Genomic DNA, 72,089 nt, shown 5'->3' with positions numbered 1-72,089 from the left:
ATAAATACTGACCTAGATAGCTAGCTATCTTACAATAAATAAAAAAATAAATATATAAAAGACATAAATACATAAAAATAGGTATTTAGTCCATATCATGTGATTTAGTCCATATGATGTGATAGGCACTATATGTTTGGACATTAATAAATATTTATTATTAATATGCACCACACTAATTCCTACAGCATTGGGAATTCTCATTGATTCCATGGTCCATAATGATAACAATGATAACATTGATTTAATATTTAGTTATAATTTTTATATCATTTTTCTATATTTTCACAGAATTAATTTGTAAGATAAATTTATAGATACATCAATTAAAACTTTTATTAGGGCTTCCCAGGTGGCACAGTTGTTGAGAGTCCGCCTGCCGATGCAGGGGACACGGGTTCGTGCCCCGGTCCGGGAGGATCCCACATGCCGCGGACCATCTGGGCCCGTGAGCCATGGCCGCTGGGCCTGCGCGTCCGGAGCCTGTGTGGGAGAGGCCCCAACGGTGAGAGGCCCGCATACAAGAAAAAAAAAAAATTTATTAAATTCTCAGGACAAATTTTCATAGTGTTTTTTTTTTAATTTTGTTAAACATAGTATCCTAGGACTCAATTTTGTAAATTGGCTTTATTAAAGTGAAGTACAGTGACCATTAACAGCTAGCATGCATTGAGCTCTTACAGGCACTTTATATACATTAATTCGTTAAATGCTCACAGAAATTCTTGAGCTTGATATTACAATTATTTTACAGATGAGGTTCAGAGAAGTGAAGTTCCTCATGATCACAAAACTAATAATAAAAGTTTTTCCTTACCCATTTATGCCTATCTGTAGTTTAATATCTTAAACATAAATCTGCTTTTCTTTAATTATCAAATATTTCTGGCAACAATAATCCAGATTTTTTTCCTACTAAATTATAATGCCCTTAATTATTTTATTCATTTATTCATTAGATGTTAATTGAACAGTTACAATGTGCAAGAAATTACCATAGGAATTGGGGACAAAGACATTAAAAGGATGATATAGTCCATTACCCTCATGAATCTTTTAGTCTAAAAGGTTTAACAAACATGCACTGACTGAATGGCTGACTAATGACAGTGGGCCTGCCCATCTTTCCCCTTCAAATTTTGGTTTCTCTACTATTTGCCTGAAAACCACAAAATGGAGATTTTTCAAATTGTTCATAAACTAAAGATATGTATCTGAAATAAGAACTAAATAAATCACCTATAAATAAACTAAATCAATCAGTTAGAATTCTTTTGATTGTGACAGGAAATGCAATAAAGTTGGAAGCCGCAAAAAAGGAGGGGATACTGGCTAACATACAGAAAAAACATACAGTGTTAGATCTATCTTCAGGTCAGAAACAAAACTGCACCAGGATCAATTCTCAGGCTTTACTCCCTTTGGAGGCCCTGATCTTATGCCATGCCCCTCCAATTAACAAAAATGCTTCGCTATTTCCAAGCCACTCATAATCATAACTAGTGTTGAAGAGAGGATCTGCTCTGGCATTCACAGCAAAAGTCTTGAAGTGTACTTTAATTGGACCAGTACTTCTGCTCACCCCTGAAATAAGCTCAGTGACTAGATCAGGATTGCTTCAAGCCAATGAGTTTAGCCCTGAAACAGAGAGGGGTAACTCAACTGAAACCTCATGGAGGAGAAATGCAAGTTCCCCATATGAGTGTTAAGAGACTTTTGCAAATATTTTTTGAGGGGTGGCTAAGCTTTATTTTACATAGAATAGGTTGCCAATTTGCTTCAGTTGAGGTATTATTGAATAATTCTACTGACCACAATCATTCATTTAGCAAATGTTGACTAAATGCCAGACTTCTATTAGTTAGGTATACCATAAAATTACCCAGAAGAGAATAAGATATTGGTTTTGATCTTAAAAAAAATATATTTTCTCTGACTTAATAAACTGTAATAAACAATCTAGATAAAACTATCTAAAAGTATCTATTGATAAAAATAAATAAATCTTTTTAAAACTTGATAGAAGCAGAAGAAATCTTTAAGTTAGCCTTTCCTTTTTTCTATAAGTGGAGAAAAATTACCTGGACTTTTGATTATAAAAATGTAAAGCAAAGGTTTTATTCTGGAATGAAAAGTTTAAAAAGAGGTGCTGTATTAATGTTTATTGTTTCCTTCATGAAAATGGATCTTTGGTAAACTTGGATTAAGACAATGTTTCTCTGAAAACTATTTGGGGAAGATGTGATATCCATGTGTCTGCCTATCCTTATTCAAACAGTTACTCATAAGGGATAGATAAAACCAAGACACTAGATAAAGGCAAGAAGGAAAAAATTGACCTCAAGCACATGGGGCAGGACCAAGAGTTCTGCAGTCCAACCTGGATAATTCACCTGTAACTTCCTCACATGTTATTATTCCACACTGGGAAACTTAACAATGTAGAATGATCATTGTCAGACAATGTTTTAGTTTGGGAGTGAGGCGTTAGGTTCATGGGTGTTCATTTTATTATTATTAGGCTGTAAAACATTTATGTCACATCTATTCTTTCATATCCATCTAATACTGTATTTTAAGATACAATAAAGGCAAATAATAAAGAAATTGGTAAAATCAATGCATTGGGATCCTATAAAACATGATTTGAAGAACAATGTATAATCACACAAAAATAAGTCTGCAACACATTACTAAAAATTACAAACTCATATGAATCATAATATTCAATTTTTACAAATACATGTATATAATATAGGTAGATAAAGGAGTAGAGGGAATTATACAAAAATGCTAATATAAATTATTAATAGTTGGTGGGGTTACACTTTTTCTTTCTTTCATTTGCAAATCAGTATAGAGTTTCAACAATAAATATATACTACTTTTGGAAAATAGTAATATCTTAATCTGAACTAAGTTATAGTTGTTTTTAAAAATGTAAATTCTTAGATTGACTAAATCTAAGATATTTATAAGACAATAATATATTTGGAAAATTTACTTGGAGGATGCCTTCTCACTAAAATAGGTCAACTCATAAATCCTCTCTTAAGTTGAATGTAAAACAGTTTTATGAGTCTGGTTTGCAAGAGAAGTTGGGAATGGGGTAGAGGGAATAGAGAGGAGGTCTAAGTCAATGCAAGACTTGGAATTTATACTGTTAAGTCTTCCCAAGGTATAGGAAATTACCATCACTGAATGTTTTTTTCCACTTTGAACCATTTAACCTGAGAAAGACTATCAGTATATCTGAACCTCTACCAACATTGCTAATTGTTGCTAACGAAGATCTGGGTTAACTTGGAAAAAAATGTTAACAATTAAATAATTTATATTCTTTTCATTTTAAGTCATTCTAGTCAAGTAGAGAATTAAGCAATAATTACCTTTCTTACTAAGTAGAGAGAAGGAAGGAAAAAATCTTTCCTTTAGCAGTTGAAAGAAAATTAACAAATTTTCTGTCTTTTGGCCAATAATATGTCACATAAAGGCACAAAGGGAAAAGATTATAAAGAAATAAATTATTATTTATAATTATTATTTATAAGTTTTTACAAAAGTCACCTTTTTTCAGTAGTTAATTTTTTGAAAAAATAAACAAGAAAATAATTATACTGTCTAAATATTACTATAATGAAAACTTTTTCTACTGTCTCAAAGTACTATTATTCATTTTTACATGTCCACATTTTTCATTTATTTTGGTAAATTTAATTTACCAAAGAATATGCATACATTTAATCAATTTAATTAATTGATATTTATAAAATTAATTTCCAGAATTCCCCCGAAAATTGATCGTTCAGAAGTTGACTATCTAATTTGTAGGCTTTCAATACTTTCTTTTCTACCAGGTCCTTATTGATAATTTTGCTCAACAAAGGTAAAGTCAGACAAGCATAATAGCATTGAACCTAACTTGTTCTTTCCCCAAGATGGTACACTAACTGGAAGAGATCAAAAATGGTATTGGGAAAACTAGACAGCTACATGCAAAAGAATCAAACTGGACTACTTTCTTGCACCATGTATAAAAAGAAACTCAAAATAGATTAAAGACTTAAACGTAAGACCAGAAATCATAAAACTCTTAGAAGAAAACATAGGCGGTATGTTCTTTGACATGTTTTAGCAATATTTTTTGGATATGTCTTCTCAGGCAAGGGCAACACAAGCAAAAATAAACAATGGAACTACATCAAACTAAAAATCTTTTGCACAGCGAAGGAAACTATCAACAAAATGAAAAGCTAACCTTCTGAATGGGAGAAGATATTTGCAAACAATATATCTGATAAGAGGTTATATACAAGATATAAAAAAAACTTATCAAAAAAAACAACCCAATTAAAAAATGGGCAGAGGACCTGAGAAGACATGTAGATGACCAAAAGACATATGAAAAAATGTTCAACATCACTAATCATCAGGGAAATGCAAATCAAAGCCACAATGAGATATCACCTCGCACGTGTCAAAATGGTTATTACCAATAACAAGTGTTGGCCAGAATGTGGAGAAAAAGGAATCCTTGAAATTGATGATGGGAATGCAAATTGGTGCAGGCACTATGGAAAACAGTATGAAGCTTCCTTAGAAAATTAAAAATAGAACTATTATACGATCCAGCAATTCTACTTCTGGGTATTTACCCAAAGAAAAAGAAAACACTAATGCAAAAAGATATATGCAAGCCTACGTTTACTGCATAATTATTCACAATAGCCAATATATGGCAGCAACCTAAGTCCCATCAACAGATGAAGGAATAAAGAAGCTGTGATACACACACACACACACACACACACACACACAAACACACAATGGAATATTACTGAGTCATAAAAGAATGAAATCTTGCCATTTGCAACACACGGATGTACCTAGAGGGCATTATGCTAAGTGAAATAAGCCAGACAGAGAAAGACAAACACTGTATAATTTTACTTATTGTGGATTCTAAAAAGCAAAACAAATAAACAAACATAACAAAACAGAAACAGAGTCATAGATACAGAGGACAAATAGGTGGGTGCCAGAGGGGAGAGGGGTGGTGAGATGAATGAAATAGGTGAGGAAAATTAAGAGGTATAAAGTTCCAGTTACAAAATAAATGAGTCACAGGGATGAAAGGTAACATTGTGGGGAATATAGTCATAATAATATAACATCTTTGTATGGTGACAGATGGCAACTAGACTTATTGTGGTGATCATTTTGTAATGTATAGAAATATCGAATCACTGTGCTGTGCACCAGGAACTAACATGGTGTCGGATGTCAATTATACTTCAACAAAAGAACAAACTCATAGAAAAATGATCACATTTTTGGTTACCAACAGCAGGGGGTTGAGGAAGGGGGAATTGAATGAAGGTGGTTAAAAGATACAAACTTCCAGTTATAAGATAAATAAGTGTACTAGGGATGTAACGTTCAACATGAATATAATTAACACTGATGTATGTTATATATGAAAGTTGCTAAGAGAGTAAATTCTAAGAGTTTTTATCACAAGAAAAAAAGTTTTTTTTTTTCTTTTATTTTGTACCTATATGAGATGATGGATGGTCACTAAACTTATTGTGGTAATGATTTCATGAAGTATGTAATTCAATTCATTATGTTGTATACCTTAAACTTATACAGAACAGTACGTCAATTATATCTTAATAACACTCGGAGAAAAAAATAGTAAATTTATATACTTAAAAAAGACATGTGCTTCCCACGAATGTTGAGTGACCAATAATCAGAAAAAAAATAAATAAATGAAAGACTTGTTCAAGAATGAGGACTAGAGGATATAAGATATAGAGAAACTTATGTCCCAGCCAAAATCATAAGATTTTGAAAACAGCAGGTAAAGGGTTTGAGGTTGAAAAAATTAGGGAACTCTTGTTAATAATGAATAGTATAAGAGACCTTTTTAAACATTGTTTTTAACAGAAATTATGAATATAATAAGAGGTCAGTGGAATGACAGAAATGCTAAAATGCATTATTATGCAAAAGATGAGCTAGTCAGAAGGGTTAGCTAGTCATGAAGCAGAATAAAAACAGGCAATTTTTATTTTATGCTTAAACTTTCATCTTCCTATATCATCTCACCAACCTAAGAAACACATATGTGACATTTCCCCCTACCTTGCACCCTCATTCTTCAGTTTGATGGTTTAACACAAACACTTGCCTTGCCTAGGACAAGCTTGCCATCTAGTGACAATGACTTGTAACTACAGAATATGGGAACGCACTTAGTGCACACAAACATGCATGCATTGCCTCAAAACTTCAACCATTCTTTTTTTCTCCCCAATAAACATTTATACAGTTCCTATTATGAGCTGGGATGTGGAGATACAATGGGTGGAAAAAATTAATGTGGTTCCTAAAACTGTAGCGGGAAAGATAGAAAGTATTCAAATAATCACCAATTAAATATAAAAATAACAAATATAACCACTTCTATAGCACCGACTCTGTGCAGAATAATTCATTTAATACTTATAACAATTCTATGATAAAGACATTATCTTCATTTTACATATCAGAAAACTGAAGAAGAGAGGTTAAGTAACTTCCCCTAGGTGTGAGAATAGAGCAGGATTATAAAACTTAAGACTGTTTCACTCCCAAATCTGTGCTTTTAATTGCCTCTGAATGTAAAACTGAAACTGTGATATATGCAAGCAAGATAATATTAGGACTGGACAACATTCAATCATTCAACAAATATTTACCAAACTCCTACAATGTACCAGATACTATGTTTGGCCTGTAGATAAAGAAGCAAATAAAACAAAGACAAGATAGACACTCTAATGTCATGGAGCTTATATTATAAACACATACAGGCGTGCACACACAAACATACATAAGAATTAATATATAATTTCTAGGCTGTTATATGCCAAGAAATTAATAAGGCAAGTAAGTGATTAGTGATGGGTAGGTGAAGAGGCATGCTATTTCCAGAGCAGTGGCAAAGTCCTCTCTGAGGAAATCTGTAGTGAATCCACTACAGATTTCCTTAGAGAAGGGTATAAGCTTAGAAGTGAGATTAGTATTTTAATTGGACTGAATGATGATAAATAATGGTTTGTTTTTAAAATCAAAATGAGTAGGAAAGTTAAGGAACAGGTCAGGGAAGGGAGATCCAATAAAACATGTTTGAAGCTGTAAAATATACATATACTTGTTGCTGTGATTTATATTTTGAAGAAATTGAAGGTAAAATTTATTTAGAACTGTGTTATGTCACTGAACTGGGATTACGGTAGATTTACATGTTATGAGCAGATGTCAGTACCCACATATTCATAATACAAAGATAGATGATTATATCATCCAAAGGTTTTGCAAAAATAGATCATGTTTTTTTGTTTGTTTTTTGTTTTGCGGTACGCGGGCCTCTCACTGTTGTGGCCTCTCCCGTTGTGGAGCACAGGCTCGGGACGCGCAGGCTCAGCAGCCATGGCTCACGGACCCAGCTGCTCCGCGGCATGTGGGATCTTCCCGGACCAGGGCACGAACCCGTGTCCCCTGCATCGGCAGGCGGACTCTCAACCACTGCGCCACCAGGGAAGCCCTCAGGAATATACTTTTAAGTGACAGTTTTATTCCACATTACTTCCAGAGACTTGAACTCATTTATCCTAAAAGAGAAATATTAAATCCATAAAGGGACTGGTAGAATTATGTATGCATAAGGTTCATGTGCAGAAAGCTAGCTTACTTACCACCGAGTCAACTCAGCTGTAGAGTGACAGGTATAAGTTGTTAGGTCTCAAAGGAAAGCTTGATTTGGGTCTTAGGGAAAAAAAATCAAATTAATTAAAAATCAAAAAAAAAAAAGAAAAAAAATATATTTGGTAGCTCCATGAGATTTGAGTAAGTTAAACCAATGAGCCAGCTGTTTACATACAAATGTTTTTATTTCTATAAGGTAGATTATGCTATGGACTAAATTATACTCCCTCAAATTTCATATGTTAAAGATCTAACACCCAACGTGATGGTATTTGTAGATGGGGCCTTTGGGAGGTAATTAGGTTTAGATGAGATCATGTGGGTGGGGCCCTCATGATGGAATTAATGCCCTTATAACAGCTACTCTAGAACATTCTCTCTCTCCCTCTCTCTCTCTCTACCATATGAGGACACAGCAGCAAGGCAAGCCAGGAAGAGAGCTATCACAAGAACTTGACAATGCTGCCACTCTGATCTTGGACTTTGAGCCTCTAGAACTATGAGAAAATAAATTTCTATTGTGTAACCCACTCAGTTTATGGTATTTGTTATGGCAGCACCAGCTGTCTCACATAGATTCTGAAAACAGAATTGCTGGGTTAAAAGGCAGGTTTACATGTTATTTAAACAAATATATATATACATATATATATATATATATATATATATTTTTTTTTTTTTTTCGGTACGCGGGCCTTTCACTGTTGTGGCCTCTCCCGTTACGGAGCACAGGCTCCCGACGCGCAGGCTCAGCAGCCATGGCTCATGGACCAAGCCGCTCTGCGGCATGTGGGATCTTCCCGGACCAGGTCACGAACCCGTGTCCCCTGCATCGGCAGGTGGACTCTCAACCACTGCGCCACCAGGGAAGCCCTAAACAAATATTAAGGATTATTTTTCTGAAAGCTGATGACAAAAATTTCATGGCTATGTAAATTGTTTATTTTACACAGGGAGTAAATCTACAAATGACTATCCGTGAGATCCACACATAATCATCACTCAATAAGTAACAGAGAATAATACTGACATTTTGTCTTTGACCAGTATGATAATTTTTCAGTGAACTCTTTAGCCTGGTTTCTTAAAGTCATCATGCAAATCAATGAGTATGCAATCGCTAGTTGCCAGCAGGATATATTTTAGTTTTTTGTGAGTAATATTAATTTACATGTTTTAACATTCAGTGACTACTAATCTACTTCTAAGGCACTATGTTAATCCTCGGAGGATACAGAGATGAATACAGCAATTCCTATCTTCAAGGAGCTTACCAGTAATAAGGAAACTATATACACACTCAAATTTATATATGATGATTTCTAGTATAAAAATAAATGTAACGAAGACATAAATTCTGCCTTGAGAAAAGGAAAAGTCTTTGATAGTGGTTGTATTAAACTACAAAGTTTTGGGGTGATTTATTACACAGCAATAGACAACAAAAATAATGAAAAATCTAGTTTCCTGTGTTTCAGCCGCTGCAACACAGAGAACAGAACAGAAGAGGCAGAGATGGTGTTGACTGACAACGAACAATTTAGTTAAAAGGTAACATTTGAGCACCTGAAGAAAGGGAGCCAGAATGCAGATATCTGTGGGAAAAGCATTTTTTCAAAGTTTTAGCAAGTACTACAAAGATCTGAGTCATGTGTCTGAAGAGTTCAAGAACAGCTAGATTAGTATGTCTATAGTGAAGTGTGAAGGAGGGGGAAAGAATAAATGAAGCCAAAAAAGTAATACATTGGCGGAGCCAGATCATATAAGCTCTTAGAAATCAAAGGAAGAATTTTAGCTTTTAGTCTAAGTGAGAGGAAAAGCCACTGGAGAGTTCTGAGGGTATAACAGAATCACTCTGGCTGTGATAATAAAAACATATTGAAGAATATATTATATATAGTATTACACATGTATAATAAACTAAAAATTTATAAATAAAAATAAATAACAATTACATTTTAATTTATGTATATAATTTTTATACATGAATAAATAAAAATAAAAGTATATTTTAATATTTATTATATTTATATTTTATAAAAACAAAATATAAAATATTATATACTTATATGTTAAAATATCATATATTTATTTATACATGTATATATATTTATTTATATACTTTTAAAGTATAAATATATATATATAAATAAAAGGATATTTATCATGAGGAATTGGCTCATGTAATTATGGAGCCTGAAAAGTCCCATGGTCTGCCATCTGCAAGCTGGAGATCCAGGAAAGCTGGTTGTGTAATTCAGCCTAAGTTTGAAAGCCTGAGAACCAAGGGGAATTCATGGTGTAGAACCCAGTCTGATTGTGGAAGATGAGATGAGATGTCTCAGCCTAATCAGTGAGGCAGGAAAAGAAGGGTGATTCTTCCTTTCTCTACCTTTTGTAGCATTCTGGCCCTCAATGGATATATGATGCCCACCCACATAGGAAAGGGCAATTTACTTTACTGAGTTCAACAGTTCAAATGCTAATCTCATCCAGAAACACTCTCAGAGACACACTCAGAAATAATGTTTAATCTGGGTACCTTGTGGCCAGTCAAATTGACACATAAAATGAACCATCAGAGTGTATTTTTACTGGTGAAAGAATGGGCTTTGCTATGGTAAAAAAATAAAATTAAAAAAATAAAAAGAATTAACCCTAAACTATCAGTGTATTTACATAATAGAAGTTAATAAAAGTTATTTCTTACTTACGCAAGGTTTGGAGGGGGTCAAGCACTTTTGTAGGGAAGTTGTCATTGATGTGGTGACCAGGTATTCTATGCAGTGTTTACCTCACAGCTCTTTGACCTCAATATGTGGCCTCCAGGATCACTGCTTTCACACCCCCTCTTCTGTACTATAGTCTGGAATTGACACATGTTGCCTTCATAACAGCCCACTGACCAGAATGAATCGCACGGTTGCACCTCACATGGGAGTTGGAAAAAGTAGAGGAATATATGGAATAATTGCTGAACCTTACTGAGTCCGCCCAGGTGGTAGTGCCTCTTAAAAATCAAGGGGTAACAGGAAACAAGGTGGCACCTAGGGATGCTATGAAAAAAATTACTGAGACAATAAGGGCACCAGGAGCTGAGAAAGTTTGGGAACCTTTGGGCTATACCAAGAAAAGGAAATGAGAAAAATGCAACTCAAAGCAGACCACACCCACTTCCACTTAAACATGGCAGAGATGAAAGCAAATTACGTCTTCTTCCTATCCCTCAGGTCAAGCCTTATATGAGGGGAGGGTAAAAAGCGTGACCTTATTAGAGTTTGAAGTTGACATTTCAAATCGACTTAGACTGTTAGTAACTGAAAATGACCAAGACATTATGAAATCTGCCTGAGCTATTGTCAAGGGAAGGATAAGGCGGATTTAATTGAGTACAACTAAAAGTAATTAAGAGAAAATAAAATTCTCTCATGTTCCTATTTCACTGAGCTGTGATATCTCAATTATAGTAAAGACCACTAAACTTATCTTGATGACCCATGTAGCAATTCTTGACCATAGGTGGCAGTGGTAATATTAAAGTTAATCCATTCATGCATTCATTCATTGAACAAATATTTATATATGTCTACTATATGCTAATCATACATAATAATAACTATAAGAGATGCAGGGAAAAGCCTGTAAAGGAGTGTTTAAAGTAGCATGCCCTCTCCAATCAGTTTATCCCTCTACCCTGGGTCTATTTTTGTCTTTTTTTCCCTCAAAGCACTTATTTACTCTCCAAAAGGAACTCATTCACTTACTTATCTACATGTTTTAGTCTGTCTTTATTACTACAGTGTAAGTGCCAGGAGAAAAAGTATTACCTTGTTCTTCCTCCTCTCAATTTCTCAACACTGGCATGCCCCATGGATCAATACTGGTCCCCTCTCTCTCCACCTACACTCTTGTACCTTGGATATAAATATTATATGTGTTGATGTTACATATGTATCTAGTGTTGATGTTTCTCCAAAATGCCATAATTACACATCCAACTGCTTACTTGAAACACTGGATACTGAATAGATACTTTAAATTTAATGTGTTCCTTCCTCCCCTACAGTCTCTAATCTAGCTACACTTTAGTTAACTCTTCTCATGCTCAGTAAATGGCATCATCATCCACCTAGATGGTGGACAGTTGGGGTTCAAGTCAAAACCTCAAAATTTATCCTTAATTACTCTTCTTCATCTGCAAGTCTATCAATTCTACTTCCAAAATACATCTCAATTCCACTTCCAAAATACATCTCAATTCCACTTCCAAAATACATCTCAATTCCTGTTCCTTTTCTCCATGTCTACTGTTACCTAACTATTTCTAGCAGTGTCTTGCCTGGGCTACTGCAATAGCCCAACTGGTCTTCCTGCTTCTACTCCATTTTTCACACTGCAACCAGAGAAATTTTCATATCTAAAATTTAATCATTACATACATATACACATACACACAGACCTCTACTAAAAATTCTGTCAGTTTCCAATTGCTCTTTGGTTTAATCAAGACTTCAAACTAACCCACAGAGCCCTCATGGTCTGGCTCTATATACATGACATTTTGTGGAGGGGTTCTCCATAGTTTTTCAAGTTTTTATTAATGTCTGTCCCTCCCTTGTTCCCCAACCCGTCTTCCATGGGAGCCAAACTTCGATATGTTGTTTACTGTGATACAGTTACCATCTAATCAAGTAGCAAATAAAAAGAGCAGTTAAGAGGCACCTTGGGCCTCCAGACTGTAGTAGCTGCACCTAAAATAATACCTCTATCCAGAATCCTCAATGCCCTCTTTGTATGGAATAAGGAAGACTTCTCTGCCTCGCTCCATTCAGAAACGGGTTAGAATAGTGTAAAGGCCAGTCACACTAGCAGGGTCAAATCCCAGTTCGGTCATTTAATAGCTGTGTGACTTACACCTCCCTGTATTGTACATCAGAGTGCTCAACTGTAAAATGGGGAGGAGTACCTACACCTTAGAGTTGTTGACGCGGTTTATATTAGGGCATCTCTTCCCAGAGGCCGCTAATTCCGTGAAAAGGAACCACGGCCAGACCGTTATCACGCTGCTGCTACGTGTCCGATGATTCAAGAAAACAAGTGTCTGTCTCAACTTTTTGTTCCTTAAAACTGAGCTCGCCTGCCTAAGTGAAGGCTACTGAGCCAAAGAAAGAATGTGCAATCTTTAGGCATTATCATCCCGAATGTAGACACAGAACCGGTATTCCCACACCAAGTCCCAGCCAGCCAATCAGAAGCATTTTGCAATCTGCCAGGATTAGAAACCCGGCTATAGCAACTCCAGACCTCCCTGGCGCCACGCCCAGACCCGCTCCCAGCTAGCACATGCGCAGCAGTGACTCCTTCTGGCCTTGGGGTTACTTCCTCTTTCGTGAACGCGGCTTAAGTCTCTCACGCGTTGACAGTTTTTTTAAATACTTACACCTATCTCGGGGGAATTTTTGTTTTTAATGCCATCATCAACTACCTGGAATTTGAATCATTTTGCTTTCCCATCACCGTGTAACCTTGCCCTTCACTCTGAGGAACGTGTCTCCGAAGAGCTGGCACCCGTCCGTGGTGCAGGTCTCGCGAGAAGGCGACATCTCTCGCGTTACTTCCTTGTTTCCAGAATCCTTAGCGCGAAGTGGGAAAACACTCGTTTAGCTTAGCTTTTTATGATCACTGCGGTTTCTTCAGTGGATTCCCTGTTGGTTCTCCGTGAGAAATGGCGGCTTCAGAACAGCCGCTGCCAATGTCGAGAGGATGTCAGAGCTCTGCTTCGCTTTCTCCGCCGCGGGGCGACCGAACCCTTCTAGTGAGGCACCTGCCAGCCGAGCTGACCGCTGAGGAGAAAGAGGACTTACTGAAGTATTTCGGGGCGCAGTCCGTGCGCGTCCTGTCCGATAAGGGGCGACTGGTAAGGGCGCGCCAGTCCCGAGCCTCCGGGGAAGGCCCTTGGCTGTTGACCTGGGGAGGGGGAGTTCTGACAGAAGGAAGAAGACAGAAAAGAGTGAGGGAGATGCGCTTGTGTAGTGGGGGCTTCCCAGTCTTTCCTCCTTCATATCAAAATAGTCCCAAGTCAGGTTTTAATTGGCTCGAGCCTAGGTTAGTCGCCGCGCTGCGGAAAAGGGCAAGTGAGAAAGGCAAAGAAGAAAAAATGAAAAGAGAAGCTTAGTTATGTTCCATTTTCCCATCCTGGGAATCTCGAAACTCCGCTGAATTTGGAGGTATTTCTCTTAGGCTCAAGAGTACTCTCAGAAATATGTAACGAAGGACTGTTTAAAAATCTTGGTACTTATAAACCAGCGTTAAGACATTCATCAAAATAGAGGAGAAGCTACAGTAGTCGGTAACTTGAGTAAACTAGTTACAGGATTTCTACTAAGTTTTTGACGAGGATGTTATTCATAAAAAATTTCCAACGGAATCCTTCAGGGAGCAATATTTTAAGACTGTTCAAAGTCCAACACTGGGATGTACACAATTACTTTATTTTCCTTTATACCTGAAGATGTTTTAGATGAGTTCTCTCCATTAAAATAGCAGTGGTGATGTTAAGTTTCTGCCAGATGGCCTGTGATGGGGCAAAACATCAGTGGTTAAAGTCTCCCCAGGTGTTTCTAATAATGCAGCCAGGGTTGAGAATTAGTGAGTTAGGAGAAAGACCAATTTAAGCTTTGCATTTGGCTATATAGAGGAAAGTTTAGATCTTAGATGCGTTATACATGGAAGGTATTTTATATTTTTGGATGGCTTAAGGGTGGTCCTCTGTGTATAGTAGGGGTTTTTAAACTTATGGACTGTCGAACTACTTGAAAATATATGTAAAACATGCTGTGTGTGTGTGCCCCTTTATATGAGAAAGTCTTTCATCTCAGAAGTTTGATCCTAAACTGATTCAAAAGCAGTGTACTGAATTTAGTAATCAGTTAAATGATCTGGATTTTCTGTCCTTTTCTGTGATTTTATTAATGTGTCAAATCACTGTCAGCTGGTAAAATATCAGACTTCCTTATGAGAAATTATATTTGAAATAATTTGTACCTTCTTTTTCAGAAACATACAGCTTTTGCTACTTTCCCTAATGAAAAAGCAGCTATAAAGGTATGACTTTTTCTTTTCTATTATTAACAATTTTCTGTTATCCAGTTTTAAAAAATGGAGCATAATGTTAAACTATAGTTTTTAAAAGCGAAAGGGTTTGTATTTTCAGAGTTTGCTCCATAGGCTACATTTGGTTTGTCATTTGGCAGATTTTGCCCAATGTTTGGACATAAGACTAGTAGATTAACTGGAACATGAATTAAAATTGAATTGTAATCTCATATGTAATTAAAAGTGACAAATTCAAAAGGATGCAAACATTGATAACTCTAAGTGTTGCAAGACAAGATGTTTTAAGCATTAAATGGAATATATATATATTTAAAAAAATCCTAGGGGATCATTTGCAAAGGAGGTGACCTTTGAGGTAGACCTTTAATGATTAGTTAGATTTTGAGAAGAAAACAAAGGAAGTTGGACCTTCCAGGTTTAGAGAACACTAAATAAAGCTGTGGGGCATGGAAAGTTCTAAGTGGAGCAAAAACTAAGGGTTGAAATTGAAATAGGACTTGGAAGATAGGTTGAGTCTAAATTTGGGTGGAAGGGAGGGAGGGATTGAACTTTGTTTAGTAGTTATTCTTAAGGCACTTGATATATTTGAGCTGACCAGTAATATGGTCAGATCTGTGAAAGACGTCTGGTAGAATTCATGTAATGGATTGGATATGGAAAAAGATTAGAGTTAGAAAGACCAAATGGAAAGCAAAGACAAGAGAAATGTTATAATGGCTAAGGCAAGAGAAAGGATCTGAATAAGGCAGTAAGAAGACAAAGGAAGAAGTAGATACACATTTGGTAGAGATTGTGTTTTTTGGTCCTGTGATCCTTGTAGATGTAGTGGTTGAGAGAGAGGGAATACTTGGAAATTTTTGGACTGAGTTATTGGGTTATTAACATTAGTTGACAGGGGCAGGATTCAGAGGATGTTTGCAAAGGTAGGTAATGAATTCACATATTATCTATTAATTTTGTGGAGTCTGTGGGCTACTTCTGTGGAAATATTTTAAAAACAATTAAAAATATGGACCTAGAGCTGAGGCAGGGTTAAAAATGGAGTTTCCTCAACAAGGTAAATGGATATGGTTGCCCAAAGGGAGAAGAGCCAGCAAAGAAGACTGGGAGGGAGAAGTTAAAAAGGAAGTAGAACTAGAAAATAAATTCTCATGGATGCAAGAAGAAGAGAGTTTTAAGAAGATAAGATCCTGTGATGACACAAGGTGAAGAACGAACACAGTCTATTAGTAAAGTATTTTTATTGTGAAACTATAGAAATGACCCAAATTCTTATCAATAAGAGGGAAGGATACTTTAAATTGTAGTATATCCATACACTGAACTACAACTCTCAGAGAATGAGCTCAAATGAATATGTATTAATAAGGAATGTAGCCCAGATAGAGTACATGAATAAAGTTGCAAAACATTATATAATATGTAACCTTGGAATTTTGGAAAACTAGTATCAATACTGTGTATGTTAGTTTATGCATAGAACAAAATGTAGCAGAGCTATACACCAAATTGAATAATAAATGTCTTTCTCCAAGGATGGGATTACAGAGGACTTTCACATTATATGGATTAAAGTATAGGAAAAAATTTTTTCAGAAAAGACCTTTTGAAATATAGCATAAAAGGTGTTTAGTAAAATATGGTAATGAAAACTACCTTGTTTTAGAGTCAAGATTAACTTGGAGGAGAGGGCATGGAACCAGTCATTGTCTAACATTAAAACTTAAAAGCCATAACTTTGAAAAGAATGTATGACATAAATTTTGAGAGGAAGAAACTTAAAGCAATTCAGCTGTATTTCAGATAATCAAAGGCTCACGGATAGTAAGAGGTCTAGGCTGATTTAAGGACTTGAAAATTATTGAAACGTATAGAAACTTGCTTTGTATAATGGAGTCGAATAAGGATGCATAAAGATGGTAGAATAAAATTATAGTCCCTGTTGGGCTTCCCTGGTGGCGCAGTGGTTGAGAGTCCGCCTGCCAATGCAGGGAACACGGGTTCGTGCCCCGGTCTGGGAAGGTCCTACATGCCGGGGAGCGGCTAGGCCTGTGAGCCATGGCTGCTGAGCCTGCGCGTCGGGAGCCTGTGCTCCACAACTGGAGAGGCCACAACAGTGAAACGCCTGTGTACCGCAAAAAAAAAAAAAATTATAGTCCCTGTTAAGGCCTAACGTTCCATTTGTTCAAAAAATATTGAGTGCCTGCTATGTGCTAGATACTGCTTTAGGTCTTGGGATATATCAATGAATAAAACACAGATTTATGCCCTCATCGGAGCTCACATTCTCAAAGGGGAGACAGACCATAAATAATAAACTTAATGAGTTTAATATTTTAGAAAGTGATAAATACTATAAAAAAAGAACAATAGGATCAGGAGTGCTGGGTTGGGAGGATTAAGCTACAGTTAAGGTAGTTATGGTCATACTTGAGCAACACTTTAAAGGAAGTGAAGGAAGTTAGCTAAGGGAATTTTGGGGAAGTGCATTCTAGTAAGAGGAATAGCTGGCATGCACTAGCTTGTGGCTAAAGCAAAAAAAAAATGAGGGGAGATATTGAATTTGAGGTCAGAGAAGTAAGAGGGCAATATCATGTAGGTACTGTAAGGACCATAGATGTTACCCTGAGTAAAACTGGGAGCCATTGTAGTATTGTGAGCAAAGCAGTAACATAATTCACCTTATATTTAAAAGTATCACTTTGTGTTGAGAGTAGATGGAAGGCAGGGAAGAGTAGAAACAGGGAAATCTCTTAAAAGGTTACACTGTTAATTCGGTCCAGAGATGATGGTTGCTTGGACCATGATGATAGCAATGGAAATGGTAGGAAATAGTCAGATTCTGGATATATTTTGTAGGTAGAAGCAAACAGGATTTCTCAGTGGCTTGGATATGCAATGTGGGAAAGAGGTGTTAAGGATGGTTCCAAGACTTTTGACATGAGTAAGTGAAAGAAGGGGATTACCATCGGAAGGTTCCAGATGGAGACCATTTGAGGGGGGATGGGGAGAGAAGATTCAATTCCTGAAGTCTTAATTTTAAAATATTTAAAATTAAGAGAAGCTTTCCAGTAGTTTGGATATATGTTCCTGGATTTAAGGACAGAGGTTTGGGCTGAAATTATAAATTGGGAAATCATCAGCATAGAGATGGTTTTTTAAATTAAGGTGCTGGATTAGATACAGAGGACCAATAATACACCTCTGGAGCGTGACAGCATTAAGAGTTTGAGACGGCATAAGCCACCGTGATTGAGGAGTAGAAACAAATGAGCTGGGAAGAAACCTGTAGGAAATTATAGTGTCTAGACACCAAGTGAAGAACATGTATGAAGGAGGGAGTGGAGCGATTGCGTTAAATGCAGTAAAATGAAGATTGAGAATTGACCATTGTTGTGGCAGTACAGAATTTGTTGTTTATGACAAGCAGTGTCAGTGGACTAATTAAGGCATGAACCTGATTGGAGTGAGTTTGAGACTGGATGGGCAGAGAGGAATTTTAGATAGAGGGCATAGATAATTCTTGAGTTTTACTGCAAGAGTAATTTAAAGCGGAGTGAGGGTGGGGGTGAGTGGGCAAGAGTGATAAGTTGGATCAACAGATGAAGAAAAAATATTGTTTAGGATGGGAGAAATCAGACTATGTTTGTATGCTGATGTCGATGATCCAGTAGAGGACAGAAAATTAGCAATGTAGGTAGGAACACACCCTGTACAGTTCCAGAGAGCAGAAGAGAGGCTGGGATTTAGTATACAAGTAAAACAACTAGATTTAAATAAAAACATGGATTGTTAACATGTGATAACAGATAGAAGATATAATATGTGGATGCAGAAGCTGGTAGATGGGAACTTATGGTGGGAAATCTGAAGTTCTCATCTTGTTGCTTCAGTTTTCTCAAAGTAGGAAGCAGTATCCTAGGCTAAAAGAATGGGACAGGAGTATTGTGAGGTTGAGGAAGAAGGAAATAGTACAAAATATTGTCTTAGAGATTAGTAGAAAAAATGAACTAATATATTTGACTGTGGCTTCTTTAAGGGTCACCCTCAGATTTGTGGTTGTGAATTTAAAGTGAGACTAGCCCAATTCATTATGTTTGTTTTTCTAACCATTTTCAGCTGCCTGGGTATAGGGAGCATTGTATTTAACCAGATCTTAGTTTTCCTAAGTGATTGGAAGCAGTTGCTTAATAAGTAATGAAGCCTTGGCAGCCTGAGATGAGAAATGGGTAAGAAATAGCCAAGGAAATGTTAAGAGCGTTAACAAAAAACATGTATAAATTATATATGGTCTCTAACAAATAATTTTGGTACAGTTATTAATTTTTTTTTTACTCTTCCAACTGAAGGCATTGACAAGACTTCATCAGCTGAAGCTTTTAGGTCATACTTTAGTTGTTGAATTTGCAAAAGAGCAAGATCAGGTTCATTCACCATGTCCTTCTTCAAGCACTGAAAAAAAGAAAAGGTATGTAGATAGGTTTTCGTACATTTTAAAAGTGTTTTTTTTAATCCGTTGTATTGCTCTTGGATTGTTTTCAGACTAGCAGGTAAATAATTTGAAACAGTAAATGGTTATATCTCTCTACTGAATCTAGTACATTAAAGCAATATATTTGTTCATTCCTAATTGTGCATTAGGAACCTGAGTATTGATTTAATATTAGGAATTAATCAATGTGAAGTGGGAAAAGAGTAGGGGGAAAAGCATTCAACTTTAAGTGGAGGGAAGGTAACTAGTATAAAGTCCTTGTGTTAGATATAGCAAGGTGTCATGAATAGGCGTGGCCTGGTATTTGGGTCCCAGCTGTAATTCTTTGTAGTTATATAACCTTTATAAATTTGCTTTACACCAGTGGCTCTCAAAGTATAATCCCTGTACCAGCTGCATCGTCTAGGATCTTGACTGAAAGAAAGATTCTTAGGCCTTAACCTAGTCCTACTGAATCAGAAATTTGGGGTATTGGGGGTGGGGAGGAGGATAGGCCCCAGCAGTCCGAGTTTTAACAGACCCTCATTGATGTACATTGAGGAAATTTGTGTGCCACTGATTTATACCATGTGAACTTCAGTTTTGGTGGGGCGGGGGTGTCAGTGAGATTTATCATACCATCTTCATAGGGTTGCTGTGAAGAGTAAATGAAAATGTGCCATGCCTTCTATAATATCTGGAATAGATACTCTTTTTTATTGGTGTTTACTTAAGAAATAGTTGAAAGTTTTACTTATGGAACTGTTTTCATAATGCCGTTTGAAAAGATAATATGTCATTTTTGTATGCAATTTTTCATTCTATTTCTAAAGGTAAGATCAACTTTGATTCTGTATTTCTTAGGTCTGATGATACTGTGGAAGATGATAAAGAAAAGAAAGAACTTGATTGTTTAACCATAGAAAATGGAATTGCACCAAACCATGGGTTAGCATTTTTTGTTTGTATTTCATTGTTCTTTTGGTTTTGTTTTGGATAGGTGGTGTATGTGGCAGATGTGTGTGTATTGCAAATAAGATAATTTTTTAAAGAACATTTTATTATATATCGTGCATATTTTTAATGTGTTGATTAAACATACTGAGCTCTAAGAGTTTGTCACTGAATTTGGTTCCATTAAAATGTTCAAAGTTGTAAGATATTCTCTGATAAGAAATGCCGTATTCTTCTATAATGCAATCAGAAGGCAAGTATCTTTTTAAATGTAATCAATTGGATCTGTTAGGAACAGAGTACTCTTACTGAATCATTTGAGCAATTTGTATGTTATTAGGTTACCTAAAATGAGTTATTGATATGAAACTTACTAAAGCACAATAAGCATTTTTAAATATGTTTTTTAGGTTGACTTTTCCTCTAAATTCATGCCTCAAGTATATGTACCCACCACCTTCAAGCACAATTCTAGCAAACATAGTAAATGCTTTGGCAAGTGTGCCTAAGTTCTACGTACAGGTAAGTAGAATAAAACGTTCCTCAAAGTAAGTACTTGTACAACCTTATATGTTACTTTTCGTGCTAATTCTCAAACTTTTTTTTATAATAGTATTACACTAATTCCTGTAGGGACAATGATGTTTCAGTATTTTAAAGGTGTCTTAGTTTGTGCTGCTATAACTAAGTACCATAGCCTGGGTGGCTTTTAAATAATAAAAAATTATTTTTCACAGTCTAGAGGCTAGAAGTTGGAGATCAGTGTGCCAGCATGATTAGGTTCTGGTGAGGGCCCTCTTCTGGGTTACAGATGGCCGTTTTCTCTTTGTATCCTCATGTAGCTGAAAGAGGGTGAGAGAGCTCTCTCTTGTGCTTTTTATAAGGGATGCTAATCCCATTTATGGGGGTTCTACCCTTATGACCTAGTTACTTCCCAAAGGCCTTATGTCCTAATGCCATCCCATTGTGGATTAGGATTCAACATAAGAATTTTGGAGGGGGACACAAACATTCAGTCCATTGCAAAAGGTAATGAAAAATTACTACATTCAAGTAAAGGCTTTTATAAACTATAGCTTAAAAATACTAACATGTTTAGTATTAATAATACTAATAAACATAAGCTAATTTGGGAAATATAATTTCTGGTAATTCTTTGTTACTTTAGCATACACCTTTTCCTTTCTTAAAGGAAAGGACTTAGAGGACCCCTCAGCAAATGCTTGAAAGTACTGACAATAAAACGTACTTTTAAGTACAAAATATAGGTGATACTTATCTTCTTTGTTGTACTTCTCTGTGTTTCATAATTTCACAATAATCAAGGGAAAAAAACAGTTCAGTAAATTTTTATGTTGTAAGAACATGACATTTTTAATAATGAGAATAATTGTATTTGTAGAATTGACAAATATTTTAGGAAGGCCAGTCTTCTGAGATACACCAGTGCCTGAGATATACTAGTTTAGCCCTGTCCTGGGATTATAAAGGCAAGAGGTGGTCCTTCCTTTGCACTAAAGTAATGAATAGTGTTATTGCAAAGTTTTTAAGTACATAAAATATCAGATATGAGTTGAATCATCATTTTTCTATTTTATTTTAAATGTTTTACCACTTTTATTAAGGTGCTTCATCTTATGAATAAAATGAATTTGCCCACACCTTTTGGACCAATTACTGCAAGGCCTCCCATGGTAAGAAAGCTCTTAGAATTTTCAAGATTCAAAATTTCTCTTCTTGAGGTGAAATTATTGAGGCTAAATTTTACAGATGTTGTGCCAGTGACCTCTAATGTGTATTGAAAATGAACAAGTGTAAAGTTAACATAATAATAGTCCAGTGGAGAATTGAAAGTGGGAGAAAGCCAGAACGTTAAAGAGATGCTTTGGTAATAGAGGCCATCATTTCTGCCAGTGTTGTTGTTCAGGCCTTTGACCTAGGACGTTGTGCTATATCCTATAGGATAGTTACATTTAACATACTGAATTGTCTAAAATTTCCATTTTTCTGGTTTTATTTAAAAGGTTGATAATTTTTTATTAGAATTTACTGTGCAGATCTATCAATAATTTCAATGGTAGGCTATGTCTGCTCTTGAATAATTTTAGTTATTATTGGGTTGGCCAAAAAGTGCCTTCAATTTTTAAGTAAAATAAAAGACACATTTTTCATTTTCACCAAGAACTTTACTGAACAGTGTATTTACCCTTTTGTTCCACTACCTTCTGCCATATTTCAGGCAACTTCATAATCCATCTTCCCAAAACTTTTTATCTTTTTGAGCAGAGAACTGTTTGTTCCAGATGCCTTTTACAGTCTTCCAGGGAATTGAAATTTTTTCCATTAAGAGAATTTTGTAAAGACCAAAATAAATGGAAATTGAAGGTGCAATGTCTGGTGAATACGGCAGATGAATCAGAACTTCCCAGCCAAGCTGTAATAGTTTTTGCCTGGTCATCAAAGAAACATGTGGTCTTGCGTTATCCTGATAGAAAGTTATGCATTTTCTGTTGACTAATTTTGGGTGCTTTTCGTCAAGTGCTGCTTTCAGTTGGTCTAACTGGGAGCAGTACTTGTTGGAATTAACCATTTGGTTTTCTGGAAGGAGCTCATGATAGAGGACTCCCTTCCAGTCCCACCATATATACAGCATCACCTTCTTTGGTTGAAAACCGGCCTTTGGTATAGTTGGTGGTGCTTCATTTTGCTTGCCCCACGATCTCTTTTGTTCCACATTATGGTACAGTATCCACTTTTCATTGCCCATCACAATTTGTTTTAAAAACGGAACGATTTCATTACGTTTAAGTAGAGAATCGCATGCGGAAATATGATCAAGAAGGATTTTGTCCACTGAACTTAGGTGGAACCCAAACATCAATGCGATTAACATAACCAAGCTGGTGCAGATGATTTTCATTGCTCGATTTGGATATTTGGGGTATGTCGGCTATTTCCCGCGTGCTATGACATTGATTGTTCTCAATTAATGTCTCGATTTGATTGCTGTCAACTTCAACTGGTCTATCCGACTATGGAGCATCGTCCAGCAAAACTTTGCGAACCACTTTTGACATGTTTGACCAGTCACAGCACCTTCTCCGTACATTGCACAAATCTTTTTTTGCATTTCAGTTGTGTTTTTACCTTTCTTGAAATAATAAAGCATAATATGCTGAAAATGTTGCTTTTTTCTTCCATCGATATTAAAATGGCCACACAAAAATTCACCAGTTTTGATAGTTTTTTTTTTAATGCACGTTGATATGACAAGCTATCACAAACAAAATTGTTTCGAATGAAGTTAAAGACAGCTAACCGCTAATAGAGCCATCTTATGGAAAAAAACGAACGAACCTTTTGGCCAACCCAATATTTTGCTATAGTACTCTTAGTACTTTTTTATTTATTTATTTTTCTTTGTTTATTTTTTATTAATTGGAGTATAGTTGATTTACAATGTTGTGTTAGTTTCAGGTATATACAACAAAGTGAATCAGTTATACATATGCATATATCCACTCTTCTTTAGATTCTTTTCCCATATAGGCCATTACAGAGTATTAAGTTTCCTGTGCTATACAGTAGGTTCTTATTAGTTATCAATTTTATATATAGTAGTGTGTATATGTCAACACCAGTTTCCCAATTTATCACTTCCCCCCTGTTGGTGATCATAAATTTGTTTTCTACATCTGTGACTCTTTCTGTTTTGTAAATAAATTCATTTCTACCATTGTTTTAGATTCCACTTATAAGTGATACCATATGATATTTATCTTTCTCTGACTTACTTTCACTCAGTATGACAGTCTCTGGGTCCATCCATGTTGCTGCAAATGGCATTACACCGTTCTTTTTTAATGGCTGAGTAATATTCCACTATATATATGTACCCTTAGTACTTTTTTTTGTGTGTGTGTGTGGTATGCAGGCCTCTCACTGCTGTGGCCTCTCCTGTTGCGGAGCACAGGCTCCGGACGTGCAGGCTCAGCGGCCATGGCTCATGGGGCTAGCCGCTCTGCGGCATGTGGGATCTTCCTGGACCGGGGCACGAACCCACATCCCCTGCATCGGCAGGCGGACTCTCAACCACTGCGCCACCAGGGAAGCCTGAGAGCTAACATTTAAATAGAAAATTTGCTTTTGTATTGTGTATTGGTTGCTTTTCTAATGTGTATACTATTAACTGCATAATTTTTCTTTATAACCCCAACACCTCAATTCCTGGCACATTGCAAAGATTATGCTAGCTGCTATTAACAAATAAAACTCAAATCTTAGTAATTTAACACAATACAAGTTATTTTTTGCTCGTGCTAAGTTCATTCCAAAAGTAGGACAGAATGGTGTTCTCCTTTACTGAGTCACTTAAAAGATAAGTTATCTTCATTATTTGCATTCCCAAGTTGGTGAGGACATCACCATGCAGCCTGCAGATCAAGAAGAAAGAGAGAATTATATGTGTGGGAGTTTTTTATGCTAACATTTCATTGACTAAAATTCAGGGGAAATCTAACTGCAAAGGAGGTTTGGAAATTTAGTCCAGCTAAGTGCCAAAAAAGAAGAAACAAGTTTTGTGATTAGCTAAAGGCTGCTAAGACAAGTGTTTCATCAATATATGTTGAATGTGTAGAAGAAAATCATGAGGTAGAGAGATGTGAGAATCATGTATCTGAATGGAAATGGTTTTCTAAACATCATAGATTACCATAGTATTTTTGCTTTGTTCTTTTAATTAGTATGAGGACTATATGCCACTACATGCTCCTCTTCCACCTGCATCTCCTCAGCCACCGGAGGAACCTCCTTTGCCAGATGAGGATGAGGAATTATCTAGTAAAGAATCAGAATATGAAAGCAGTGATGATGAAGACCGTCAAAGGTTTGCAGTGTCAAATAATATTTGTTTAGATTCTAAGAAACATAGAATATGGGAGAGAGATTCTCTTGCTCTTCTTAAGTTTTGCATACACTTCTTCATAATTCGGGGTCTCTAGAATTTGTCCATCCCCAACTCCCCATCATGCTATAGATTAAGACCTGAAACTAGATATCAAGATTTAAGGGAACATTTTTGTACTGTGAGTAATTTTTTGGATTGATGATTATGGTATACAGTTGATCCTCATTATTTGTTGATTCTGTATTTGCAAATTTGCCTACTTGTTACAATTTATTTATGATTTCAGTGTCAATAATTACAGTGCTTTTATGGTCTTCTGAAGACAGCATGTGCAGAATGGTGAAAAATTTGAGTCTTTTGACATGCACATTCCTAGATAAGGTAGAACAAGGTGACATTCTGCCTTCTTGCTTCAGCTCTCATACCGTAAACAAGTGTCTTTTTCACTGTCTATTTGTACCATGTTTTGCACATTTTTGTGCTGTTGTTGATTTTGCTGTTTAAAATGGTCTCCAAGCATAGTGTTGAAGTGCTGTCTAGTGTTTCCAAGATCAAGAAGGTTGTGATGTGCTTTATAGAGAAAATGCTGTGTGTTAGATAAACTTTGTTCAGGCCTGAGTTATAGCACTATTGACTGTGAGTTCAATGTTAATGAATCAACAATATATATTAAATAAGGTGTTCTTAAACAGAAACACGCATAAGACTAGATATGTATTGATCAACTGATTGAGCACGTGCTTGCAGGAACATCACTGCCCTAGGGGCAGTGATCCATTATTTACTAATTCAGTGTTTGTGGAGACTTTACAGAACAAAATTAAGTTGTATTTATGTTTTTGTCAGCTTATTCCCCTGGACTTTATTCACCTCAGAATAATTTCTAGAACAATTCTATAGGATTTTATACAAAAACATTCACAAAAATTACTGCAAAGGAATTATTCTTTTATTGGTTCTTCTTGATGATCTACATATATTTTGTTTAAAGCTTCTGGCAAAGAGCAGTAAATTGTTAATAATGTTCAGGTATATAATCCACAGCATAGCCTAAAACAGGAATTGCTAAACATTTTCTATATAGAGCCAAAGAGTTCTGTTGTAGTGGAAAGCAGCCATAGATGATACCTAAATAATTGGATGTTGCTATCTTCCAATAAAACTTTTTATTTAAGAAAAACAGACACTGACTAGGTTTGGTCCTTTGGCTGTAATTTGTCAACCCCTAGCCTAAAAGACCTGTGTAGGCCAATGATGGGAATCTTAGGCAGATATGCACAGAAGCAACCAGATACAGAAGGAGTGGTTGACAGGAGTCAAAATCCAAGCAGAGAATCTAAGCAACATATACAAGTAATCAGCAGCAATTTGACTAATACTGAGGCAACATCCACTTGAGTAGTGGCTCCATATATTTTCTCTTTCTTAAGGAAGGAGTTATGTTGGAACTACTAAAATAGGAGTGAATAGAGTATCTGTCTTGAATAGAGACAATAAGGAAGGCTGGCAGTTCTTAATAGACTAACTTGTTGTTAAATAAAGAATGTAGAACATTGCAGTGGGCTAATTACTTAACCTGTAAATTTTATTTTCTTTATAAAAATAATGATAGTAATGAGAAGTGCTTTAATAGGCTAGCTAAAACCATTTTTGTTTTTGTTTATTTACGTTTCCATTTAGGGATGTAGTGAGGAATTCTGCTAATTCATCTTGAGTCATGAGAACAAAGCCTTTGCATGAACTAACCTCTGGTTTCATGCTTCTCTGTTATCTTCTGGAAATATTATAAAATATGCCACTATGTATTTGTCAGCAGATGTCTATTGATTACTTACTTAACATATGCCTTGCACTGTGTAGAGCCTTAGTATACTTTGGGTGAGCAATCTATGAATATAGACATATATTTTGTATAACTGGATTTATTCATAAAATTTTTGGTAAACTGATTGTTAAGAGGCTTTAAAAATTTATAACATGTTTTCATTTTTCCTCGCTTAAGGAAAAATGTTTAAAATTTATTTTAACCAAATTCTTCTTCACTACATTTTACTGTGCTTGTTTTGCTTTCAAATTTCACAAACTTAACTCTGGAGAAGTAGAGCTGTGACTAGTGGTTTTTGAACTTGCTTTGTGGAAGCACTATATCTGATCCTGTGGAAGATCCAAGAAAGCCTAAACAAGATCTATTCTAAATATTATTCATAATCATAATGGAGATAAGCTATGTATAAGGTATCAATTGTCACCCCTTGATTGTTTAAGCTACTTCAGAGTATAGTATTTGAAAACTGTTCTCAAGTATCTTTTTTATATAATGATGCTTTCCAACAATTACACACAAAATATTTTTAAGTAAAAGTACTTAAGTCCAGGTTCTCTTTAATAATTAGAATATGAATCAAAATAATTTTACTACGTTCGTAAGGTCTTTTGAATATTAGTCAAGAAAAGAGCAATAAAGTTACAAAGATTATATTTAGTGTATTTTGTTTAACTTTTTGGCATCAAAGTTCAGTCATTTGGGCAACTAATAATTTTTTTTAGTAAAACATATCTTTAAAAATTGCAATTAAGTAAATTCCAAATTCCTTCAAACAAAGATGAAAGTTGAGCAAGGAGATTTGTAACTTGAGCTTTTGTCAGATTGATTATATCTTATTTGATGGCTTAGAAATTATACTTATGCCATATAAATCATTTTATAATTTATAAGCTCAATACAAATTTGTTTAACAAAAGCAGTTGTAGATAGCTATGCTTCTACACAAAGAAATCTTTTCTACTTTTCTTTCCTCCAATGTAGAATGACCAAACTAATGGAACTAGCAAATCTTCAGCCCAAAAGACCAAAAACAATAAAGCAGCACCATGTGAGAAAAAAGAGAAAAATAAAGGATATGTTGAATATACCATCATCTGCTTCACACGGGTAATTTTGTTTTGGATTATAAGATAAGGGTTTTGTATGTACTTTGTCTGATTGCTTAACTCAAATCATACCTCACTCTGACTTTTATTTCATCAGTCCACTGGTTTACCAGTGACTGATTATTTGCCAAATTCACAAGTATCCTTAATTCTCAAAATTGACCAGCATTTGTTACTATTGACTACCCCAGGTTTCAAAATTGTCCACCCTTAATTTTACATTCTCTTTTTTTATTTCTCATCTTACTTTCTCTCTTCCTTCCTACTTTTTTCTTTTGTGACTTTCTCTTACTCACTTGCTTTTTTTTAAAATACTGGATTCCATATACTCCTGTCCATTGTCATTTTCTGTTCATATATTTATACTCCTTGTTAATATCATTAATTTTTTTATGGTTCACCTGTTGCAGCTAATAGATTCCAAATCTCCATCTCTAGATTTAACCTCCTGAGATCTAAAGTCTTCATTTCCAGCTTCCTATTTGCATACTCAAGAGTGTCTTGTAGGCACTTAAGACATTATCCAAAACAAAATTCATTTACTTTCCTTTCATTATCTCTTTCTCCTCCTGCATTCACAGTTTTGATGATGGCATCCATCACCAGTGTGTTTATATGAAATTTTGTTAATTTCTCCTAACTCCACTACCTGATATCAAACATTTTTTTACTGCGAAGTACCCTACCTGGTAAAAGTTCACATGGCTTAGCACACAGGACCCACCTTTAAATATTTATCAAATATGTGATAAGTTCTCTGCTAAATATTATGTGGTTTGGATCATTCTTCCAAAGCTCAATGCTATCTTTTCAAACAGTGAGTTAATAGTCTTATGGGTAAGTAAGCCATACGCACAGATGACTGTTGCATTAGCAGTTATAATAAATGACATAAGAAGAAGATGTAATTAAGAATGAAGTGTTATGAGGAAGGAGAGGTCACAGCCAGTCAAGAAATCTGGAAAGACGTTAAAAGAGAGGAGACATTTGAGCTGGGCTTGAAGGATGAGAGGCAAAACTCAGGCAGGGAAGAGACATCCAGTGTGAATGAAAAAGTGAGTTTCCAGAGGTAGGAAAATTTGGTGCGTAGGAATAGAAATGATGAAAGGGAAAGCTGGAAGGATGTGGAGAGATCTGCCTTAAATGTTAAGTTATGGTGTTTGAATACATTGAGGGAGCCATTGTAATGCCACTGATATTAAAAACAATTAAGAATTTCTGTCAGACTTTGTCACCTTGTAATAAACTTTCCAGGAAAATTATGTAGATGCTGGGTGATGGTCAGGGCTATGGGTACAAAAGAATTTTATTAGGTATAAATTAACTTCCGACTATGTCTTAAACTTTCAGTTAGAGTAGAGAAATTGCCAATGAAATAGTACTTATTACTGTGTATTTCGTTTGAAATATATTGTCCTTTTTTTCCTTTTTCACCGATTATCTGACATTTTGCTTAACAAATTTTCTTTGAAATTATGGCAGAAATTTTACTTGCCTTTTGCCATGGAATTCTATGTATTTTAATATCTTAATCAGATGAAAATTACCATTAATTGCAATTTTAATTTTATTCAGCTTTTCTACAATGTAAATTTCCCTTGAACTTGTAAGTAACTTTATAAATAGAGGAGGAAGTTTGTTAAAATTATCTTTTTACATTTTTAAAGGAATGGGTCTTTGGGTTTTTTAAAATTATTATTTCATGTTAAGTATACATAATATGATGCATATTTCCCACCTATGTATGTTTTGACACCACAGTCCCATGCTTTTGATCTGTAGCAGCACCAAACAATTAAAAATTAATACAGTTGACCCTTCAACAGCACGGGTTTGAACTGTGTGGGTCCACTTATATGCAGACTTTTTCTCAATAAATACTACAGTACTACATGATTTGAGGTTGGTTGAATCCCTAGATATGGATCCACAGATATAGAGGAACCATGGATATGGAAGGCTGATGAAGTTATATACAGCTTTTCAACTGCTGCAGGGTTGGGGCCCTTAACCCCTAAGTTGTTCAAGGGTCAACTGTAATGTGAACCAATTAAATTTTCCAATAGCCACATTAAAAGATAAAATTAATTTTAATAATATATTTTATCCAACTGATTATATCTGAAATGTTATTTTAACATATAATTAATATAAAACGTTATTAAAACGTTTTATATTTCTTTTTTCACACAAAGTTGTTAAACTCTGGTATATATTTTGTACTTAGAGCATAAGTACAGCAACATTTCAAATGCTTATTAGCCACATGTGGCTTGTGGCTACTGCATTGACCTGCATAGGTTTATTATATATAGTATATAGAATACAGTGCATAAAATGCTTACATTAAACATAGAATGAACTTTTTTGCTTATTGGTATATATCCTGAAGTTTAGAATCAATAGTCCTAAAGTCCTATTTCTGTCATTTACTGAGTGACTTTATGCAATTTCTTAACACCCTTTAGCCTCAAACTCCTTATCTGTCTAAACTAGGAATTTAATAATACCTATATGAGAACATTTGTTAGGATTTATTGAAGTTAAATGTAAGTTACTTTGTTCAATGCCTATAGTGTGTTTTATCAGTGTTAGCTTTTGAATTTTAAAGTAAATATGAAATGTTTTACTCAAAATTTTATTTGCAATTACAAAGTAATGCTGTGATTGTTTGTAAACAGCAGTTTACATCCAGTGTTGTTACCTTCGGATGTATTTGACCAACCACAACCTGTAGGTAATAAAAAAATTGAATTCCATATATCTACCGACATGTCAGCTGCATTTAAGAAAGATTTAGAGAAAGAACAAAATTGTGAAGAACAAAATTGTGGTAAGTGTATTCTAGTTCTTTAACATGCTATGTAAAAATTCTTCTCAGTTTTTTTTGTATTAGAATTAAATTTTATATGTTTCTGTTTTTTTAGTATTTGTGAATATATTTAAAATATGCAGTTGTGTCTTAGAATACTATCCATTTTAAACTTTTTTATATAACTAAAATTGGAGCTTAGTGGTAAGATTGTCACAGTTACCTTTTGCTAGTAATGAACTCTAGGGTGAGGTTTAGTCTCATTTTTGCTGATGTTTACACTAAAAATGTGATAAAAGAGTTTCTTGTATTGATCTGTTTTTTCATTGCTTGTTATATGTGATGCTCTGGTTTTATTAGTACAGTTGTATTATTGGTTAGGAAAACAAGCAGTGTGATTGTTTTTTGAGTTGTAGATTTCATGTAAAATTTATTTTTTTAATCCAAAAGACATGGAAGATTGTTTACAAGATACTATTTGTTAAGTTTGAAGATAATGTATTGAAATTACAGATTTTTTTCTGCTTATTTTAAACATTAATTTGATGTTATACTACAGTGGCATTTCCTTGTTCTTTAATTTTTAAATTTCAGAAATAATACCAGCTTATAGAAAATATAATCAAAACAGGAGCATATAAAGTTTTAAAAAGTTAACACCTCAAACCCCACTGTTCCCTATACCAATACTTAGAGATAACCATTGTTAATAATTCGGTATGAAAATAGTCCTTCCAGATCTTATCCTATATTTGTGTATAAACATTTTATTTTCCCTTACTTCTGTTTTTAAGTAGCCATCATGGGTTACTTTTTTATGGCTGCATAGCACTCCATAGTATAGTTATAACAATCTTTATTTAATTATACTCTATTGATAGAAGTTGAGGTTGTTTCCGTTTTCTTTATTATTACAGCAAATTCTGGAATATACATTCTTGTACATATATCTTTGAGCACTTGTGTGAATATAGGATAGAGTTCTAGTAAGTATTGCAAATGTACTGAATGATAAACTGTAACTGGTTTTAATTCCTGTCTGATGGTTAGTGAGAATGCATTGCCTTTTCAGATAGCTCCTTTTTTGTTTGTTTCAGTATTTATATTTGTATTTTTGTAAGGTTTTCTTTCTTATCTCATGACTAGTCACCCCTTGACACAAATTTTTATTTTTTTAAGTTTAATTTACTCAAGGACTTAGACCTTTGTGAGGGGGGGACAATTGTCCCACTCTGCATCAACGTAGAGTAATGCTGAATTAACAGTAAAAACAGTTTTAGAAGTTTTTTTTCTTACTAATGCCTTCAGGCCACAGGAGGTCTGTTGGTACGATGGCTTTCCTATGTTATGAGGAGACTTTTATAATCCTAAATATGGCATGTTATTTGCATCATTTTCACAGCTTTTTTAGGGTTTTGTTTGCTTTTTTAGGTAGTATAACTAGATTTTTTCTACTGAATGTTTAATCCTGTCCTTCCCAACCCTCTCCCCCAAGTCAGTTTAATTTTTGCTGAAGCTAAGATTCATGTTTTCTGAATGCAATCCATTATGTTGCTATGTTGTAAATTTAAAATTTATAATGGTTTTTAATTTTCCTAATTGAATAATTAGGTATGCAAATACTTCTTTTTCCTGACTTTGATTAGGATTGGCTCTTTTTTTTTTTTTGGTGGGAAGTATAATGGATGTTTTTTTAGTACCCTCAAATGGAAGTGTCTTCTTTTATGATTTTCATGTTCTAGTGGCAGAGTTGAGTAGTCATGATAGAAACCATATGGCCTGCAAAGCCTAAAGTATTTACTGTTTGAACCTTTATAGAAAAAGTTTGCTTATCCTTGTTTCAGAGTATTGAGAAAAACACCAAAGAGTTTTAGTGCTAGAATATATCTTAAAAATTAAAAATGGAAAAGAAAAACTGTTTTGAAGGGAGGGATTTTTAATGGCTGATGTCAATGTTAACTCTTAGACTTACCTGCTTCTGAAGTTGATGCATCCAATATAGGATTTGGAAAAATCTTCCCAAAACCAAATTTGAGCATCGCAGAGGAGATTAAAGAAGACTCTGATGAAATGCCATCAGAATGCATTTCTAGAAGGGAGTTGGAAAAGGGCAGAATTTCTAGAGAAGGTAATTTTCATGAAATAAAAGAGCATTTATTCCATTTTACATTTATTTGGCCCTTCAGAAGCAAAACAAATCTCTTCATGTTGTTTACTTTATTCAAAGCACATGCTTCAAAACATCTCTCCAGTTAATGATTTTTTTTGTTTGTTTTTTTGTCTATACATGTATTTTTTATTTTTTTTAACATCTTTATTGGGGTATAATTGCTTTACAATGTGTGTTAGTTTCTGCTTTATAACAAAGTGAATCAGTTATACATATACATATGTTCCCATATCTCTTCCCTCTTGCATATTCCTCCCTCACACCTTCCCTATCCCACCCCTCCAGACGGTCACAAAGCACCAAGCTGATATCACTGTGCTATGCGGCTGCTTCCCACTAGCTATCTACCTTATATTTTGTAGTGTATATATGTCCATGCCTCTCTCTCGCTTTGTCACAGCTCACCCTTCTCCCTCCCCGTATCCTCAAGTCCGTTCTCCAGTAGGTCTGTGTCTTTATTCCTGTTTTATCCTAGGTTCTTCATGACATTTTTTTTAAATTAAATTCCATATATATGTGTTAGCATACGGTATTTGTCTTTCTCTTTCTGACTTACTTCACTCTGTATGACAGACTCTGGGTCTATCCACCTCATTACAAATAGCTCAATTTCATTTCTTTTTATGGCTGAGTAATATTCCATTGTATATATGTGCCAAATCTTCTTTATCCATTCATCCGATGATGGGCACTTAGGTTGTTTCCATCTCCTGGCTATTGTAAATAGAGCTGCAATGAACATTTTGGTACATGACTTTTTTTGAATTATGGTTTTCTCAGGGTATGTACCCAGTAGTGGGATTGCTGGGTCATATGGTAATTCTATTTGTAGTTTTTTAAGGAACCTCCATATTGTTCTCCATAGTGGCTGTACCAATTCACATTCCCACCAGCAGTGCAGGAGTGTTCCCTTTTCTCCACACCCTCTCCAGCATTTATTGTTTCTAGATTTTTTGATGATGGCCATTCTGACTGGTGTGAGATAATATCTCATTGTAGTTTTGATTTGCATTTCCCTAATGATTAATGATGTTGAGCATTGTTTCATGTGTTTGATGGAAGTCTGTATATCTTCTTTGGAGAAATGTCTATGTAGGTCTTCTGCCCATTTTTGCATTGGGTTGTTTGTTTTTTTGTTATTGAGCTGCATGAGCTGCTTGTAAATTTTGGAAATAAATCCTTTGTCAGTTGCTTCATTTGCAAATATTTTCTCCCATTCTGAGTGTTGTCTTTTGGTCTTGTTTATGGTTTCCTTTGCTGTGCAAAAGCTGTGAAGTTTCATTAGGTCCCATTTGTTTATTTTTATTTCCATTCCTCCTAGGAGGTGGGTCAAAAAGGATATTGCTGTGATTTATGTCATAGAGTGTTCTGCCTATGTTTTCCTCTAAGAGTTTGATAGTTTCTGGCCTTACATTTAGGTCTTTAATCCATTTAGAGCTTATTTTTGTGTATGGTGTTAGGGAGTGATCTAATCTCATACTTTTACATGTACCTGTCCAGTTTTCCCAGCACCATCTATTGAAGAGGCTGTCCTTTCTCCACTGTACTTTCCTGCCACCTTTATCAAAGATAAGGTGTCCATATGTGCGTGGGTTTATCTCTGGGCTTTCTATCCTGTTCCATTGATCTATCTTTCTGTCTTTGTGCCAGTACCATAATGTCTTGATTACTGTAGCTTTGTAGTATAGTCTGAAGTCAGGGACCCTGATTCCTCCAGCTCTGTTTTTCATTCTCAAGATTCCTTTGGCTATTCGCGGTCTTTTGTGTTTCCATACAAATTGTGAATTTTTTTGTTCTAGTTCTGTGAAAAATGCCAGTGGTAGTTTGATAGAGATTGCATTGAATCTGTAGATTGCTTTGGGTAGTAGAGTCATTTTCAAAATGTTGATTCTTCCAATCCAAGAACATGGTATATCTCTCCATCTATTTATATCATCTTTAATTTCTTTCATCAGTGTCGTATAATTTTCTGCATAGAGGTCTTTTGTCTCCTTTGGTAGGTTTATTCCTAGATATTTTATTCTTTTTGTTGCAATGGTAAATGGGACTGTTTTCTTGATTTCACTTTCAGATTTTTCATCATTAGTGTGTAGGAACGCAAGAGATTTCTATGCATGAATTTTGTATCCTGCAACTTTACCAAATTCATTGATTAGGTCTAGTAGTTTTCTGGTAGCATCTTTAGGATTCTCTATGTATAGTATCATGTCATCTGCAAACAGTGACAGCTTTACTTCTTCTTTTCTGATTTGGATTCCTTTTATTTCCTTTTCTTCTCTGATTGCTGTGGCTAAAACTTCCAAAACTATATTGAATAAGAGTGGTGAAAGTGGGCAACATTGTCTTGTTCCTGATCTTAGTGGAAATGCTTTCAGTTTTTCACCATTGAGGATGATGTTGGCTGTGGGTTTGTCATATATGGCCTTTATTATGTTGAGGAAAGTTCCCTCTATGCCTACTTTCTGCAGGGTTTTTATCATAAATGGGTGTTGAATTTTGTCAAAAGCTTTCTCTGCATCTACTGAGATGATCATATGGTTTTTATTCTTCAGTTTGTTAATATGGTTTATCACATTGATTTGCGTATATTGAAGAATGCTTGCATTCCTGGAATAAACCCCACTTGATCATGGTGTATGATCCTTTTAATGTGCTGTTGGATTCTGTTTGCTAGTATTTTGTTGAGGATTTTTGCATCTATGTTCATCAGTGATATTGGCCTGTAGTTTTCTTTCTTTGTGACATCAAGGTGTTGGTGACCTCGTAGAATGAATTTGGGAGTGTCCGTCCCTCTGCTATATTTTGGAAGAGTTTGAGAAGGATAGGTGTTAGCTCTTCTCTAAATGTTTGATAGAATTCGCCTGTGAAGCCATCTGGTCGTGGGCTTTTGTTTGTTGGAAGATTTTTAACCACGGTTTCAATTTCAGTGCTTGTGATTGATCTGTTCATATTTTCTATTTCTTCCTGATTCAGTCTTGGCAGGTTGTGCATTTCTACGAATTTGTCCATTTCTTCCAGGTTGTCCATTTTATTGGCATGGCGTTGCTTGTAGTAATCTCTCATGATCTTTTGTATTTCTGCAGTGTCAGTTGTTACTTCTCCTTTTTCATTTCTAATTCTATTGATTTGACTCTTCTCCCTTTTTTTCTTGATGAGTCTGGCTAATGATTTATCTATTTTGTTTACCTTCTCAAAGAACCAGCTTTTAGTTTTATTGATCTTTGCTATTGTTTCCTTCATTTCTTTTTCATTTATTTCTGATTTGATTTTTATGATTTCTTTCCTTCTGCTATTTTTGGGGTTTTTTTGTTCTTCTTTCTCTAATTGCTTTAGGTGCAAGGCTAGGTTGTTTATTCGAGATGTTTCCTGTTTCTTAAGGTGGGCTTGTATTGCTATAAACTTCCCTCTTAGAACTGCTTTTGCTGCATCCCATAGGTTTTGGGTCATCGTGTCTCCATTGTCATTTGTTTCTAGGTACTTTTTATAGAATATGAATATGAATATGAATATAATAGGAATAATGAAGTGATCACTTCATTATTAAGTAGTGTATTGTTTAGCCTCCATGTGTTTGTATTTTTTACAGATCTTTTCCTGTAATTGATATCTAGTCTTACGGCGTTGTGGTCGGAAAAGATACTTGATACAATTTCAATTTTCTTAAATTTGCCAAGGCTTGATTTGTGACCCAAGATATGATCTATCCTGGAGAATGTTCCATGAGCACTTGAGAAAAATGTGTATTCTGTTGTTTTTGGATGGAGTGTCCTATAGATATCAATTAAGTCCATCTTGTTTAATGTATCATTTAAAGCTTTTGTTTCCTTATTTATTTTCATTTTGGATGATCTGTCCATTGATGAAAGTCCCCTACTGTGAATGTGTTGATTTCCCCTTTTATGGCTGTTAGTATTTGCCTTATGTATTGAGGTGCTCCTATGTTGGGTGCATAAATATTTACAATTGTTATATCTTTTTCTTGGATCGATCCCTTGATCATTATGTAGTGTCCTTCTTTGTCTCTTCTAATAATCTTTATTTTAAAGTCTGTTTTTTCTGGTATGAGAATTGCTACTCCAGCTTTCTTTTGGTTTCCATTTGCATGGAATATCTTTTTCCATCCCCTTACTTTCAGTCTGTATGTGTCCCTAGGTCTGAAGTGGGTCTCTTGTAGACAGCATATATATGGGTCTTGTTTTTGTATCCATTCAGCCAATCTGTGTCTTTTGGTGGGAGCATTTAGTCCATTTACATTTAAGGTAATTATCGATATGTTTGTTTCTATTCCCATTTTCTAAATTGTTTTGAGTTCGTTATTGTAGGTCTTTTCCTTCTCTTGTGTTTCTTGTCTAGAGAAGTTCCTTTAGCATTTGTTGTAAAGCTGGTTTGGTGGTGCTGAACTCTCTCAGCTTTTACTTGTCTGTAAAGGTTTTAATTTCTCCATCAAATCTGAATGAGATCCTTACTGGATAGAGTAATCTTGGTCACAAGTTTTTCTCCTTCATCACTTTCAGTATGTTGTGCCACTCCCTTCTGGCTTGCAGAGTTTCTGCTGAGAGATAAGCTGTTAACCTTATGGGGATTCCCTTGTGTGTTATTTGTTGTTTTTCCCTTGCTGCTTTTAATATGCTTTCTTTATATTTAATTTTTGACACTTTGCTTAATATGTGTCTTGGCGTATTTCTCCTTGGATTTATCCTGTATGGGACTCTCTGTGCTTCCTGGACTTGATTAACTATTTCCTTTCCTGTATTAGGGAAGTTTTCAACTATAATCTCTTCAAATATTTTCTCAGTCCCTTTCTTTTTCTCTTCTTCTTCTGGAACCCCTATAATTCAAATGTTGGTGCGTTTAATGTTGTCCCAGAGGTCTCTGAGACTGTCCTCAGTTCTTTTCATTCTTTTTTCTGCTCTGCGGTAGTTATTTCCACTATTTTATCTTCCAGGTCACTTATCCGTTCTTCTGCCTCAGTTATTCTGCTATTGATCCCATCTAGAGTATTTTTAATTTCATTTATTGTGTTGTTCATCATTGTTTGTTTCATCTTTAGTTCTTCTAGGTCCTTGTTAAATGTTTCTTGCATTTTGTCTATTCTATTTCCAAGATTTTGGATCATCTTTACTATCATTATTCTGAATTCTTTTTTTCAGGTAGACTGCCTATTGTCTCTTCATTTGTTAGGTCTGGTGCATTTTTATCTTGCTCCTTCATCTGCTGTGTGTTCTTCTGACTTCCCATTTTGCTTATCTTACTGTGTTTGGGGTCTCCTTTTTGCAGGCTGCATGTTCGTAGTTCCCGTTGTTTTTGATGTCTGTCCCCAGTGGCTAAGGTTGGTTCAGTGGGTTGTGTAGGCTTCCTGGAGGAGGGGACCTAGTGCCTGCGTTCTGGTGGATGAGGCTGGATCTTGTCTCTGGTGGGCAGGTCCATGTCTGGTGGTGTGTTTTGGCGTGTCTTTGGACTTATTATGATTTTAGGCAGCCTCTCTGCTAATGGGTGGGGTTGTGTTCCTGTTTTGCTAGTTGTTTGGCATAGGTTGTCCAGCACTGTGGCTTGCTGGTCGTTGAGTGAAGCTGGGTGCTGGCATTGAGATGGAGATCTCTGGGAGATTTTTGCCTTTTGATATTATGTGGAGCTGGGAGGTCTCTTGTTGACCAGTGTCCTCAAGTTGGCTCTCCCACCTCAGAGGCACAGCACTGACTCCTGGCTGCAGCACCAAGAGCCTTTCATCCACACAGCTCAGAATAAAAGGGAGAAAAAGTAGAGAGAAAGAATTAGTAGTAGTAGGAAGAAAGAGAGAGAGAGAGAGGGAGGGAGGGAGGGAGGAAGGAAAGAAAGAAAGGGAGGGAGGGAGGGACAGTGGGAGGAAGGAAGGAAGGAGGGAAGGAAGCAAAAAAGAAAAGATAAAGTAAAATCAAAGTAAAATATAATAAAGTTATTAAAGTAAAAAATAATTATTAAGAAAAAAAAACAGACGGCTAGAACCTTAGGACAAATGGTGGAAGCAAAGCTATACAGACAAAATCTCACACAGAAGCATACACATACACACTCACAAAAAGAGGAAAAGGAAAGAATCATAAATCTTGCTCTTAAAGTCCACCTCCTCAATTTGGGATGATTCGTTGTCGGAAGGAAGGAAGGGAGGGAGGGAGGGAGGAAGGGAAAGAAAGAGGATAAAGTAAACTAAAATAAAGTTATTAAAATTCATTATTAAGATAAAGAATTTAAAAGGAAAACAACGGATGGATAGAACCCTAGGACAAATGGTGGAAGCAAAGCTATACAGAAAAAATCTCACACAGAAGCATACAGATACACACTCACAAAAAGAAAAGGGGAAAAAATCATAAATCTCAAAGTCCACCTCCTCAATTTGGGATGATTCGCTGTCTATTCATGTATCCCACAGATGCAGGGTACATCAAGTTGATTGTGGAGCTTTAATCCGCTGCTTCTGAGGCTGCTGGGAGAGATTTCCCTTTCTCTTCTTTGTTCTCACAGCTCCCAGGGGCTCAGCTTTGGATTTGGCCCCGCCTCTGCATGTAGGTCGCCGGAGGGCGTCTGTTCTTCGCTCAGACAGGACGGGGTTAAAGGAGCTGCTGATTCGGGGGCTCTGGCTCACTCAGGCCAGGGGGAAGGAGGGGCGCGGATTGCGGGGCGAGCCTGCAGCGCCAGAGGCTGGCATGACGTTGCACCAGCCTGAGGCCCACTGTGCGTTCTTCCGGGGAAGTTGTCCCTGGATCCTGGGAACCTGGCCATGGCGGGCTGCACCGGCTCCCCGGAAGAGGGGTGTGGATAGTGACCTGTGCTTGCACACAGGCCCCTTGGTGGCGGCAGCAGCAGCCTTAGCGTCTCCCGCCCGTCTCTGGGGTCCGCGCTTTTAGCCGCGGCTCTGTGGCGTTCCTTTAAGCAGCACTCTTAATCCCCTCTCCTCGTGCACCAGGAAACAAAGAAGGAAGAAAAAGTTTCTTGCCTCTTCGGCAGCTCCAGACCTTTTCCCGGACTCCCTCCCGGCTAGCCGTGGTGCACTAACTCCTTCAGGCTGTGTTCACACAGCCAACCCCAGTCCTCCCCTGGTGCTCTGACCAAAGCCCGAGCCTCAGCTCGCAGCCCCGCCCGCCCCGGCGGGTGAGCAGACAAGCCTCTCGGGCTGGTGAGTGCTGGTCAGCACCGATCCTCTGTGCGGGAATCTCCCCGCTTTGCCCTCCGCACCTCTGTTGCTGTGCTCTCCTCTCCCGTCCGCCACCCACAGTCTCCGCCCGCGAAGGGGCTTCCTAGTGTGTGGAAACCTTTCCTCCTTCACAGCTCCCTCCCACTGGTGCAGGTCCCGTCCCTATTCTTTTGTCTCTATTTTTTCTTTTGCCCTACCCAGGTACGTGGGGAGTTTCTTGCCTTTTGGGAGGTCTGAGGTCTTCTGCCAGCATTCAGTAGGTGTTCTGTAGGAGTTGTTCCACGTGTAGACGTATTTCTGGTGTATCTGTGGGGAGGAAGATGATCACCATGTCTTACTCTTCCGCCATCTTCAGAACACCCTCTAGTTAATGTTTTTAATCACCACTTTTGGTTTTTAGTACTCATACTTTACAGGGAGGAAAAGTATCTCTCAGTATAATGTTTCCAGTCTATATTTATTTGTAAGAATATTTTCATTCCTGAAACTTATATGACATGTTAAATCAGTGTGGCCCACAGTCTGGAATTCTGTATTCTGGATACAGTTGATAGACCAACACAGTACTGTATCTGAGATGTATGCAGAGCAATTATTTGTCAAAAAAAAAAAATAGTTTTAACTATTTGGTGATTAAAAGCCTGTGTTTATGAATTTTATATCCTAATGTGATAGTTTTTTACTTCTTAACGGAGTTTTCTTGTTTTAGTATATTTTAGGAAAATATTTAGGGGTTTTAGATTGACATGTAACACATTATAATTTTTCCCATAATGGAAACAGACTTCCAACTGACATATTTTTGCCTAGAACATCTAGTTGTCAGGAAAGATGGTTATTGTCACTAAATAGGAGTAGCTGTATAGAAATTCAGAAGCCACAGTTTCCCTGAAATACTTTATTATTACATTTGAGTACTTTATTTTTACATTTGAATATATTGGTGCTGGTAGTTTGGGAGATTGACTTTAAGCAAAATAATTACACAAATATTTGGTAGCATCTTTATTTGCTTTAGTTTTTTTAATAAAGTAACTCATCTTAAAGTTAAGCTTTACAGAGTTTTAACAGAAATATCTTATTGGATAAATTTTAGTTATTCTAGATGCCTGAAAGTTTTAAACTTTTCTTCATATTACCACTTTAGATTTTTAATGGGTATTTTTATCCCATTAGTAACATTGCCATTAATTTGTATGGTTTTAACATTTTCTTAATGCTTATTTTGTCTACTTAACAGATACATTTGAATGTCATTATACTTTTTCTTTGAAAAATTGATGAAACTGTCTTAATTTTATATCCTTGTTTTGTTTTTATATAAGAAATGGAAACACTTTCAGTTTTTAGAAGTTATGAACCTGGTGAACCAAACTGTAGAATTTATGTAAAGAATTTAGCTAAACAAGTTCAAGAAAAGGTAAGTCGAAATTTATAAATTGGTTTTATTATTTTACATGTTTTTCCCCTGGCTTTCCTTATTAGTCTTTTCCTTGTTGAAATTCTAGGACCTTAAATTTATTTTTGGAAGATACGTTGACTTTTCGTCAGAAACACAACGCATAATGTAAGTGTCATGTATATTCTCAAATTGTGTTTTGTTTTTAATCTGTTAGAAATTAGCCCTTTTTTAAACATCATTTCCCCTTTAGAGATTAAAATTATATGAAGAAATTGCTCTTATCTTTTAGACATCTAGAGCAAGAGTCAACAAACTTCTTTTTAAATTGACAGTAAAATTTAATATTTTTATACTAAAATATTATGGTGTCTGTTGCAACTACTCAGTTTTGTCTTTGTGGCATTAAAGCAGCTGTAAACAATACATAAATGAATATTAATGGCTGTGTTCCAGTAAAGCATTTTTTATAGAAACAGGCCTCAATCCCTAGCTCTAAAGCAGTGGTTCTCAAACTTTAACCTGTGTAAGAGCTTATTAAAACCATGTCCTTGATCTATCCCTAGACAGTCTGATATTCCAGGTTGAGATAGGGCCCATGAATTTGTGTTTCTAAAATGTGTATGGATGATGACTAAGCTGCTGGTCCAAAGATTACATTTTGAAAACTAGCATTTTAATGACTCATCCAGGAATATATAGCAGTCAGGCAGAGTTTTTTAGATTCTTACCATGGCAATAACTTCTCTTCGTTCAGTTGGGAAGGCTTCCAGTTTTATGAGTGCAAAAGAGAGGATATGATTTATAAATGATATAAAAGCTAATGTTTGGAGTTAGAATTTCATTCTTTAAAATTTTATAATTGGTTAACTCTAAAGTATGTAAGACCATGGCCATATAAATTAGAAGTAAAGAAAATTAGAAAAGGTAAGGAGAGAGACTTTTGAATGGAGGTAAATTAGAGAAATGACTGTGGTTAATTTTGCTTTAATCTTCATGTGAAACTAAATTTTTTTTTTTTCTTGGCGGTTACTGAGCCTCTCACTGCCGTGGCCTCTCCCGTCGTGGAGCATAGGTTTCGGACGCGCAGGCCCAGAGTCCATGGCTCACGGGCCCAGCCGCTCTGCGGCATGTGGGATCCTCCCAGACCGGGGCACGAACCCGTGTCCCCTGCATCAGCAGGCGGACTCCCAACCACTGCGCCACCAGGGAAGCCCGAAACTAATACTTTTAAAGTCTTATCTGGGCTATGTACCTTTTTATATAGGCATGCACAGTGAGCACCATGTCTTAAAAACCATGTCCATATTATATTCATTAGTGACAGATATATCTTATCAGGATACCAAAAGTTTATGTTGCTGGCCATGCAAAATACTGGCCCTTTTTCTTGTTGCCGCCTTTGAATCATGATTGTAAGGGGAAAAATTTTAAAAATAATGTGTGTGTGTATATATATATAAATATATGTATGTGTCACATAGATATATATAAGTATATGTATCGTGTCTGTATATATATATATACGTGCACACACATATATATATATATATATCATGTATATACTCTCTATTTCCAGTATTGCCTGCCATTAGAATTTGAAGGGAAAAGAAAATTCTATATTGAGAAAGCTGTACACATCAAAATGATAAATTAATAATTGTCTCCTGTTGGACTAGTCATGTGAATTTGTTAAAAAAGAATTTACCTGCATTTTTTGATACTTTAAACATTCTTTATATGCTTTTGCTAGTCTCATAGACTAAATGGTAGGCAGTACTTTAGTTATAAGTTAGTCTGTTATTTTAAGTAGTTTGAGTATAGTTTCCTCCCCCAAAATGTTGAAAAATGAATACAGTAGGAGAATAGAAGACTACACTTGGAATACAAATTCTGGTTTGTGTTTTTGGCTTTAACTTTAGCGATCGGTGTGACCTTGAAGAAGTCACTCCGTCTCTACACATCATCTGTTAAATGGTGGGTTTTGACTACACGATCAGTGAAGTCCCTTCCTACTCTGAAATTCTGGGTTACTTTTCCATAGTTCCTGTCAGCCCTTTTATTCTTGGTTGTATAGTTGTTTTTTTTACTTGAGTAAATATCAGTAGCATTAAATTGGCTGAATAAAACTGTTTAAAAATAGAGATATGAAAGAAAAACTTTGCTTTTATAGTTGCTAGTAATATGATTTTTAAATCACATATATTTATAACAGCTAAAAAAAGATAAGCACATCATCAAAATAATTCTGTATTACCTACTTACAGACTCAATTTTAGAACAGAATATAAAATATAATTTTAGAAAGCCTGAGTAATGCGCTAATCAGATAGTATAGTCATTTTTATTCTGAAATAGCAGATTTTTAAATTGTTCAACACATTCCCATTGACTTCATCAGAATTCTTTGTCAATTCTTTGAGTCAAAACCGTTTTTTCTTCTGTGACTTCTAGGTTTGATATACGCTTGATGAAAGAAGGTCGCATGAAAGGACAAGCTTTCATTGGACTTCCAAATGAAAAAGCAGCAGCAAAAGCATTAAAGGAAGCTAATGGATACATTCTTTTTGGAAAACCTATGGTGGTTGTATCCTTCAAATCTGTCTGTTCCAAGACTTATGGATCAATAGTTTTTAGGAGTAAGGGTATAATTGAAACCAATTTTTATATTATCCTTCATCTCAACAGCTGGCATTCTAGCTTGAGAATACTCAGTTATAAATATACTTAGTTGAGTCAAATGACAATGTTATTTAACTTTTTATTGGAAAATAAGCATCATGAGGTTATTAAAATCCAGCCAAGTCTAAACATTTTACTTAATACAGCTTAAAATATACATACTCATGCTAAGCCTAAGATACTATGGTATCCAGAAGTACATTTGGAATCGTTAAAGATATGACTCATTGTAGTTTTATTATCTTATATTTTATTGTATTATAATTCATATTTATGTTTGAGAATTTTAATAACAAATTATATCATTGACTTACCATCCTGCTTTCAGTAGTTAATGCAGTTTCAAACTAGAAATCAGTGGGATAAATGAAGGAGCAAAGGTCTAGGTGTAAAAAATGACTAAAAGAAAAGATAATTTTTTTACTTCTTCCCCAGATCATGGACAGCTAGGAGGCAGTCAACAAATATTTGATGAATGACTGAGTAGGAAGACAAATATAGAGATAAATTAAAAACTGTACTCCTACCCTACATTAGGAAGTTCTTGACAATTCTTTAGAAAAGATTACTTTCATGTTAGTGAACAAAACCTTAATTTTTAAATATTAGCAGTTTGCTCGATCTGCTAGACCAAAACAAGATTCTAAAGAAGGAAAAAGAAAGTGTTAAAGATTAGTAAAGGTAAGTGTGGAGATAACGTAATAAAAGGACAAGACTTTCTTGAGATTAAAATTAAGGAAGGATAATAAAAGCCTGAGAGAATAGTAATTTGTGTACCTTCTAACGTTTTTAAAGGATCCTCCCTCTGATTCTTTCTGTCTGTGCAGTTAATTTCCATTAAACTTCACAATTAAAACTATGGAATAAAACTTATTTGTATGTAAAAATTAAATTTGGGGAATGAATTTCATAAGGGCATTGTATATTAGTCTTTATTTACTTTTTCTTCATAAAGTAAAGCAGTAGTTCTTAAATTTTAACATGTATTATAATCACCTAGAGGGCCTGATAAAACACAGATTACTGGGTTTCCCCTCACCCCCACCCAGAGTTTCTGATTCAGTCGGTCTGCAAGGGGGTTGGGCCTTAGGTAGTCAATCATCCCTAGTTTTCCTGTGAGTAAGGGGTTTTCCAGGATACTGGACTTTTTAATGCTAACACTGGGAAAGCGTCTGCCACACCAGGACAAGTTGGTTACCCTTGGTGGGACCTGACAATTTGCATTGCTAATTACTAATTGTACACCTCACAGAAATATGTACATATTTTTTTGGAATGAAGTATTTCATCTTTCAAATAAGTAATTTTAATTCATACTTAAGTAATTTAATGATTAAAAATGGTAGAATTAAGCATTTTATATTACATTGATTTAAGAAAGATGAGTAGGAATATATTCCTTTTGTTTTTTATTATTTTAAATCTTTCTGCCTTAGTATACTGGAAGAACATGAAGTAAGTGAGCCAGAATTACTGATGGTTAAGCTGAAAAAATTATATAAAGAAAATTTTGCGTAATGTTTATTCCTTTTGGGAGGCACCTTGAATATTGGAATTTTGTTGTAAAGTGTCTATACTAGTATAGCCAGAAGTCTTACAAATACCTTAGAAGAACAGATAAAAATAAACCATTTTCAGTGTATGTTTAAAAAAATCATTTTATTTGTAAATCTAACATGAAAAATAAGAAAAAAATTAAATTGCATTCTGCTGTTCTTCTTTAGAAGCATTCCTGCGTAAATACTGCTGTAATACTGTCATACAAAGTGTATCCTTTCTTGTCGTATCCTTTTTGGGGCAGTGTTTTTTTGATTTTCCTGCAAGTGTTTTGTCTCTCCCCAACCCATTGATCCAGTTTAAGCAGTAATTTTTTTACAATGTATTGAAATGAAGTATTTTAAAAATTACCTGTGTTGATTGAACAAATCTTTTATGTGGTTTTTAGATTTGTTGCTTAATTTTCTGTGCTGTCCTTTAGGTTATGTAGTTTTTCCAGGGAAAGTTAGTGAATCAGGTCAGCTTTTTACTTGGACAGTGTATACATTTGCTTTAACACAAATTTCATTCTTGTTTCTTCTATTTTGTATTTTCTAAACCTAATTCAGTAACATATATGTTTTCTTTTTCATGATGTATCTGGTTTAGGTGTTCTGTATATATAATGTGTTGTAAAATTAGATTGGGTTTTTTTTTCCTATTAAAAAGTACATTTGTTAAAAATTTAAATAACTGGATTTCAATGTAAATTCCAAATAAGAGTAGCAGACCTTACATCTGAGGTTTTATTATCGAGATAGCAAGTAGAAGTATCTTTTTTCCTCTTTATTTTTCTAAGCAAAGTAAAACAAAAGGAATAAGAAAAGAGTAACAGAGAGGAGAATACATAATGTTGACTCAGGGTAGCTCAATAAGTGGAAAGAAAAATTCTGGTAGGTATGTAAGAGCAGTGGTTTCCAGACTAGTTGATAACCAGAACCACCCGAACAGTGGTTCTCAGTTTTGGCTGCATACTGGAATGACTTGTGGAACTTTTTAAAAAAATACTGACTAAAGAAAACTATAATAATAAACTAAAAAATATACAGATGCCTGGGTTTCTCCCCCAGAGTTTTGATTCAATGGTCTGGATTGCAGCATACATATTAGGATTTTCAGATTTCCCAAAGTATTGGTTCTAATGTGCAACCAAGGTTGAGAACTACTGAGGAAGGATTTTTACACATAAAGATTCCTGGACTCTGCCCTAGAGCTAATAAATGAGAATCTCTGGAATTGGGACCAAGAATCTAATTTAAAAAGGTCCCTTAGTAGTTCTAAGGACTGACCAGTTTGGATTCTACTTGTTAGATTAAAATGGCAAGGTGGATCCGAGATACCAACCTAACCATCTAAACTTTTATAAGTAGGAAAATAAAGCACTGGAGCCTTTACATTTCTTTCTTGCAAATCCTGCTATAAATAGTACTATGAAACCAATGAAAAATTCTGTTAATCATTGTCATTCTGAGTACAAAAAGTTAGAGATACTAAAATTGCTGTCACTTTTTTCTACTGGCACAGTTAAAATGTTTTATTTTTTAATGTTATAAATCAGTTTCTGTGTAAGCTGTTTATTTAGACAATTAAAATTTTGTACTGACATGATTCACTAATTTTCTAAATATAAATGTTTTAGCTTTTAGTTATTATAAAACTAAACTGTTTTATAATCATGATTACTTTTAATGAATTTCTATGGTATTTTAGGTTCCATTTGAATTTTTCATATCTCTCAAGTGCTTTCCAACTTTGTGGAGACGAAATTGACCACCTGGACTATGGAACTGTGCGTAACAGCTTTTAAAGTGTATTTAAAAATTAAAACTATATGCATTTAAATCAGTTTATTAGAGATATATCACATGTATTTTAATCATCTTCCTCATATATAATAAATTATTTTCTTTCCAATAAAATAATGATCTTAATTTTTCTTTATGTTTTATACATCAAAGAAAGTATAATTTGATAATTACATAAATTTTTATTAAGTGGCTTTATATTAAATATAAATTTTCTTTTATGATTACAAATATTGCCCATTTTCATTCTTACCTGGATACTGATGCACTTAACATTTTTTTATAGTAATCTTATTTCTTGTAATTATTCTAGGAGTGGTTTTGATTGGCTGTGAGTTTTGATGATTTTTTTTTGTTGTCGATTTTGTTTTTTTGTGTTTTTTTAGTAGTGGGGGATTTTTCAGTTTAGGGAATTTGTATCCTTGCCCTTAGGCTTCCAGTTTTGTGTCCCCCAATCTATCAGAATGTCACTCAGTGGTGTAAATGTTTCTCATATAAAATTATTCTGTTCCCTTAGTGAAGTTAATTTCAACTCTCTGTTAAGTATGAAACTTTGATATGTTTTATTTAATTTTCTCTGATTGATACTCTCCTGTGAGTATGTAATAACAGTTTTATCTTAGAGTCACGTCTTTGTTGGAATGATGTTGTGAATCATAGCTTCTTCCCTTTTACTCATAGCTTTGTGAAATAAGGCAAATGAGAAAGTTAAAGATAGGAATTAGAAGAATGAGAATGTGAACCCTGGAACATATTAATATTTAGATGTCAAGTGGTAAGAAAACATCAAAGAAGAATGACTAGGAATAGGTAGAGCCAAATGAAGAAAAAATCTCAACTAGGAAGGAATGATTAAACATGTCAGGTCTGTTAATGATGCAAGAAAGATGAGTTCTGAAGACAACTCTATTAAGTCTTGCTCTCTAGGGAAGTAGAGAAAGGGACTGTTAATATAGGGGGGTATGGTATCAAGGTTTTTGTTTTTATTTTATAAAGATTGAAGATATAGCAGGTTTATGTGTTAATAGGACTAAGCTAGTAGAGAACATGATGGAAGAAGGAAAGGAATATTGCTGGAGCCATAGATATGGTGTACAAATAGAAGGGTTAGTTTTAAAGATGGGTGTGTAAACAGCTCATTAATAGTAGTAGAAGGAAGGACAGATTATATATGTCTAGGTATTTGCAGTTTAGTACATATAGTGGGAGCATATAAAAGTTTTGTTACATTTTGTCAGTGAAATAGGAAGCAAGGTCATGAAGTAGAGGGAAGAAGTGTTGGGGAAAAATGGATTGAGGAAAGAAAAGAAGATGTAAAATAGATGTTTAGGAAAGTGAGAGAATAAATAGACTGTTAGAAGAAGAAGAATTGCTAGACGTTACTTAAAATGCATACTTGAAGTCCATGGTTATTAATTTAAGTGAGATCAGTCAACATGGTTTTGTGTTTTTCTCCAGTTAAGTTTAGCCTTGGTCCTATCATTGAGTAGACACAGAGTCAAATGATTAAAGTTGGAATTTTCCCAGGTGAATACAACAAAAAGGGAGAAAGGGAAGGGTGTTGCTATAATCAAGAGAATGATGATGAAGGAGGGACATGGAAAGTAATCTGGTAATGAGCAAATTAATAAAAGGAAGTAGTTTGAGGCACAGTGGAGAAATGATATGATCCATTGAGATTGCAGTGTGGTTGAGGATGAGCAAATTAATGAGCAAATTAATAATGAGCAAATTAATAAAAGGAAGAAGTTTGAGGCACAGTGGAGAAATGGTATGATCCATTGAGATTGCAGTGTGGTTGAGGATGTGTTGTAGTTAATTTCTAGAGGTAGGAAATTTGGGAGTTTGAAATAAGAGAAAGGGACTGAAATTGACAGTATTAGAGTACAGTAATTAGTGACTAAGTTCACATTCTAGAACGTGAACATGGTAGATGAATGCAAGCGGGGTCATGGAAAGAGATGAATTGAAGAAATTGAGAAACTCAGGTATTGAAAGGGTCACCTAAGTGGATTTTGAAATTATCAAAAATTACGACAGGAGTAGTGAATCAAAAGCTAAAAAAATTTTTCCTTAGAACATTTAGATCTGTCAGGTATGCCAAAAAATATTTTTTAAAATCAACCTAAATACAACTCTGGAGTCCCTATCCTTTCACAGTGACAGGAATTTCAGCCTAACTAGTTTACTGAGAAATAGTGTATTAAAGTGGTTTTACAGGTATAGGTTCTAAATTCAAATCTTATGTGTATAGCTTAATTGCTTTATGGCGTTGGGCAAGTTCTGTACCTTTTTTTCAGTTTCCATGGGGATAGTAAAAATACCTACCTCAGGGTTGTTGTAAAGATGATCAGATGAATATAAAATACTTAAACCTGGTATATATATATATATATATATATTTATATATATATGTATTATATATATAATTTATATACATATAGGTATTGTATAATATAATCTGGCATTTATATTTCATATATATATATAAAATCTGGTATTTATATTTTATATATATATAATCAAGTTTTCAATAAACATTAACTGTCATGGTGGTGGTTGTGGTGGTTCTCAACTCACCTGGTCCTGAACGTGATGTAAAAATTCCGAGGTCTTAGATAAAACTTTAGTCATCTTTCCACCATGATTATCACTGAGATGCCCAGATTCTTCCTTGCCACACTTAGGGAGCATGAGACTATTTTGATAAGTTTAGGATCTTTGGTGTCTAGGAATTAACCTTTTTATGGATAACGCACATTCCAACCCCATGACTACTTCATAAACTGAGCATGTGCCTCAAGTAAGTAAAATTAGAAAGATTTCTAGGACTTGTACAGAAACTGCCCCCAACCCATGAGTTTTTTAAAAAGTCGTCATGGAAATGGAGAATTACTTATAATTTGATCCCACAGCAAAAGGCCTAATAGCTAGTCTGTCATTGAATTTTTCAGTTACTTTAAACAGTAAGTACCTTTTTCTTTTTGCTGGAGGGATTTGGCACACTGGCCAAGTGTGGGTCAAATATGTCACCTCTGAGGTGAGAAGTGAAGTTTCATATAAACCACATGAAAGGAGAGTTGGGAATGGACTTGTTCTCTAAAGGAAAAGCAAAGCACTGTGAAATCAAAAGAGAAACTTAGGTATTAGGCAGGCAAAAGCAAATGTTTTACTACAATATACAGTATATAAAACTCTTATTGCCATGTGGTTGTTTTCCATTTATGCCTTTTACAAGGGCAGGGACTAGTGTATAGGGAGGGAGGCTCCTAGGGTGTAAAATTTAAGGAGGCATATGCTCTCAGAGTAACTTCACCCTAGTCATGAACAGAATCAGCATAATCCTGATTAGGTAAATCACCAAATAAAAAGTAGTAGCATGCAAGTTGCTGTTTTAGATGATTTGGAAGGTATTTGCTGTTCAAATGAGACTCCTTCAAAAATCAATGTCGAGAGATTAAGTCTTTGAAAGGAAGTAAGGGAAAGGAATCAATACCTATTAAGTATCCAAAATTCAAAAAGCATAGTACTGAGTGCTTAGGTATAGTAATTTGATCTTTACCACCCTATAAGAAGAGAACACTTGCCTTTGTGAGTAATGGAGAAGTTTAATAAAATTAGTAAGATACTTTGTTACATTTAATTTCCTTTAATAATGCATGTAAAATGAAAAATAGAGACTTCAGTAGGACTGTTCAGTAGATGAGAGCTAACTACATGTGTTAGGCACATAAAAGATAGAACTGATGATTCTCAGAAATAGAATTCCCACCCCAAGAACTTAAACTACTATATATTCTACTCTGGCATTTCCTGAAAGCAAACTGTAGTAGAGATACAGCAGTCACACAAAGGCCAGTATAGGGAATCTAAAATAAACAACAAAGACTCACCGAATACGGAAAAAGTACCAGGAAAGAGAGATCCTTTACATACTAAGCATAAGCTTTAATGCCATGGGGAAAAACTGGGAGATCAAATGAGGTATCTATGATTTAATACACAAAGATTTAAAGGGATTATATTCTTTTAAAAATATATGTGTATATTTATACATATCAGAAATGAGTAAAAGGTATTTGACTACACAGGAAATTTTATTTTTTTAAGTTATGGTATAGTATCAATATACCACTTCTATACTACTTATATACCAGGATCTTTGAAAATCTAAGAATTCCAGAAGAAAATCTGAGCAACTGATTAATTTCTTTATTGTTTAAACCTTTTCAGAGCTTAATAAGATACACAAAATATTATATATTATTTATGAAGACTATCTTGCTATGGAAGAAAAAGGTGGAAGGGAAAGAGATTGAAGTTTGGGTAGTTCTGTATATATTGGATTTTTCTTTAAAAAAGATATCTGAAGACTATTTTGTCTATATGTTAACATCTGTTAAATCTGGGGCTTGGGATATGGGGTCTGTTATATTTTTTTACACTTTTCTGTATGACAAATATATCACATCTTAAATGAAAAATAAAATAGTCAAACACCTCTAATCTAGTGTTTCTTAGCCATTTTTTGCCCTCCCCCCATCCAGGAGGATTTTTAGACTTTTTTTTTTTCCTAATCATCATTTATGAAATTGTAATACCACAATATGATGTTATGTCTCTTTTTGAGCTGTGTGTATCCATCCTTTTGTTTAAAAAGAGTAAGATTTTTCTTCCTACCCAACCCCAAGAACTAACCAACAGTGAATACTTTAGAAGACAAATGATTCAGTATAACAAAACATTAATAAGTTCAGAACTTTAAATCATACAATGTACATTCTCTGATTTTAGCTGAGTAAAACCAGATATTGGTAAAAGAAATATCTGAAAAAATGTTCAAGTTCCTAGATATTAAATAACGTTTCTAAATTATATATGGATCAAAGCAGACTTTTTTATAAGAGGAATTAGGAAATATTTGAATGTAAATGAAAATACAACATCAGAATTTGGGGGATACAGCTAAGAGGGGGGTTTAAAGAGAATTTGCCTATATTAGATATATTAGAAAAGAAGAAAAGTAATAGGTTTAACCTTCTACCTTAAGGAACTAGAAAAAAGTAAGCACATAGCATGCAGAACAAGGAAATAATAAAAATAATCATAAATCAATGAACTTATAGACAGAAAACAGTTGAAAATATCATTGGAAACAGAACTAGTTCCTGAGAAGATGAATAAAGTGGAAAAAGTTCTAGCCTTACTGCCAAGGAAAACAACCCCTCCTCCCCCTCAAATTGTAAGAAGATGATATTGGAATATTTTTAGCAAATTTATTTCCATAAATTTGACAACTTTGATGAAATGGGCCAATGAAAGTGTTAAACTACCAAACCTTTTTTAAGTAGGTAACCTGAACAATTCTATATCTAATAAATTTACTTTGTAGTTAAAAATTTCCCTGGAGGGCTGAATAGCTTCACTGGTGAATTCTGCCAAACATTAAATGAAAAAGCCAACAATACTATACAACAGAACACTTCCAAATTCATATTAAGAGGCCTGCATTATCCTGGTGGTAAAAAAAGTTACAGGAAAACTACATATTCCTATTTCTCATATAGATGCACAAGTCCTCAACAAAATATGAGCAAGTTGAATCAAGATATACATTAAAAGGATTTAAATCATGACCAAGAGAAGTTTATCTTAGAAAATGCAGGCTATTGAACCTTTGGAAATCAGTAAATGTAATTTATCCTATCAATAGACTAAAGAAGAAAAAGCATATGATCATCTTAATAAGTGAAAGAAAAGCATTTGACAAAATTAAATATCCATTCTTAATAAAAACTCAGTAAACTAGGAAAAGAGCTTCCTTAAGCTGAAAAGTGTTTGCACAGCCTCCAGCTATCCTGATACTCCATGGTTAAAGGCTAAATGTTTTTTCCCTAAGGAAAGGGGAAGCAAGGCAAGGAAGGGCACCCTCACTACTCCTATTCAAAATCTCACTGACAGCCAGTGCTTAAAATGAGAAAGAGAAGAGCTATGCAGATTGGAAATTAAATTATTCCTATACAGAGATGATATGATTGTTTATGTAGAAAATCCCAAAGAATCAAAAAGCTCCTATAGTCAAGTTAAATAAGATTGTAAGATTAAAAGTAAATATGTAGAAATCAGTTATACTTCTGTACACTAGCAATGAGCAGTTAGACATTGAAATTTTTTTCTACAATTACCATTTGCAATAGTTTCAGAATGAAATAATTAGGTATAAATCTACCAAAATGTGTACAAGACCTGTATGCTGAAGACCACCAAATTTTGATAAAAAAATAAAGAAGACCTAAATAGATACACTGTGTACATGTTTCGTAAGACTCACGATTATTTTGTCACCTCAGATACATAGATTCATTTCAGATTGAAAATTCTAGCAGGATATTTGTGTTGATATGGCTAAGCTGACTTTCAAATTTCTTTGGAAAAGCAACAACTAGAATAGCCAGCACAATTTTGAAAAACAGTTGTATGACTTAGATTACATACTTCTAAGACTTATTATAAAGCTAGAATAAGTAACATAGTATTTGGCAGAAGGATAGACACATAGATCACTGGAACAGAAAAGTCCAGAAATAGACCCACATGTATAGTAAATTAATTTTAGACAAAAATGAGAAGGCAGTTCAGTGGAGAAAGGTAGTCATTTAAATATAAGATGCTAGAATAATTGGACACCTGTATGTGCCCCCACCCCGAAAAAAGATGAACCTTAATACATTTCTTTCACACAAAAATTTATTCAAAATAAATCATAGACCAAAATGTAAAACTATAAAACTTCTAGCAGAATCATCTGTGTGACTTTGCTTACTCAAGGAGTTCTTAAATACAACACCAGAAATTTGATCCATTAAAAAACTAAATAGGACTTTGTCCAATAAAAATCTTGTTTGTTTAGAAGACACTATGAAGAATGAAAAGGCAGGCACAGACTAGGAAAAGTCTTTGGGAAACATATATTTGACAAAGGAGTGTATCCAGAATATATAAAGAACTTTCAAAGCTCAGTAAGAACAAAACAAAAAGAAAAATGAACAATAAATTTGAAGACACTTCACCAAAGATTTGCAGATGGCAAGCACATGAAATGATGCTAAACATGATTAGCCATTAGACAAATGCAAAATACAACCATAATAAGGTGGGACCACGCACCTATTAGAAAGGCTTAAGATAAATTCTGATAGTACTAAGAGCAGTCAAGAATGTGGAGCAACTACAGCTCTCATACATTGCTGGTGGAAGTACAAAATGGTACACCTGCTTTGCAAAACAGTTTGGGGAAGTTTGTAATAAAGTTAACATACACTTACATGTGACGTATCCACAACACTTCTAAGTATTTATCCAAGAAGAACAAAAAAAAAAACAAACCTATGTTCACATGAAAATCTATACCTAAGAGGTTTCTGGGAAGATGGTGGAGTAGGAAGTACCAGGATTCCATCTCCCCACGTAGACAGCTACACCAGCAGAATCTGCCTAATGTCACTATTTTGGAACTCTGGAGTCTATTAAAAGCTTGCAACTTCCAGGGGAAGCCTTGGACAATAAATTGTAGTTAATTTAGGTTAATTTCAGCCCATAGTAGCAGCTACCAATCCCCCAACCCCAACCATGTGGCAGGCAGCCATGTATGTATCCTGGAACACCTTGCATGCACCTGGTAGGAGTCAGGGTAGGCAAAAGGACCCTGAACTCTAAATACTGGGGAATCTATGCTCTAATTGTTAATTGCTGCTTTTGATCACAGAGGTACAAAGAGGTTGGCAGCCATAGTTGTTGTACCTCCTCCCATTTTTGTAAGCTATCCCTTCTATCTGCTGCCCCATTGAAGTGACAGGGGAGTAGTAAGGCAGGCACCCCCTTTTCCCCTCCCTCTTTATTTTTCCTTTTCCCCTTTGGGGAGCCAGACATGCTTAAAGACTAGGATATTCAAAAACAGCTGCACATATGGGGAAAATTAGAAATTGTCCACTAATCCCAGGGAAAGGCTCAAAAGTCTGAGAAGACCTTGGGTTTTACACCTCAGGCTGGTCCTTAACACAGATACACCATACAATAATCAAAAAACCAAAAACAATAAAAAAAGAGCAAGCCATGTGGAAGGGGGAGAATATGGATTTCAGTTACTGTAATGTTAAGTTCAAATGTCTAGTTTTCGGGCTTCCCTGGTGGCGCATGTTTGAGAGTCCGCCTGCCGATGCAGGGGACACGGGTTCGTGCCCCGGTCCAAGAGGATCCCACATGTCGCGGAGCGGCTGGGCCCATGAGCCGTGGCCGCTGAGCCTGCATGTCCGGAGCCTGTGCTCCACAACGGGAGAGGCCACAACAGTGAGAGGCCTGCACACTGGGAAAAAAAAAAAAGTCTAGTTTTCAACGAAAAAACTTACAAGACATACAAAGGAACAGGAAAATATGGGTGGTTCAAAGAGAAATAACTAAATGGACAGAAACTATCCCTGAAGAAGACCTGATGGAAGCTATACTTAGACAAAGACTAAAATAACTGTTCTAAAGATGCTCGAGGGACTAATAGAAGATGTGGAGAAAGTAAAAGCAAAACAACTTATGAATAAAATGGAAATATCAATTGATAGGAAATCTAAAATTAAACCAAAAATTTCTGGAGCTGGGAAAGTACAATAACTGAAATGAGAAATACACTAGAGGAATTCCAAGGAAGACTTGAGTATGCAGAAGGAATCAGTGGACATAGGACAATGAAAATAGGACAATGGAAATTATCAAGTTTGAGGAACAGACAAAAGACTGAACAAAAATGAACATAGCATAAGAGTCCTATGGGAAACCATCAAGCAGACCAATATGCACACTGTGGGAGTACCAGAAGAGAGGAGGAAAGAGACAGAATATTTGAAGAAATAATAGCTGACAACTTCCCATGTCTGATGAAAGTCGTAAATATAAATATCCAAGAAGTTCAACGAATTCCAAGTAAGATTGACTCAAAGATCCACATCAAGACATAATAAAACTTATTATAAAAACAAAGACAGAGAAGTGAATTTTCACATACAAGGGATTCTCAATAAGATTATCAGCAGATTTTTCATTAGGATCTTTGGAGGCCAGAAGGAGTGGACTTACATATACAAAGTGCTAAAGGAAGAAAAATTCAACCAGGAATCCTGTATCTGGCAAAACAGTTTTTCAACAGTGAGGGAGAAATTGACATTCCTAAATAAACAAAGCAGTAGAGTTTGTTACCACTAGACCTACCTGTGAGAAATGCTCAAGGGACTCTTTGAAGAGTCAAATGAAAGGACACTAGACCATAACTCGAAGCCATATGGAGAAATACGGATCTTAACAGAGATCTTATACATGAACAATTATAAAAGCTAATACTATTGTAACAGTGGTTTGTTACTACACTGTTATCTACATGATTTAACAGACTAATAAATTGAATAGACAATTGTTAGCCTGTAAGCTAGTATTGATGTTATTATAACTGTGGTCTAATTCTACATGTTGTTTTCAACATAATTTAAGGGACAAATGCATTTAAAAATAGTTACGTTTAGGGGCATACAATGTATAAAGATGTAATTTGGGGGAGAAAGGGCTGGAGACAGAACTGTAAAGGCACTTCTTATATGTTACTGAAGTTAAGCTAGTATGAATTCAAATTAGAATGTTATAACTTTAGGATGGTAAATGTAAACCCCATGGTAACCACAAGGAAAAGAGCTACAGAATATACACAAAAGAAAGTGAGAAAGTATTTTAAACATTTTACCAAAAAAATCAACTAAACATAAAAGACAGTTAAGGTGGAAATGAGGGACCAAAAAAAAAACAAAAACAAAAACCTATAAGGCATATAAAAAACAAGCAAAATGACAGAAGTAAGTCCCTCCTTTTCAGTAATTACTTTGAGTATAGATGAATTAAACCTCCAGGCCAAACACCAAGATTGAGAAAATGGATTAAAACACTTGATCCAACTGTATGCTATCTGCAAGAGTCACTTTGGATCCAAAGACCAAACAGATTGAAAGTGAAAGTGTTGAAAAAGATATTCAGTGCAAATAATAACCAAAAGAGAGCAGGGGTGGCTATACTAATATCAGATAAAATAATACACTAAATCAAAAAAAGGTTAAAAGAGACAAAGAAAAATATATTAATGAAAGTTTCAATAGAGCAAAATGTTATAAAAGTTATAAACATTTACAAACCTAGTGACACATCATCAAAATATATGAAGCAAAAACTGACAGAGTTCAAGGGAAAAATAGACAATTCTACAATAATAGTTGGAAACTTCAGGACCCTAATAATGATAATGGATAGTTCAGTCAAACAGAAGTAAGGAAATAGAGGACTTAATAACTGTCTAACAGACATATACAGAACACTGTAGCCAACAATGGCATACATATTTATCTCAAGTGCATGAGAAACATTTTCCAGAATGGACCATATGTCAGGCCACAAATTAAGTTTCAGTGAAAAGAGATATACAAAGTATCTTCTCCAACCACAATGGGATTAAGTTAGAAATGAATAACAGAAGGAAAAGTGGAAAATTCACACTATTGTTGAAATTAAATGACACACGCTTGAACAACCGGCGGGTCAAAGAAGTTACATGGGAAATTAGAAAAAAAATACTTAAAAAAAATAAAAACAAAAACACAACATACCAAAACGATGGGATGCATCAAATGTGGTCTAAGAGGAGAATTTATAGTTACAATCACTAACATTAACAAAGATTTCAAATCAGCAAGCTAGCTTTACAACTTTTAAAGAACTCAAAAAAGAAAAGCAAACTAAACCCAAAGCTAGCAGAGGAAGAAAATAACAAAGATTAGAGATAAATAAAATAGAAAATAAAAAATAGAGAAAATCAGTAAAATCAAAAGTTGATTGCTGAGAAAGACCAATAAAACTGACAAACCTATAGCTACAGGGACTAAGAAAAAGACTTAAATTACTAAAATCAGAAATGAAGGTGGGGACAAACTACAGACTCTACAGAAATAAAAAGGATTATAAGAGTACTGTAACAGTTCTCCATTAACAAATTGTATAACGAGATAAAATGGACAAATTCCTAGAAATACAAGCCTACTAAAGACTAAACTACAAAGAAATAGAAATTCTGAATAGACCTGTAACTAGTAAGGAGATTGAATCAGTGATCAGAATAGACAAGTCCTGAACCCGATAGCTTCACTATTGATTTCTAGCAAACATTTAAGGAAGAATTAAAACCAGTTTTTCTTAAACTTCACAGAAGGTGAAGAGGAAGGAAAACTTCCTGACTGATTCCTTGGGGCCAATATTACCCTCATATCAAAGCCAGACAAAGACCCTGCAAGAAAAGAAGACTACAAGCCAATATCCCTTATGTTCAACACTGATACAAAACTCCTCAACAAAACACTAGCAAACCAAATTCAGGAGCATATTAAAAGGATTATACATCACGACCATGAGAGATCTATATTGGAATGCAACGATGGTTCAACATATGAAAATCTATCAAATCTAAATGAAGGACAAAGACTACACAATCATCTTAATTGACACAGAAAAGCATTTGACATAATTCAACATCCTTTCATGATAAAAACATTCAACAAACTGGGAACAGAAGGAAACTACCTCAATATAATAATATTCTTACATGAAAAACTCACAGTGAACATCATACTCCATACTGAAAGGCTGAAAGCATTTCCTCTAAGATCAGAAACAACTCAAGGATGTCCACTTTTGCCATTTCTGTTCAACACAGTGCTGGAAGTTCTAACCAGAGCAATCAGGCAAGAAAAAAATAAAAAGCATTCAAATTGAAAAGGAAGAAGTAAAAGTATCTCTGTTCACAGATAATATGATTTTTTCCAGCTTTATTGAGATATAATTGACAAAATTCTAAGATAATGTATACAACATGGTGATTTGATATATGTATACACTGTGAAGGGAATTTCCACATTGATTTAATTAACACCCATCATATCACATTTTTTTGTTTTATCTTGTTTTGGTGAGAACATTTACATACTACTCTCAGCAAATTTCAATTATACAATACAGTGTTACCAACTGTAGTCATCATGTTATACATTATGTCCTCAGTCCTTATTCATTTTATAACTGAAAGTCTGTACTTTTTTTTACCAGTGTTTCTCTATTTCCCCCCCTCCATCCAGCCCCTGCAACCACTTTTCCTACTTTCTGCATATGAGTTCAACTTTTTTTTTTTTTGATATAGAAATGATACAGTGATACCATGCAGTATTTGGTCTTTTTCTGTCTGGTTTCTTTAATACCCCCAAGCTCATTCACACACCATGGAATATTATGTATGTGTATGTATGTGTGTGTGTGTTTATGCACATATATACATATATCACATTTTCTTGATCCATTAATTTTTTAGTGGCCATTTTGGTTCTACTGCAATGAACATAGGAGTACAGATACCTCTTCTAGATAATGGTTTTGTTTACTTTGAATACATAGCCAGAAGTGGGATTAGTAGACCATATAGTAGATGTATTTAATTTTTTGAGGAACTTTCATACTGTTCTTCATAGTGACTACCAGTTTACATTTCTACCTACAGTGTATGAGCCTTCTCTTTTCTTCACATGCTTGCTAGCATTTATCATCTCTTGTCTTTTTAATGATAACCATTCTAACAGGTGTAAAGTGGGTGATCTCATTGTGGTTTTGATTTGCATTTTTCTGGTGATTAGTGATATTGAGCGCCTTTTCATGTACCTGTTGCCCATTTGTATGTCTTCTTTGAAAAAATGTCTCTTCATGTCCTTTGCCTATTTTGAAATTGGGTTATCTGTTTTTTTTCTATTAAGTTGTAGATATGATCTTACTTAGAAAACCCTAAAGATTTCACACACACACACACACAAAACTGTCAGAAGTAATAAATTTAGCAAAGTAGCAGGATAAAATAATCAACATACAAAAATCAGTTGCATTTTTTTTTACATCTTTATTGGAGTATAATTGCTTTACAATGTTGTGTTAGTTTCTGCTGTACAACAAAGTGAACCAGCTCAGTTGCATTTCTATACACTAATAACGAACAATCTGAAAAGGAAATTATGAAAACAATTTCATTTAAAGTAGCATGAAAAGAATAAAATACTTAGGAATTAACAAAGGAGATGAGAGACTTGTACAATGATAACTACAAAACGTTGCTGAAAGAAATTAAAGAAGACATAAATAAATTGAAACACATCCCATGTTCATGGATTGGAAGATTTAATGGTGTTGAAATGTAAATTCTATGGAAAGTGATCTACAGACTCAATGCAATTCCTATCAAAATCCCAATTACTTTTTTTGAGAAATAGAAAAACCCATCCTAAAATTCATATGGAATCTTAAGGGACCTCAAATAGCCAAAACAATCTTTTGAAAGAAGAACAAAACTGGAGTACCCACACTTCCTGATTTCAAAACCTACTACAAACCTACAGTAATCAAAACAGTGTGGTAATGTCATACAAACAGACATATAAACCAATGAAATAAAATAGCCCAGAAATGAACGTGTTACATATATGGTCAAATGGTTTTTGACAAGGTTGCCAAGACCATTCAATGGGCAAATATTCTTTTTAACAAATGGTGCTGGAAAAACTGGATAGCCACACATAAAAGAATGAATTTGGACACCTACCTAACACTATATACAAAAATTATATCAAAGTGGATCAAAGACCTAAATTTAAGAGCTAAAACAATGAAACCTTAGAAGAAAATATAGGACAAAAACTTCACAATGTTTTTTTTTAGCAATGATTTCTTAGGTGTGACACCAAAGGCACAGGTAACAAAAAACAGACAAATTGGACTTCATGAAAATGTTTGAAATTTGTACATCAAAAGATACTATCAATAGAGGAAAAGTCCATCCACATAATGGGAGAAAATATTTGCAAGTCATGTATCTAATAAAGGATTAATATCCAAAGTACATAGAGAACTACTAAAACTAAACAACAAACAGCAGCCCAATTGAAAGATGGGTAAAGGATTAAATAGACTTTTCTCCAAAGAAGACAGCCCATAATTTATGCATGTGAAATGATGCTTAACATCACTAATCATTAGGAAAATGCAAATCAAAACAAGAATGAGATACCACCTCACACTAAGACGGCTACTATCAAAAAAAACAGAAAACAGCAAGTGTCGATAAGGATGTGGAGAAATTGAACCTTGTGCTCTGCTGGTGGGAATCTAAAATGGTATAGCCATTGTGGAAAACAGTATGGCAGTTCCTAAAAAAAAATTTAAGTAGAATTATCATACCATCCAGCAATTCCATTTCTGGGTGAATATCCAAAAAATTGAAAGCAGGATCTCAAAGTGATATTTGTACACCCATGTTCATAGCAGCAATATTCACAACAGCCAAAAGGTGGAAGAGGGCTTCCCTGGTGGCGTAGTGGTTGAGAGTCCACTGCCGATGCAGGGGACACGGGTTCGTGCCCCGGTCCGGGAGGATCCCACATGCCGCAGAGCGGCTGGGCCTGTGAGCCATGGCCACTGAGCCTGCATGTCCAGAGCCTGTGCTCTGCAACGGGAGAGGCCACAACAGTGAGAGGCCCGCATACTGCCAAAAAAAAAAAAAAAAGGTGGAAGAAACACAAGTGTCAATTGACAGATGAATGAATAAGAATCATATGGTATATACATGGAATATTATTCAGCCTTAAAAAGGGAGGAAATTCTGTGATATACTACAACAGAGATAAACCTTGCAGGGTAAACATTATGCTAAATGAAACAAGCCAGTCACAAAAAGGCAAGTGCCATATGATTCCATTTACATGAGGTACCTGTAGTAATAAAAATCATAGAGACATAAAATAGAACAGTGATTGCCAGGGGCTGAGTGGAGGGAGGAATGGGGAGTTTAACTGGAACAGAATTTCACTTTTGCAAGACAAAAAGAGCTATGGAGATCAATGGTGGTGATGGTTGTACAATATTATGTTTGTATTTAATACCATTGAACTGTATGCTTAGAAAATTAAGATGGTAAATTTTGATGTATGTGTAACAGTACAAAAATTTGAACAAAAAAACCTGCATGTAAACATTTACAGTGGCTTTATACATCGTCCTCCAGAATGGAAACAACTCGAATGTTCTTCAACTTTTGTAGTACCTGTATACAAAATAGTGATGACTGATACATGGAACAGTATGGCTTTATCTCAGATGTATCATGTTCAATAAAAGAAGCCAGACTCAGAAAGTCACATACTTTGTGACTACATTTTTATAAAGTAATATAAAAACAAAACTATAAGACAACTACCTGATGAATGAGGCCCAAGGGACCAGGTCTGGGTAGATGAATTGACTACAAAGAGATTCTGAGATGTGATAGAAATATTGCATATTGTAATCTTTTTAAAAATTCAATAAATCTTTATTGAGCTCCCACAGGGTGTAACATAGGGGTATAATTTTATTGTTCTGAATGTGTTTATCCAGTTTTCCCAACACCAGTTATTGAAGAGACTCTCCTTTCCGCATGGGTGTTCTTTGCTCTCCTCTGGAATAGTAGTTGACTGTATATTCAGGGGGTTTAATTCTGGGCTTTCTATTCTGTTCCATTGGTCCAAGTGTCTATTTTTGTTCCAGTCCCATACTGTTTTTATTACTATAGCTTTATAGTATAGTTTAAAATCAGGACGTGTGATATCTCTAGCTTTGTTCTATTTCCTCAGTATTTTTTTTGCTATTTAGGGTCTTTTGTGGTTCCACACAAATTTTAGGATTTTTTTTTTCTATTTCTGTGAAGAATGCCATTGGTATTTGATGGGAATTGTGATGAATCTATAGATGGCTTTGGGTAGTATGGATATTTTAACAATATTAATTATTTTGATCCATGAACACAGGATATTTTCCATTTGTTTGTGTCTTCTTCAGTTTCTTTCAGCAAATTCTTATAGTTTTTGTTGTACAGATCTTTCACTTTCTTGGTTAAAATTACTCCTAAATATTTTGTTGTTTTTCATGCTATTTTGAATGGGATAGATTTCTTTCTTTGTTAGATGGTTCATCATTAGTGTGTAGAAATACAGCTGATTTCTGTATGTTAATTTTGTATCCTGCAACTTTACTGAAATTGACTAGTTACAATTTTTTTTTGTCTGAGTCTCTAGGATTTTCAATATACAAGCTCACATCACTTGCTAATCGCTACAGTTTCGCTTTTTCCTTTCAGATTTTATGTCTTTTATTTCTTTGTCTTATCTAATTGCTCTAGTTAGAACTTCTACTATTTGAATAAGAGTGATAAGAGTGGACATCTTTGTCTTGTTCTTGATCTTAAAGGAAAAGCTTTCAGTTTTTCTCCATTGATTATGTTAGTTGTGTGTTTCTTCTGTATGACCTTTATTATGTTGAGGTATGTTCCTTCTGTGCCCAATCTGTAGAGTATTTTTATCGTGAAAGGATGTTGTATTTTGTCAAATGCTTTTTCTGCATCTATTGAGATGACTGTGATATTTATCTTTCATTTTATTAGTGTGATATGTTACATTTATTGATTTGTATATGTTGAACCATTCTTGCATCCCAGGGATAAATCCCACTTGGTCATGAGGTATAATCATTTTAATGTGTTCTTGAATTCAGTTTGCTAATACTTTGTTGAGAATTTTTACGTCTATATTCACCAGGGATATTGGCCTACAGTTTTCTTTTTTGTGTTTCCTTATCTGGCTTTGATGTCAGGATAATGCTGGCCTTATTATTTCCTTCCTTATGCTAACTTTGGACTTACTTTGTTCTTTTTTCCTAGTTCCTTGAGATATTAAAGTTAGATTTTTAAATTTGTGATTTTTCTAATTTCTTAATATCTGCATTTATCACAATGAACTTTGCTCTCAGAACTGCTTTGCTGCATACCATACATTTGGATATGTTGTATTTTCATTTTCATTTGTTTCAAGATAATTTTTTATTTCCCTTTTGATTTCTTCTTCAGCTCACTGGTTGTTCAGAAATGTGTTGTTTAGTGTCCACATATTTGTAGACTTTACAGTTTTCCTCTTGTTGATTTCTAGTTTCATACCATCATGGTCAAAAAAGATAGTTGGTATGATTTCAGTGTTTTTAAATTTGCTAAGATTTGTTTTATGTCCTATTATATGATCTATCCTGGAGACTGTCCATGTACATTTGAGAAGAATGTATATTCTGCTGCTGTTGGGTGGAATGTTTTATAAATGTCTGTTAGGTCCATTTGTTCTAAAGTATGGTTCAATCCAATGTTTTCTTACTGGTTTTCTGTCTGGATGACCTATCCATTGCTGACAGTAGCATATTGAAGTCCCCTATTATTGTAGTGTTGTCTGTTTCTCACTTTAGATCTTTTAGTATTTGCTTAATATATTTTAGTGCTCTCATGTTGGGTGCACGTATATTTACAATTGTTATATCTTCTTGAAGTATTGACCCTTTTGTCATTATCTAATAACCTTCTTTGTCTCTTGTTACTGTTTTGGGCTTTAAGTCTATTTTGTCTGATATAAGTATAGCTAACCCCACTTTCTTTTGGTTTTCACTTATTTGGAATATTTTCTTCTATCCTTTGAGCCTATGTATGTCACTTTGACCTGAAATAAGTCTTCTGTAGGCAACATATAGTTGGGTCTTGGTTTTCCCATCCCTCTCTGTGCCTTTTGATTGGTGAATTCAGTATGTTTACATTTACAATGATTATTGTTATGTAAGGACTTAACTACTGTCATCTTATTATTCATCTTCTGCTTGTTTTTCATCTCAGTTTTTCTTTTTCCTTCTGTTTCTGCCTACCTTTGTAAATTGGTGGTTTTCCCTAGTGATTTTTTCAGTCCCTCCTTTTTATGTTTTGTGTCCCTATGGTAGATTTTTGCTTTTGGGTTACCATGAGGCTTACACAAAACATCTCATAGGAACAAAATAGTCCCTTTTATCCTGATAACAACTTCTCTTTTTTCATCTATAAATTGTCCATCCTTTTACTTATTTTATATTTTTGATGCCAAATTTTCCTATTGTTGTACTGTGAATTCATTACAAAATTGTAGTGGTTATAGTTATTTTAAATTATTCTTTCCTTTAACATTTGTACTATAATTAAATGGCTAACACACCATTCTAATATAGAGTTACAGTTTTCTAATTGTGATTGTCTATTTTTCACCTTTACTAAACTGTTGTGTATTTTCATACGTTTTTGTGTCACTAATTAGCATCCTTCCATGTCAGCTTGAAGAGTTTTTTTTAACATTTCTTATAAGTCAGGTCTAGTGGTGGTGAACTCCTTCACCTTTTATTTGTATCTCCTTTATGTCTGAAGGATAACTTCGCCAGGTAAAGTATTCTTGGCTGGTAATTTTCAATCTTTCAACACTTTGAATATGTCATGTCACTCTCTCCTGCCCTGTAGAGTTTCTTCTGAGAAATCCCCTGATAGCCTAATGGGGATTCCTTTGTAGATTACTTTCATTTTTTTCCCTGGCTGCCTTTTGGATTCTTTCTTTGTCATTGATTTTTTTGACAGTTCCATTATAATGTGTCTTGTAAACAGACTTTTTGTATTGAGATAACATGGTGTTCTATTAGCTTCATGGACTTTTATGTCTAATTCCTTCCCCAGGTTTGGAAAGTTCTCAGCTATAATTTTTTAAATAAACTCCCCTTTTCCCTCTTTTCTCCATCTGGTACACCAGTTATTCTTATATTTGCTTTTCTGATCAAGTCCTTAGGGTTCACAGGGCTTCTTCATTTTTAAAAAATCTTAGTTCTCTTCTCCTAACTGAATCATTGCTAAATTCTTATCCTCCCAGTCACTTATTCTTTCTTCCATCTGATCTGTTCTGTTACCTTTGCTCTCTGATGAGTTCTTTATTTCATTCATTGATTTATTCAGCTTCAGAATTTCTGTTTGGTTCCTAAAAAATTCAGTTTCTTTTGTAAAGAATCCTTTATGGTCATTAATTTTGTTCCTGAGTTCATTGACTTGCCTTTCTGAGTTTTCTTATAGTTTATTGAATTTCTTCATAACATCTATTTTGAATTCTTTATCAGATCTCAGTATAGTGTGCCTTTGAGTTCCTGGGGAATTATCATTTTCTTTTTGTGATACCATATCCCTTGATTTTTCACAGTGTTTGACGATATGTGTGCCTCTACTTTCGCAGTTGAAGTAGCAAGCACTTTTCTTGGTTAAGGATTTGTTTGCTTTGGCTGTTACAGCTCATCAGGCTGGCAATTAGAAAACTTTCTTTTGTTTTCCAAAAGGTGGCACTGTAGCTCAAGTTTTAGGTTTCTCCTATAGAAGCTGGCTCTTGGGGCTGTGCTTGGGAGTTTTAAAAAGAGTTGGCATCAGAATGGGAGGAGGCTTGGGCTTAGGAACTGAAACTTTGGGGGTGCCATGGCCTGGTAGGGGGATCCTAGAGTGGGGTCTCCCAGAGTCCTGAAGCAGATAGCAGGAAACATGTTCCTTCAATGCCCTTTGATAGTCTTATCTGCCCCCTTTCCTTTCCTCTTCCTCCCCAACCCCCCAGTCATGGAGGTTCCCTCCTCAGAACTCCAGGTCTGCTGGAGAGAATTGGAACCCTCCAGCTGCAACCCACCTGCATCTGGGCAGTTTGTCACTCACCACTTTTGCCTTCCTCCTCCTCTAACACAGAGGTAGCTACTTCCACTGCTAAAAGTCCAGTGTTGTTTAGGGTCACCTTGGAGAGGGGGGCTGCCTCAGCAGGCTCCTGCCTCTCCTCTGTCTCCAAACTTGTCTCAGTCCTGCTCTAGTGGCATGCTGGGTTCCCCCATCAGGCTGGCTGGACCTCCACAAATTCTCTGTCTCCTGTGAGGGTCCACCCAATTGTGTGTTCTCCAGGTTCCCTTTCTCCCAATTGGAGCAAGTGAGAGTAAAGCAGACTCATCCACTCCCTTGGATCTGCAGCCCCATCTGAGGTCCTATCTACCTACTTTGAATGCACAGGTGGGTAGAAATCTCCTAGGTATCCTGGTATAAAATGCAGAGGACTTTTGTTTGGTTATGGATGTCCAAGTAGTTGTAAATCAAAGGGGAGAGAAAAAAGGAACAATGTATACCACCATGATGCTGATGTCATGTTAGTTTTGTTACTTTTTAGAGTGGTTATTTCTCTAATGTAAATGCTAATTGTCTTGTTCTTTGGTCTTATTTTCTATATCAATAAAACAAGATGATTATATTTAGATACGTGTTTTCAAATTACCAAAAAAAGGGACATTACAATTAATCGCAGATTTTTTATAAAGCTACAATTTCATGACTATATATTAAAATATGTTTTTATACAATGTTTTGAAATTTTAGTTATTATTTAAAATCTGGAAACCACTGGACTAGTTTATTCCAATAGTCTCTCTCAAGGTTAACATTCTCTGATCTTACGGTTTATTCTTCCCTTGACTTCCTACATCCCAAGAGAAAGAAAATGTCATATAAGAATGTTTTATGAATCAAATATCTTAAGGGAACTTAATGGTTGTATCAATCAGGATAGAATAAGTTATGCTGCAGTAACAAAGAACTAAAAATTCTCAGTGCCTTACAATAGCAAAGTTTATTTCTCTTGTTCATCTCAGGTCAACAAGGGATTATTCGTATCAGTCACTTTACATTCTGTCACAGAAAGATATTGACACATTTTTTACCATATAGAAGCACCAAAGTAAAACATTACTTCTGTTTGCATCTCATTGCCAAAGCAAATCACATGAGCACTCCTGAATTCAATAGGACAGGGATATATATTTCACCTGCAGGGAGGAGCACTGAATATTTATAAACAACAATATATTCTGTGGGTGAGTATGATATTAGGAATAAAAACTAACAGAAAAATGAATTTATTTAAAATGAAAATTAGAAAAACAGGAAATTTGAGAATAACTCTTACTACTTCTCCAATCTTCTGAGCATATTAATATTAGCTAAACAGAAATTTCCAGATATCAGAATATCTTCACATACAATTATTTTTTTTTTTTGATTTTTTAGAACAACCCAGTGAGGGAGATTAAAAAGACTGAATTGTGGCTAAAGTCTCACTACAGAGTTAGATTGTTTGGTTTTGAATTTCAGTCTCAACATTTACTAAAATATGTTCATGGACAAATTGCATTGCTTAATTTCTCAGTGCCTCAGTTTCCTTCTTTTAGGACTGAATATAATCGTAATTCTATCCTGAATTTATATATCTGTGAGGAGTCAAAGTGATAACACATGGAAATGGCACATAGTAATACTCAATGCATATTGCTAGTTGTTAATTATTTTTTGTATTTTTATCATTTATCAACAGTACTATGATTCCCATTTTTTAAATGAAAACCTAAATGCAATCTATAGACTTTAATGTTTCTCTAAGGTTCACATAGTAGATGGCAAAGCTAGGATTCAAAATTAGATTTTTGGTTTAGAGATTTTGTTTACATTCTAGTCACACTTATTTAATTTGACACAATCATATTCTAATCTGTGTCTTTAAGGTTATTTTAGCAAAAGGTTGTTTGTTTTTTTCCTATGGATTGATATAAATGGTTCAGGAAAAAAAGACTGGCTGAGATTGGGAGAGGATATTGAGAATAAGAAAGGAAGACAAAGAGAAAGCAAGCAACTGAAAAGGTACAGTGTAATTAGAGTAGGTGGCAGGGCAGCCAACTGAGCTGGCGGAGGGAAGTCAGTGGTTTGCTCAGGAAACAGGAGTGATAGTGGCCAATCTGGTGCTGTTGTGGAGCTCAGATTAGACTTTTTGTGCAAATTGGATTTGGAGAATTAGAGCAGGATTGTAAGACCACCTACTGAAAGGAAGAGTATTATAGGAAATCTATAAAGTCCTAAATTCAGCATTTTTTTCCTAACTGAAGAGAAAGCAAAACCAGAACTGTGTGACTTTGTTGTTTTATAATTGAAATGACTGAACTGTGGATTTGAGAGACTGCTGACTTTAGGGAAGTCGATGTGGTAAGTTATTTTAATGGTTTTTGTGTATCATATAGTTCCCCCCTCACTTTTTTCTTGAAATAGGTGGTTTCTGTCATATGCTTTGATATAGTTCAGAGTCTCACAATCTGTTTTAGGTTTGTTGACAACTCAAGTTTCAGTTTCCAGCAGCGTATACTGTTTTGTTTGAAATGCGTCTGAGGCTTGGTTCAAAATGTTTCTCTCATTTCAGAAATGTGGTATGCAAACTTCATTATGTTTGCCTTCATTTCTCTAACCTTCACATGTGACTTATTATCCTGAGAATAAACCTTATGGGTAAGTCTGAGCTAACAATTTTTTTCTTCTTAACATTGGATATGTTTTATTGAAACTTCAAATATAAATTTTCAAATATAAATACTCCCTAAGAAGCACTGCTTTGTTGTTAAGCTATTACCAAACATCCTATTTAATATTATTTAGGAATTCCCAAGACATCTTATTTAGCACATTATAGTAACCATAAGAGCTTTAAAATAAAAAGAAATTTCCTCTATTTAGAGCAATCCAGAAAAAAATGAGGTGTGGGCAACAGAGCATTGATATTAGTATCACTAATTATGAATAGCTTCTCTGAGGAGAACCATTTTAGGAAAACTATAATGGGAAGTAGACATAACAACTATTTCAAGTTCTTATTTTTTTGTTTTGTTTTGATGCCAAAGATGTCAAGAATTTGTTTGCATTGTTTACTTCCCATGATATAAATATACTTTAGTTGTTTTAATTCCTCTGCTGTGAAGTTTATAACTCTTTAGATTGACTGAGATGAAAATTAAGATTAAGTGAGAAAACGTATGACAATGGCTGATCCTTGGTAGAAGCTTATTATATGTTTGCATATCTCCACCTATGCTAGGATGCTAATAAAGACCCCCAAATTGTGTTTGCAAGTTGTCCTTTATTTTAATAATATTTTTAAATGCTTTGTGAAAAACACTTATTTGTTACTTAAAGAACAGTTCAGAGATAACTGATGAGGCAATGAGGAAAAGTTGTTTCAAAACTAACATGTAGACTTCCAGAAGCTCTAAAGAGTTTTAAAAAAAGAGAAGAGAATGGGGAAAAAATTGCAGGTAGAAAACATTGCTTGTCCTTTCTTATCACCATCTGTTCCTCTGGGGGATAAAAATATGTCTGAGATGTAGAAAGTATTATTAGAATTTGGGAATAGTGGAATGGAAAGACAGAATGTCCAAGTAATGATAAGTGAAAGTGGGAAGAGAACATGAGTTTCTAGCAGTTTGAATAGTACCAGAAGTAAAAATAGCAATAAAATAATAACAATATTACAGCAACCAAATACATTGAGCTTTTACTGTATCCATGCACTGGGATAACAGCTTTATATGTGTTAATCCATTTAATCATCATAACAACTCTATGAGGTACATACTACTTTTTCTAGTTTACAGATAAATTTAGAGAGGTTACTTTCCAGGATCACACACCAGATAAATGGTAAGGTCAGGATTTAAACAATGCTTAGTCTAACTCCTAAGGTCGTAGTCTTAACCATTACATTTTAACATTTGGAACCTTGGGTCAAGTATGAAGTTCAAATGTTCTCTTCTCTAACTCTCAACTCTTTATCACCATCAGCCGTATGTCATCCACTATTTAGTCAGTCTTCTCTCCTATTCTGTTTCTAATATTCATGTACATTCAGTTAGTCTCTTGTCCTCCTTGCAAATTTTCCTTCCTATTTGTTTTTGAATACCTTTCTTTGGTAATTAAACTCCTCTCCCTATGTTGAAGGTAACTCTTTATATGTTCCCTACTACCTGCCCTATCATATAGACTGCAGAGTTATAACATTGGATTCAACATGTCTATTGGTACCTTGTCAACTTTTAAGGGTCCAGCTCTCTAGGCCTGATAATCCCACCAGAGTGAAATGGCCTACACATACTAGTTGCTTATGAATGGTATCTGTTCCGACTGCTTGGTGTCTGTGCTAAATTAGTTGTTAAATCTTTTGTGTGCCATTTCTGAAGCTATCATTTCTTTGTTGAAAGCTTCCAAGTCTCTCTTCTTCTTTCTTCATATCTAATTTTTTTATAGCCCGAACTCAGTATATTCCATATTAGCTCTTCAGTTTCCCTAAATCAATCTGCCTCTAGGTTACACTATGCATGATAATGCCATTGTCATTGTTCACTCACTAAACTTTAAATCATAGAGTCCTCTTTGATTCTTCCTTTTCTCTATTCCCCTACATCTGATTAGCTACCATTTCTGTAGAATTATCTCCACCAAATCTATTGCATCTCTCCTCTCTATATCAATTCATTATTGCTGAA

General features: G+C 34.9%; 1 protein-coding gene across 9 annotated transcripts; it reads left to right on the top strand.

Moving 5' to 3' along the window:
* Nucleotides 1-13,408: 13,408 nt before the first annotated feature.
* Nucleotides 13,409-47,822, top strand: RNPC3 (RNA binding region (RNP1, RRM) containing 3). Of its 9 annotated transcripts, XR_003794619.1 has the most exons (17): nucleotides 13,481-13,672; nucleotides 14,812-14,859; nucleotides 19,221-19,339; nucleotides 20,207-20,290; nucleotides 20,707-20,818; nucleotides 21,922-21,990; nucleotides 25,039-25,181; nucleotides 28,009-28,134; nucleotides 30,815-30,966; nucleotides 32,912-33,073; nucleotides 41,612-41,706; nucleotides 41,795-41,853; nucleotides 44,140-44,272; nucleotides 44,977-45,048; nucleotides 46,092-46,135; nucleotides 46,719-46,796; nucleotides 47,614-47,809. XR_003794619.1 is itself a non-coding variant. In XM_029230540.1 (15 exons), the coding sequence occupies exons 1-14, from the start codon at nucleotides 13,481-13,483 to the stop codon at nucleotides 45,034-45,036; spliced, it is 1,554 nt and encodes a 517-aa protein (XP_029086373.1). In that variant the 5' UTR covers nucleotides 13,409-13,480; the 3' UTR covers nucleotides 45,037-45,048; nucleotides 46,092-47,569. The 9 variants fall into 9 exon arrangements, 4 of the variants coding, with proteins under 4 accessions (XP_029086373.1, XP_029086376.1, XP_029086374.1 ...); XR_003794618.1 differs by having other exon boundaries at nucleotides 46,092-46,796; nucleotides 47,614-47,812; XR_003794617.1 differs by lacking the exon at nucleotides 47,614-47,809 and having other exon boundaries at nucleotides 46,719-47,525.
* The last annotated feature ends 24,267 nt before the right edge of the window (nucleotides 47,823-72,089 follow it).

The sequence above is a fragment of the Monodon monoceros genome, unplaced genomic scaffold, assembly GCF_005190385.1.
Source record: "Monodon monoceros isolate NGI ecotype Baffin Bay Population unplaced genomic scaffold, NGI_Narwhal_1 Super_Scaffold_18, whole genome shotgun sequence".
Lineage (NCBI taxonomy): Eukaryota > Metazoa > Chordata > Mammalia > Artiodactyla > Monodontidae > Monodon > Monodon monoceros.
This window is presented reverse-complemented; position numbering and strand designations above follow the sequence as displayed.

Bases quoted from the DNA above. Each gene is read 5' to 3' on its own strand.
- RNPC3 (XM_029230541.1), top strand. From the start codon at position 13,481: ATGGCGGCTTCAGAACAGCCGCTGCCAATGTCGAGAGGATGTCAGAGC. The intron at 13,673-14,811 runs GTAAGGGCGCGC...CTTCTTTTTCAG, and splicing joins TGTCCGATAAGGGGCGACTG to AAACATACAGCTTTTGCTAC. The intron at 41,854-44,139 runs GTAAGTGTCATG...TGTGACTTCTAG, and splicing joins TCAGAAACACAACGCATAAT to GTTTGATATACGCTTGATGA.